At 37.8% G+C, this 72,089-nt stretch overlaps 1 protein-coding gene across 1 annotated transcript; it reads right to left on the bottom strand.

Annotated features, from left to right (window-relative positions):
• Nucleotides 1-19,295: 19,295 nt before the first annotated feature.
• On the bottom strand, nucleotides 19,296-53,288 carry TRIM36 (tripartite motif containing 36). Its single transcript, XM_058277222.1, has 10 exons — nucleotides 53,010-53,288; nucleotides 50,926-51,160; nucleotides 41,980-42,305; nucleotides 35,111-35,257; nucleotides 31,571-31,666; nucleotides 28,766-29,019; nucleotides 28,401-28,525; nucleotides 26,887-27,183; nucleotides 24,726-25,023; nucleotides 19,296-21,326 (listed from the first exon to the last, which is right to left on the bottom strand). The coding sequence occupies exons 1-10, from the start codon at nucleotides 53,034-53,036 to the stop codon at nucleotides 20,972-20,974; spliced, it is 2,160 nt and encodes a 719-aa protein (XP_058133205.1). The 5' UTR covers nucleotides 53,037-53,288; the 3' UTR covers nucleotides 19,296-20,971.
• Nucleotides 53,289-72,089: the final 18,801 nt, after the last annotated feature.

The raw sequence follows: 72,089 nt of genomic DNA on the forward strand, positions 1-72,089 counted from the left end.
GCTGATGAGAGCTCAAGTAGGAAGAAGACAGATAAATGGCTACTGGATTTGCCAAGGTGCACATTGTGTCATTTGGTGCATTGGTGGATGGTCTGAACTTACCATGATCCTAATAAAGTTTAATTTCCAAGCTGCCTCGCTTGCATAGAAGCTTTGAAGTTCCTTGGAACACAGAAATGTGTTCACACGTTCCTATGTTTTTATAATATTTGCAAAAGTAAAATATTTTAACTCTGCCTGTGTTATGACTGCTATCTCTTTTCATTCTGACTTCCCCTTCATCACATTCCCTCTTGTCAGGTGGCATTGGGGTCATGAGAAGCATTTTGGGGATCTGGCTAAGGGGACACATTGGGGACACATTCAGTTTGGGTTTTTAACAGGATGTAAGGTTTATCGCCATGTCCATAAATAGTATTTACCAGTTGTCTTGGAATAGGAATGGCTTCTAGGAATACTCCTACTACCCACTGTGGTGACTCTCCCTGGTGCTAGGGCAAAAATCTAGGATCAGAGGTCTTATTGCAAGATGAACATGTCCTAAGATGCCTGATGAGCACAAGTAGTTTAGTAGTAGAGGAAAGGCAAGGTTTGAAATAGATTCAGAAACTGGTCTGTGGAAAATTCATAATTAGAAACAGGTTATTTAGTTCTCATCAACACCTTGTCATGATGGCAGTACTCTCCTGTCAAGAATATTGATTATACAATGAATATAATTATTAATGTACCCTATATTTTTATCTTTTTCATGAGAATTCTGTGAAATTGGGCTGTTTGTAGGGTACAAACTTGCAGCAGTCCTACTTTTAAAATGAGCATATTTGTGTGTAAAAATTTTTGATCAACCATGTTAGAGGAAAGATTAAGTTATCATTAAAGGTTATTATTACTTAAGTAATAAAAGCGTTGTTTTCTGGATAGCGACCTCTCCACCACCAGGGGGCGTGGATGCGCTCCTCCAGGGAGGTCTGAGTCTCAGCCCAGGCTGGGGCGTCCTTCCAGATTTGTTCTTTTTTGGGGAGCCCTCCCTCAGCCCCAGGGGTAAAGCTGCTCCCTGTAACTGCTATTCCTGTATTCTTTGAAAGTCTTTTTACCCCTTTCTAGCCAATTCTCTGTTACTTCAACCCAGTAATATTCATATTTTTCATATTTAACTTTCCTTTTCAAATTACTGTGTGGGTTTTTTTTCATGGTTGAACTCTAACCAATATTGTCAGAGAAAGGGGCCATTTTAACACAGTGGCTTTCCCTGATAATATAAGTTGAATAAGCATTTTTGCCTGGCGTATAGGACAAACTCAAATGTTTTCTGAATTAAAAATTGAATCCAACATCCTGTGATCCAACACCAGTGATCTTTAACACAAGGCACATGAAAGGTACAAGATGATTATCTTCCATGAGCGACAATAGGTTCCATTTCCTACTAGCAAGATTCACACAGAAAAACAAGGAACTGTTCTCCACAAATATGAGCCGCTTCTAAAGGTGCTGCCACCTCTACCTCATATAATACTTACATAAGATCACGGCTCCTGCGAATGCCACACTTGTTTTCCAACGGGTACCCAAAAGGCTAAAATGAATGTTAGTTGCAGACTGGCATAACACTGTGTAATTACCATTATTCTGAACACCCACAAATAAATCAAAATCAGGGCCATATCTGGGTATTTGGGGCAAGGATGGAAAGCTCAAGCAGGTTCAGCTGTTGTTGCAGGGGAGCTCCCGGCTCGGCAGCGTTTGAGCACTAGGGGGCAACATCCTCACTTAGAACCCGCTCTCCACTGGTGCGAACCTGTCGGGAGTTTTGGGCTGCTGCTTTTTCCTCCCAGCTAAGGTATTTGTGCAATAAAGGGAGGAATCTGAAGAGTACATAAAAGAAGAAAATAAAATGCCATCCAGAATTCACATAAGGACTGAGAACGACTAGTTCTCCAACCATTTGGAAAATCTCTGAAGAGTAACTGCACAATTCCGGTTTTACCTGTGCAGTTAGAGCTTGTAATTGCCAGTATGAATGATTCCCTGAACAAAAACTCAGGAGCTTATCAGCTTCTATTTCCCTACCAACCAGCCATCAAAACTGAACTACCTATTTTTTTTTTTCAAGAATGAATTTCACCCAGACATCATGAACTTAAATGGAGAGGAGGAAAAATTGAGATTTCTGACATTTCCAGACTTGGTTAAACACAGAATCATTCTGTAATAGGGAAGGAGGAAACACGGAATTTGTTAAGCTTCATTACAGTCTTCAGTACAGGAAAGTCTTCCTACTTCCCCAGTGCTTGGGTAACGTATTCCCATGTTTCCTGGGTAGCAGACCCTTCTCCACATATAAAATTGCATAATATACAGTTTATTCAGCAAATCATTGAACAGACGTGATTGCTCTTTACAAAAACACTGCCTTCAGAGAATAATTATGAAGTTTATCTATAAATGGAGAAGTCCAAATGTGTGTAGCAGAAATCTACCTAAATCTCCTTTAAATTATTTAACATTTATTGAGCATTCATTTTTCTGATAATTGTATTATTCATTTTAGTTCACGGAAACCTTAAATACCATGAGATAATAAGTTGCTTAAGGTCATTCAATTTGAAGTGAATGGAGCAGCATCTGATACCAAATTTCGCAGGCTTAATCTCTATATCACACTGCCATACAAGAATCTTAAAGACTATTAGAGCAAAAAGGAGCTTTTAAGAAGCCCCAAACCAGTGAAAACTTGTTTTCAAATGAATACATATGAAGAATCTCAAATTTTAAAAATAGGTAGTGGGAGAGTAGGACTTAGCAGACCCAGCCTTACCCCTCCCCTGGCCTCTGATAACCCAGAGGAACCACCTGCAGAACCCTGGCTTCCACCCAGCATGGTTTGCTAACTATAGCCCCAGTTCTGAAGCTTAGAGAGTTACTTATTCAGATCTTCCAGATCCAGATCTGAGACCAAAATCAAGAGTCTGAAGATTCCCAAAACATAGCTCTTTCCACTGAAGTTGTACTTTAAAGCATCACACTAGAATCAACAGAAAATTATTCATCCAAGTGGTATAAAAAAAAAACTTTTCCAACAGGAAGACTTGCAGCTCTCTTTCCAACATGGAAGTTCAGTTGGTTCCCAGTAGTACACAGTTCATCTCTTAAGTAGACAGGAATTTAAATGTGTATTATGGCAGTTACATTAGATACTTACTATATTCTCTAAACACCAGGGCTGGGCTGCTGCATAAAGTTCTGCAGGTTACATAGCAGTCTTCAGCTGAGGGGGGTGATTTGGGGCCCCCCAAACTCAACCATGGCCTCTGCCTCTTTTATAATTAGCACAATGGCATCATCTGCTTACCAACTGTGCACCACCACCACCACCTCCAATACAGTGTCTGTCAGGGGAAAGGGTGCCTTTTCTAATTCACATAAAATCACCACATGGGCTAAGTGAAGCTCTGATGGCGAAGATGCCATCCATTGTTTATCTTATTTAATCCCAATTACTACAACTCTATGAGATGGCTCATAGTAACCTGATTTCATAACTGAGTTACACAGCCAGTAGTGGTAAAGGGGAGATCACTCTCAGGTCTGTTTACTTTCAAAATGTCCCAGTACAAACAAACAAAAAGCCCTGTGGTCACTATTGTCAATCTGACCCCAACATATTCACATGCAGTTCCAGTGAGAGGTCATGTAATCTTTCTAAATCTGTACCGTCCCCTCATCTATGCTCCAAAATGGGTACATAAAAATAAAACCAAATAAACTAGAGGGTAGTTGATTTAATGCTTTTATTATGAAATATCACAGAGAAAGGCACAGAGGAATAAACTGAAGTGAACACTCATAATCACCACCCAGGTCAAGATGCAGCATAAGCAGCACTGCAGGAGACATCTCTCTCTTCCCACTCACTTCTTCTCTCATCCCTAGAGGTAACCCTATCCTGATTTTTATGGTAATGATTTTTCTTTGCATTTTTACACCCACACATACATTCCTCAACAATATGTTTAAGTTCATTCAAATACTTATTGAGCATCTAAAATGTGCCAGACTCTGTTCTAAGCACTAATAAGAAGAATAAATCAAAGATCCTTTGTGTATAGTCTAGCAAATTTAAGTTTTGTCTATTTTTGAACTTGATATATATGGCAGTTTGAGATTATTCATGAACCCCAAAAGGAGAAAAATTATGTTTGTAAACTATTCCTCTGTGTGTGATATTCTTTGATTGTATTAAACTTAAACGTTTTGAGAAAATCAATTTAGGGCTTCTTTGATTCAACCACATCAGTAGGTGTGACCCAGATTGAGTCCCAGCCCCCTTGGTGGGCTGATATAACCGGACTCTCACTCAAGATGACACACGAGGGGAGCCAATGTGGCTCAAGCAGCCGAGGCCTGCTTACCACATGGGAGGTCCCAGGTTTGGTCCCTCCTGGAAAAAAAAACAAAAAACAACCAAGCAAATGAAAGAAACAACTCAGAGAAGCTGGTGTGGCTCAGTGGTTGAACTCAGGCTTCCCATATACAAGGTCCCCGGTTCAATCTCCAGCCCCCAGTACCTCCAGGAAAAAAAGACACGTAAGAAGAGAGAGAGCTTTGTCGTGTTTGATCCTGGGACCCTGGGAAGAGATAAGCCATTAGCCTGATGGTTTGCAGCTGAAGAGAACAGAGCAGCTGCGCAGCTGAGAAGACCTGGAAAGAAACCAGCCCTATGCTGGAGACTGATACAGGAAGCCCTGAGAGACCAGGCAGAGGTCAGCGACCACCTTGCTTCAATTCGTGGCAACTGAGTCAGAATTTAAGTGCCAGTGAGGGGAGGAGCATGCATGCAATCCTAGAGAAGAGAATTTGCCATAGAAGCTTTGTTCTTTATAACCTATTAGGCTCCAGGAATGGTACATCAAATTGCTGACATAATTTTCTGGTACATTTTGATGAGTGACTGAGGATACCAAAAGGATACTTCATCTAAGTTATTTCCATCTATTTTAGCTTTCACAATATTTTTTAATAACTCTTCTTTTAAAATGAATTGCCCGGTTGGAGAAAGCAAGGATCAAGGGCCCTGAGAAATCTCAGTTTTGAGGTTCCTTTGAAACATCCAAATGTAAATGCCAAGTAAGGCAATTGTATAAATAGGTTTGGGTCTCAAAAGAGAGCTCTATGCTGGAGATTATAATGAACTATGGAACCAGTGGCAAATAGGTGGTTACCAAAGTCATGTGCAAAGATAGGGCCATCTAAGGAATCAGGATAATGTGAGCGTTAGCAAACACAGACTAAAATTATTCAAAATTCTTTCTCAGAATGTCAGTATGAGAAAAAAACATGCAATGATCTAGATTCTCTAAACTTCTTCTAAAGACCTAATGCATTTTATAAGAAATCTATCCTTCTAGTAACTAATTTCCTTGTATTTGCAATTCAATTTCTTAGTAAAAAAAGAACAGGATAGCCAGGCTAATTTGAGTTAATATATTTAAAGTATAGATAAGAACCCAATTATCCAGCCTTAGTTATTTTGTCATACTGTCCCCAGCCTTCTATTAATACAAGTTTAGATTCCTTAAATGTCTAGATCCAAAATACCAAAGGCTGTCTTATGTTCTTATTCACAGGGAATCTAGATTGGAAAGACAGAAATATCCTTAGAAATATGGCCAATTGGGAAAATGGGGTCAAACTCATGGGACATCATAATCTAAGAATGTTAAACAAAGTGCATAAATTAAGTCTAGGTACATCTATTATATTCCTGGATTAATTTAGGAACTGGTATAATTGAAAAATAATAGAACCTTATTTTATGTTCATCATCTAAATATTCTGGACCATGTTCAAAGTGATAATTTATTTTAAATTAATGCTTTCTTCATTTCTATAGTTTCAAAATCCCAATATATGTAATCGGAATGCTGAGATATGGAGAAGGGAAAGTTAAAATAGATTGGAAAGAAACCAGCAAGATGGCTGCAGAGTAAGGAGCTCCTAGAGTCAGCTCCTGCTTCAGGGCAGTTAGCTAACACCCAGAGCTGTCTGAAGCTAGCTGAAGCACCTGTTTGGGGGCTCCAGGAGACCAGAAGAGCATTCTGCAATATTCTTGAAGGAGTAGAAGGAGGAGACTGCCCATCTGCAGAGAAGACTTGTAAGTAGAGCACTCCATGCAATGGAGACCAGTGCCCATCCTTCACTGGAGGCACAGGCCGCCTTGGGAGCTGTTCCTCAGCTGGAATTAAAAGCTCCACTTACCCAAAATGGGGGAGGAAGAGACAGTTGGGCACCAATTTCAGCTACTGAAGAGTATATTCAGTGGGCTACAGTATAATCCTGAGAACAGCTAAAGTTTGAGCCTGTCCAAGTCAGAAAGAGGCTGGGAGCTGCCATCTTAACTCTGTACCCGGCATGAGGGGAAGTGGGGCAGACTGAAAATCCCAGTGCTGGTGGGACCGCTTTCTTTCCATCCAGATTATATTACAGCTCTATCCTACACCCCAGCGCCACCTCCAGCAGGGAGGAAGCTGCAGGGACCTGCACTAGTCTCTCCAGGAAATTACTGGCCATGCCGTGGAGGCTGGTAATTATCCTACTCTGGCAGCACGAGCCACCCCAGGAGCTATTCTGTGGCTGAAATTGGAAACTCCATTTCCCAGAAACAGGGGAGAAGGAGATGGTTGGCTGCCAATTTTGGCTACTGATTGGTAGACTCGACTGGCTAAGATATAACCCTGGGAACAGCTAGGGTATGAACCAGCCCAAGTCAGAAAGAGGCCAGGAGCCACCATTCTGACTCCACCCCCAGCCTGAGGGTAAGGTAGGCTGACTGAAGTTCTCAGTGTCAGCAGGAACCAGTTTCTTTCATGCAGATCAGCCCGCAGCCCTAGCCTAGGCTTCAGCCCCGCCTCTGGTGCGGAGAAGGCTGAGGAGCCCTGCACCAGCCTATACAGGTAACTGCAGGTACCTTTGGCTGGCATAGACTGAAAATCAGAAGTCTATCAGGGCAACTGAGGTCATCTTGGATCTGCACTGCATAGATTGCTGCCCATACCTGCAGCACCATCCCTGCCCCAGGCAGGAGAGAAAGAGATGTGAAGCTTCATCAGTCTGTCTGTGCAACTACAGTCTAGGCCTGCATTTGGATTATTCCACACAGCTGTGACTCTGTCCCTACCCCTGGCAAAGAAGAAAGTTGGAAGAAGTTTCACTGGTCCCTGGAGCAAAGAGGGCAGCTTGAGCCTCCACAGCTTACAGCACCAACTGCATGCTGGGCTCCTATTGCACAGCCAGTAAGAGAGAAAGGATAGGAAGCCCTAAACTAAAGAGAGAAAAACTACACCCAGAAAAAATACTCTAGTAAGCCAGATGCAAAGACACCAACAAAAAATTACAATCCACACCAAAAAACAGGGAGCTATGGCCCAGTTAAAGCAACAAGATAAGCCTCCAGATGACATAAAGGAGTTGAGACAACTAATCATAGATGTTCAAACAAATCTCCTAATAAATTCAGTGAGATGGCTAAAGAGATTAAGGATATTAAGAAGACATTGGATGAGCACAAAGAAGAGTTTTAAAGCATATATAGAAAAATAGCAGCTCTTATGGGAATGAAAAGTGCAATAAATGAAATTTAAAAAACATTGGAATCATATAATTGCAGATTTGAGGAGGCAGAAGAAAGGATTGGTGAGCTTGAAGAAATGGCCTCCGAAAGTGAACTTACAAAAGAACAGATGTTGAAAAGAATGGAAAAAAATTAAACAAGGTCTCAGGAAACTACATGGCAGCAAAGACATGCAAACATATGTCATGGGTGTCCCAAAAGGAGAAGATAAGGGAAAAGGGGTGGAAGGAATATTTGAAGAAATAATGGTAGAAAATTTCTGAACCCTATTGAAGGACATAGATATCCCTGTCCAAGAAGCACAACATACTCCCATTCAAAAAAATATGAATAGACTAACTCCAAGACATATACTCATCAGAATGTCAAATGCCAAAGACAAAGAGAGAATTCTGAAAGCAGCAAGAGAAAAGCAATGCATAACATATAAGGGATATCCAATAAGATTAAGTGCTGATTTCTCACTAGAAACCATGGCGGCAAGAAGACAGTGGTCTGATATATTTAAGATACTAGAAGGGGAGCGGATTTGGCTCAATGGATAGGGCATCTGCCTACCACATGGGAGGTCCAGGGTTCAAACCCAGAGCCTCCTGACCTGTGTGATGAGCTGGCCCACGCACAGAGCTGATGCGCACAAGGGGTGCTGTGCCATGCAGGGGTGTCCCCTGCATAGGGAAGCCCCGCATGCAAGAAGTGTGCCCTGTAAGGAGAGCTGCCCAGCATGAAAAGAGCACAGCCTGCCCAGGAGTGGCACCACATGCACGGAGAGCTGATGTAGCAAGATGACACAATAAAAAAGAGACACCAATTCCCAGTGTCACTGACAAGAATACAAGCAGACAGAGAAGAACACACAGCAAATGGACATAGCAGACACCTTGGGGGGGGGGGCGGGGAAGGGGAGAGAGAAGAAAAAAAGACACTACAAGAGAAAAACTTACAGCCAAGAATCTTATATCCAACAAGACTGTCTTTCAAAAATGAGGGCGAAATTAGAATGTCGCAAATAAACAGAAACTTAGAGAATTTCTAAGCAAGAGACCAGATTTTTCAGGAAATACTAAAGGGTATGCCAGAATCTGAAAAGAAAAGACAGGAGAGAGGGGCCTGGAAGAGAGTCTAGAAATGAAGATCATATCAATAAAATAACAGAAAGTGTCCAAAGAGTGGTGAAAATAATATATGACAGATAAAACTCAAATAGTCATGAATAAACTTAACCAATGATGTAAAGTACTTGTATTCAGAGAACGTAATTCAATGTTAAAACAAATCAAAAAAGCCCTAAATAACTAGAAGAACATTCCATGATCATGGATTGGAAGACTAAATATCATTAGATGTCAATTCTACTCAAATTGATATACAGATTTAATGCAATCCCACTAAAAATTCCACCAGCATTAAAGAAAAAATAGAAAACATGATCATTAAATTGATTTGGAAGGGTAAGGAGTCCTGAATAGCCAAAAACATCATAAAAAGGAAAAGTGAACCCTCATCTCCAGACTTCAAATCATAATACCTACCTATAGTGGTAAAAACAGCATGGTACTGGCCAAAAAACAGACATAATAGACCAATGGAACCAAATTTATGGTTCAGAAACAGACCCTCACAGGTATGGTCAAGTGATTTCTGACTAGCCTGTCAAACTCACTCAGCTCGGGCAGAAAAATCCATTCAACAAATGGTGCCGAAAGAATTAGATATCCATACCCAAAAGAAGGAAAGAGGACTCCTATCTCACACCTTATCCAAAAATTAACTCAAAATGGATTTTTAAAAAATTAAAAATAAAAGCAAGAACCATAAAACTTCTAGAAGAAATTACAGTAAAATGTCTGTAAGACCTGGTGGCAGGTGGTGGATTCTTAAAGGAGATAAGAGGAGGACTGAGTGGACTACTGATGCTTAATGTATGTAGAAGTTTTAATTAACTTTACTGTAAAAATGTGGAAATGTATAGAGTGGATGGTAACATATAGTGAGTAATAACTAGTTTATAAATGGGGATGTGGTTGAAAATGGTAGTCTAGTTATGTAAATGTCAATTGACAAAATGCTAGAGAATAATCTAGGAACTGGATAGCACAGTAAACCAAGACGAGGATGAGAATTGTGGTTGATGGTACAGATGCAAGAGTGTCCTTAGTTAGCTAGAATAAATGTCTATCATTACTGCAGGGTGTTGGGAATGTGGAAAAGAATGGGGAAAATATGGCTGGAGTGACCTATGGACTGTGGTTAGTATAAAAATATAATATTCCTGCATCTTTATGAAAGATGTACTGTTGATACTGAGGCAATATGGAAAATGTGAGCCAAATGTACTCTATGGACATGGTAACAATCAGATGATATTATTTTATCTGTAGCAAATGGCACATGACATTGTGGTGTGTTGATGGAGGAGTGCTGTCTGGGAATTCTGCACATGTGCATGATTGTTTTATAAATTTACAACTTCTGTCATAAAAAATATATTTAAATAATAATAGGGTGGGTTGGGGAAAAACATACCAAATGTAAGATAAGGACTATGATTAGTAACAAGATTTTGACAATATTCTTTCATGATTTATAACAAACGTCTCATGACAATGCAAGGTGTTGGTAGAGGGTTGATGGATGGGACCCCTGTATGATGTTATACATGTTTGTTTTGTAAGTTCACAACTTTTACTATACACTTAATTGTTTATGCATGCTCATATATAAATGATATAAAGATAATAATAATAGGATTGGTTGGGGGAAAATTACTTTGGTTTGTAGTGATATTTTGACAATGCTCTTTAATCATTAGTTAAAAAAGTTTAACAACAATTCAAGTTATTGGTGGTAGAGTGAGTTATGAGAGTCCTATATGATGTTATATATGTGTTTTATAAGTTCACAACTATTATTATACACTTATTGTTTATGTATATTTATGTATGAGTGATATACGCCAATAAATTTTTAAAAATCGATTGGAAATCTTTCTAATTCCTAAATAACCATTTAAAAGATAAACTAAATTTAACTCTCAAACTACATAGGAATGGATTGTGGAATGTTAAAAACAGCCTTGACAGCTGTTATGTCTAAGGATTCCACAGAAAGGTTATTCTGGCTCTTGGTTGGATTAAAACAGATGAAGCAAAAATTCTTTGTGGTAGTGAAATTATCTCAAACGGAATTCTAGTCTATTCTCATTAAAATATCTTCTTATGCAACTTTTTATTTTAGGACAAAGATAAATGGTGAAGGGTACTATAGACTAAGCCAATAATTAATAAAGACAGATTTGGTAACACTGTCACAAAAGTACACACATCTGTATTAATGACTGGACATATTGCTACCCAGAATAATTCCTCTACACTTTGTAGAAAACGGGATTCTCCCTAACTGTATTCTAACAACTCCTTCCATTTTAGAATCAATCACCTAAATCTGAATATTGCCATGAAGATTTCTTACAACCAGAATCCTTGTAAAACCATTTGCATTACCAAATTCAGTTTCCTAAGAAAATAATCAAAAACTGAGACACTAATGATATTGAAAAGATTGAGAATGTCTCATCTTTCTAAATTTACAGACTCGATTCATTACATATCTCTTCAAAACTCTATAAAAGCCTTGGAAAACTCAAAGACTTTTAGAGCCAGGCAAAGAAAAGTGTGACATGAACTTGAAATGATAGAGTGTCTGTACGTCTTGCCCCAAGTCAGAAAGCATTCAAATTTAAGCTTTTCAAAACACTTTCTGTCAAAACATATATAGGCACACATTGCTGGAGTAGCCAACCCAAAACCCAGTACCAAGAACGTTCTTTGAAGCATTATAAGAGCAAATACTAGAAAATTTAACTGTTCAACAATGAAATCCTAAGCAGTCATTAAACACTTAGTTTTCAAGAATTAATGATAGAGGAAGCAGATGTGGCTCAACTGATATAGCATCCACCTACCATAAAGGAGGTCCAGGGTTCAGTACCCAGGGCCTGCTGGCCCGTGTGGTGAGCTGGCCCACGCACAGTGCTGCCACACACAAGGAATGCTGTGCCACACAGGGGTGTCCCCTGCATAAGGGAGCCCCACGTACAAGGAGTACACCCTGCAAGGAGAGCTGCCCCACATGACAAATGTGCAGCCCACCCAGGAATGGCGCTGTACACACAGAGAGCTGAAACAGCAAGATAACGCAACAGAAAGAGACAGATTCCTGGTGCCGCCTGACAAAAATGCAAGTGGACACAGAAAAACACACAGCGAATGGACACAGAGAGCAGACAATGGGGGGGGGGGGGGAGAGAAATCTAAAAAAAAAAGGGTTAATGATAGAAGCAAGCTTTTTTAAAATTATTGTCATTATTGTATTTGGCAAACACTTCTCAATAATTAAATGGATTTAATAAGGTTAGATAATGGTTCAAAATTTAGATCAGTTGTGGGTTCAAATCCCAGCTCTGTCACTTAAAAGCTTTGAGACCTTGAGCAAGTTAATTTCTTTGCCCTTCAGCTTTCTCTATAAAATGGGTAAAATGATACACTCTTCTTAGGATTGTGATAAGAATGAAAATAAGACCTACATAAAGCAATTAGCTTAGTTTCTGGAATGCAGTAGTTAACAAGTGTAAACTTTTAAAATAATAAGAAATCCTATTTTACAGGTCTTTGGATACATGTGGATACTTTGCAATTAACTCATTCTAGTATCATCAAAGACCAAGGACCAAGATCAGGCAAATGCTATTCACATTAATGAATGAGCCATGCTAAGAATGGTTGGTTGATTTTAAATGGCTGATGCACTGTAACCCCTGCCTTTAATTTGGGGCTCCTTAACTCTTTCCCATAGCACCTTGGGGATCTAAATTGTTTGTCCAAGTACCCACGTTGATTTGAAACTGCTTTAAGAGAGGCTTCAGTTTTGTCTGCAAATACCACTGAGGCATACCTTAGGTGACACTTCTCATTCCAGTTGAGCCTGATGCATTTTCTTTGTAGATTACTTTCTGTTCTCTCTCCTCAGAGCCCCACCCACAACACACACACAGGTATATTCTGTTAACTGCTCCTTACACTGCGATGGCTTGGCTTCACCTGGTGCTCCTTAGAAATGCAGACTCTCAAGACCCACCCCATACCGACAAAGTCAGAATCTGCATTTTAACAAGATCCCAAGGTGATCCACATGCACATTGACATTTGAGAAGCTCCACACTGCTAGGTGTTTTTTAATTAACAAGACTATCTGGGGGTTCTAAGAGCCACCAGAGAAATCTGAGTTTACCTCAGAAATCTGATAATTTTTTTTTTTCCATCCCCTCCCCAGAAATCTGATACTTGGAACAGATGATGTTAGTCACATGCTGAGCCCTTTTCTTTTGTGTTTTATGAGCTCTTGTTCATTGTTAGGTAATAACAAAGAAACACACCTGGCCCACACTATCTTGGTTTCACAAAGAACTGGATTTAATTTTTATTTGACTGGCTGAATTACACCTCAAATTAACTATTCATACACCTTTCCAATTTGGTTTTGGGTATAATAAGTAAATAATAGCAGTTAATACAATACTTAAGATTCTCCTAGTACAATTTTCTATTCAGCTGTGTTTTCACTATTCATAAAAGGTACCTTATGAAGTTAAATACTATTTTCAGAAATGCTATTTAAAAGCAGAATGTATATTGTGTAGCCACCATATATTGAGTAGTTACTATATACCAAGTACTGTTAAGTACTTTGTACACATCTAATTTACTTATGAAGTAAGTATCACTATTAACTATTTTACATAGAAGGTGAAGCTTAGAGCCGTTAAGTACTTTGTATACATCTAGTTTACTTACGAAATAGGTATCACTAATAACTATTTACATATAAGGTGAAGCTTAGAGTTTAGTAACTTATCTAAGATCATACAGCTATTAAACTAACCTGGAAATTGAATCCAAGTCACTCAGACTCCAAAAACTTGTTTTAGTCTCTACTACCAATTGAACAATAGGTTCCACATAATGCTCTGGAGATTCAAACTCAAAATGCTGTGAAAATGGCTGCAGTCAAAAATAAAATATTTGACTGTGCCTGAGTATTATTGAAAATTACTTGCTCATGGTATGACCTCTTTCCCTAAAACTCCATACACTACTATTGGATTACTCTTTAAACATGATTTACAGTGTACTAATCTTCTTAAAATTTTTTATAAATGTTTTTGGAATTGCCTTTTGAAGCCAGTTAGTTGGATAGGGGATCAATAGATGAATCTGACACCTGGTGAAGAGTCCACATGGACATCAATGACCCCAAGATGGCTGCTGGAAGACCACCCCCACACACACAAGATTCTGCCACTCTGAACAAGATTTCCTCCAGAAGCCAGGGGAAGCCCCAGGTATTCCCCAAGGATTTTATCATTAGGCCCTCCTGGGGAATTGATGGGGGGGCGGGGTAATCAATCAGCAAAGGGTGGAATAATTAATGGCTTAAAAAGCAAGCGCGAAGCTCTCTTGCGCTCTTGCCCTCACCCTGTCCTGGTGCCAGTCCCGGTGCTGGTCCATGTGCCTGTTCCTGCCTTTTGTGCCCTGCTCTCACTGTGTTCCCCCACCCTACCCTGCATGGATCCACACACAAGTAAAACCTGGGCATTTATAATCTATAATGGGAAATTGTAGCCTGTAAATCAGCCCACTTTTTCACTTTTCAGCCCTTCCTTTCTACCTAGGACCCATGATCTGTTAATTTCTCTCATTTCTCTTCCCTCCCTACCTTAATAAATTACTTGCCTAAGTCACCTGACATGCTCTCGAAATTCATTTCTGCAGCATAGTCAAGAACCTAGACAAAATCCAGTTACACTATTGCCCAACAGCTTTATGGCATATTAGATATGCTCCAAGAAGGTGTTCAAACACTTGCACACACTTGCACATCAAAGCTATGGAAAGAACTGGTAGTCCAAGAAATTTCACCAGGAAAATATCTTCTGTACTACAAATATTTCCATGTAGTATGGAGGTGCTTCTGCTTAAAAAGTGAGGTGAGTGAGGCGGGGCTAGATAGCACCTGAGCCAGCTAACAGGGAGGTGAAGATGGTCAATCACCACACCAGGGAACCAACCAAGAGTGCCCACACCTGCAAGCAGGAGAATTGCATCCATCATCCATGTGGAATCTGAACCCACTCTTGATATAGAGGTGGAGTGGACAGGATGGAGGAATTAAATATGGATTAGAGTGGATTTACTGATATTCTGTTATGGAACTATTGTGACTAGTACTGGAAGAAATTGTAACATTGATGTGCAGAAAATAGCCACGGTGGTAGCTGGGGGCAGGGAGAGGGAAGAAAAGATGTGATGTGGAGGCATTTTCAGGACTTGGGAGTTATCCTCAATGATGTTGCAGGGACAGATGCTGGACATTATATATATCCTACCATAACCCACTGGGTGGACTGGAGGAGAGTGTAAACTACAATGTGGACTGTTATCCATGTGATATGGTGTTGCTCTGGGGTGTGTTCGCCAAGTGTGATGAGTGTGCCGCGGTGGTGGGAGGGGGTGTTGATGTGGGAGAAGTGGGGTGAGGGAGTGTGGGGGGTTTATGGGAACCTCTTATATTTTTTGAAAGTAACATTTAAAAAAAAGAAAAAAAATTGAGGTGACCATCTAGAGTATTAAAAAATCCAAATGGGGAAAGCAACCTAAGGTGATAAACAGCACTCCAAGCTCTTGCTATATTTTAATAAATATGGAATACACTCACCAAATACTTATAGTTCAATTTAAAAGTGATCTTTACAAGAAAATATCTTCTGCCAAACATCAGGCATTATACTATATAGTGTCATCACTAAAACACACAAAACACCTTGCTTTGAGTCAAGGAGATAGCTCTTAGGGTGTTACAGAATTAAGAAAGGGAAAAGATACCAACAATCATAGCCCCAACAAATTATTTAATATCCTATCTTACCGCTAATTTCATCATTCCAAAAATGTTTTCCAGTTTAAAGATGGCTAAGTCCTATTCACTGCTTTCTTTTCCCTCTTAAAAATCACCCCAAAACCTGAACCAGAAACTGAAAAGCAAACTCCAACTACAATGCAACTAGAAGACATCTATAATCCCAAACTACTGTGAAAACAGGGAAAATGGAGGAATGGCCTATGATTTAGAGAAGATCAAATCTAAAAAATGCTTGCAGAGGGAGAAACCTGTGAGAGGCAAGCTGATTTACCCCCACAGACTCAGGTATCTTCATCACATCCCATAAAGGCAGAGGTGGCCCACCAGGCTAAAAACCAAGGGGAATTTAAGGTGCTAGGATTCAGCAGTGGAAAAAACAAACAAACAAATAAAACTCCTATCCTTGTGGAGCTTACATTCTACAGAGAATACATTCAAAAATGAAATTTAGAAATTTCTGGGAAAAAATAAAGCAAGGAATGAATAATATATGAGGCCAGGGGTGGGGTGCAAGGTGAATGGGGATGCAATTTGAGTGGTTGAGTGGTTTTCATTGAGGTAAGCATCTGAAAAAAGACAAAGATGAGGGAGTTCTGCGGATTTGTGGAATAGCAAGAGCAATATGAAATGACTTATATATTTTTTTTAGTTTTTATTTATCCCTTCCCCCCTTCCCCATTGTCGCTTGCTTGCTGTCTGCTGTGACCATTCACTGCATATTCTTCTGTGTCTGCTTGTCTCCCTTTGTTGCGTCATCTTGCTGCACCAGCTCTCCACAGGCACAGGCCATCAGCTCTCCATGGGTACAGACCAACTTGCCCTCGCAAGGAGGTCCTGGGATGTGAACCCAGGGCCTCCCATAAGGTAGACAGGAACCCAATCAGCTGAGCCACATACCCTTCCTGACTTCTACATTTTTAAAGGATCACTGGGTTTTGAATTGAGAAGAGGAACTAAAGGACCAAGGACTTGAGGTAGAAATTGCTAGCTTTCAGCCATATCCAGTTTTCTTCCTGAGCATTCAGAAAGATAATATAGAACCATGTGACTAATTCTAGCTCATCAAATGAATGAAAGGGACATGGTGATACATTGTTTTTTGTTGTTTTTCTGTAGTAATCTTATAAATCATGCGTTGAGATGGTGGTGTCACAAAATGTAGGGAGCCTGGGTCCCTGTGTCACCAGTAGAGATCTCTGCTCATCCACAATAGATTTTGTAAGGCAAGAAATAAATTGTGGACAAGTCCAGAGATTTCAAGGTTTAACAAGGCTGAAGCAAGGAAGCTTATTAGGAAGCTATTAAAATTGCCAGGTTAGAATGTCAGTGGCAACAGTGGAAGGAGAAGTAGTAGTTGGTTGCTGGATATATTTTGAACGCCCTAGTGACATTCATCAGCCAATAAGCCCTACACAAAGCTATTAATTAACCTTTAGTGCTTCATTCGTTAATATTTTTTTTTAATTGAGAAAAACCTCTAACATCAAATGCAGAAACCAAAACAAAGGAAAACTCAAAGAATCTAATAATACAGAGAGCAAAGAAAATTTCAAAAAAGCAATTTAAAAATTAAAAGTGGTAAGAAAAATATACCTCAGTGAAACAAGAAAAGGATTCTACAAAAAAGGATAAGAACATGAAGCAGTCTAATCTCTAACAGGATTCCAAAAAGTAGAAGTGAAATTGGAGGGGAAGAAATCACTGAAGAAATAATACAAGAAAACTTTACCAGAAATGAAGGGAATAACCAAATGCCCGAAACTGGGAATGGGGGAAACAGACTTGGCTCAGTGGTTAGGGCATCCGTCTACCACATGGGAGCTCCGCGGTTCAAACCCCGGGCCCCTGGACCCGTGTGGAGCTGGCCCATGCACAGTGCTGATGCACGCAAGGAGTGCCCTGCCACGCAGGGGTGTCCCCCGCGTAGGGGAGCCCCACATGCAAGGACTGCACCCCATAAGGAGAGCCACCCAGCGTGAAAGAAAGTGCAGCCTGCCCAGGAATGGCACCACCCAAACTTCCCATGCCACTGACGACAGAAGCGGACAAAAGAAACAAGACGCAGCAAATAGACGCAGAGAACAGACAACTGGGGTGGGGGGGGAATTAAATAAATAAAATCTTAAAAAAAAACAAAACTGGGAATGGGGGAGGAAATCTCAAAATACCAAAGACAAAAATAAGTGCTAAAATCTTTTAGAGAGGAAAAACATCATATCCAAAGAATCAAGAATCAAAATGCAATCAGAGGGAAGCAGACCTGGCCCAATGGATAGGACGTCTGCCTATCACATAGGAGGTCCAAGGTTCAAACCCTGGGCCGCCTTGACCCATGTGGAGCTGGCCAATGCACAGTGCTGATGTGCGCAAGGAGTGCTGTGCCATGTAGGGGTGGCCCCTGTAGGGGAGCCCCACATGCAAGGAGTGCACCCTGTAAGGAGAGCTGCCCAGCACGAAAAAAAGTGCAACCTGCCCAACAATGGCACCGCACACATGGAGAGCTGACACAACAAGATGACACAACAAAAAGAAGCACAGATTCCTGGTGCTGCTAAGGATAGAAGCAGCCACAGAAGAACACACAGCGAATGGATAGAGAGAGCAGACAACTGGGTGAAGGGGTAGGGAACAGAAATAAATAATAAATCTTTAAAAAAAAAATGGCATCAGACTTCAGAAGCAATGTTACTTTCTGGCATCTCTGGCAATAGCTGCCTCCCATGGTGACCTCAGCTCCTGTCAGTCAGCCCTTTCACAATGTGCTAGCTCTCAATGAGATCTAGTAACATTTCCTCCCCTTCTCTCTCTAGTTGTATAGATAGTAATGGGTTTGAGCTGGTGCTAGTCTTTGAGTGCCTCAACATTGTTTGTTCATTTATCATTGCCCATTGCCCTAAGTAATTCTTTCATAATTAGCTCCAAATTAAACTTAAGAAAACTAAATCCCTTCAAGATCTTTTTTTAAAGCAAGAGTCCTAAGAAAAAATCCAGTTCTCTGAAGATGTTATTACACCAGTAAACAAGCAGGTAAACATCATTAGAATGAATGTAAATCTGCCTGGTAGAACATAATTTCTTATGCCTCTAACAATAGTTCTCAAAAAATTTTGTAGCAATGCACATGACTGTATTTGTATATGTATAGCATACATATTCCCAGATTATGGGCCATAGCAAAAGAATTAATAAGTTCTGACTGCGTTCAATTCCCAGGAGATAGCTCTGACTTTCTACCAGGCAAGAAAACAACTGTGAATATGAGAATTACATTTTATGCAGTATCATAGGAATAACCCTTATTTTAAAAAGAAAATTCAACCCATCAATCATTAATAGCAATTCATTGTGACCCACAACTGATCACAATGACCAGCCATAAACCAAGAGTATGAATGTGAACTAAAAGTACGCAACTGGCCAAAATCTAATCTACTATGGATCTGAAAAAAATATTAGACAATTTGATCAAGTAAATATTGAAGTACGTCAGTTTCATAGCAAGCTTTTCTAATGACTGTCAACAAGAGTTAAAGCTAAAGAATAAGTATCTGAAGTAATTTTATAGAAAACTTCAGCTATAAGTTATTATGTCCAAATAAACATCTTTCATAAGAAAGCTGGTTCAATTTCACATAAGAACAGATTATCAACATACTAAAAATTTCCAGAATGCAGATTTGAATAATTACACTTGACTTTACATTTTTATTTAAAATAAAGGAAATCCAGGTGAACAATTTATATACAACTATACAATGTTTTAAACAGCTTTCCTATCCCTGTTAAAGCTTTATATTTTAAAATGTCTGTATGATCTGTATTTACACAAGACTTGAGAGTTTCAAACTTTACTACATGTGACTTTAGCAGCTTCATTGCACAATGATCCATATAACACTGCATGTTTGCTTAGATTAGCCTATGTCATAAAGTGCTATTCATAGATGGGAAAGTAAAGTAATTAACACTGAAATTCTCCATGATATTTCCTATTTTGGTAAGGAAAAAAAACCAATTTACTGCTCTCAACCTGAATAATGAATTTCTATCAACACACACACACAAAAAGAGGCCTAAAAGTTTTGGTCATGCTATTAAAATATGCCAAAGGCATTCCAATAATGATTAGTGTTAAGGAAATAGATAAAAGTTTCTGAGCATTTTTACTTTTTAAAAAAAACTTTAAATCAAAACAACCTAAGAGTTTCTTTTAAAAATGAACAAAAAATTGAGATAAAATGTAGTCCTTCAGATCAAAAGCTTTTAACTTTTAAAGGGGTGCAGATAGTTATGATTTTAGTTATTATACCTAAGCAATTAAATGCGAAATTTTACTTACCTGCTTTACAAATGCTTAATACCAACAAGTGACAGAAAATGCCTTTCAATTGAACAATTAGTTACTCTATATTTTATACTGTTATTAATGCTACTAAAATATATTATAAATTGTACAACATGTAAACATATGCCAGGACAATCTGATATATATTTTTGTCAAAAAATGAGAATCACAAGATATAAGAGGGCAAAAGAATATGATTTCAGTATCAGTGCATTTTCATTAGTAATTCTGAAAAAATTCATTATGTAAGCTCAAATATTTTCAGAGAATAAGAAGATTTAAAGACAATTTTTTTTTCTGAAAAAACAATTATATGAAGTAAAAAGCTTCATATCTTAGCTAAGAATTGTAATTGTTTTCTGCAAGGAACTGTGTTTATTACACATGCCAGTATAGAATGTTATAACTAAGGGAACTCTAAAATAACTTTAATACAGTTTGTGGTCTTAAAAACAACAGCAAGATTCATTTTCCAGATAATCTATTCTTAGCAGTGAATTACATATCTTAAAATAATTTTCCATTTAAATATACCATCATTTTTATCTATAACTTCTTTCCTATTTAAAACAAATGAAAAACATTTTCGTGCTAATTTCTATCCATAAGGCATGTTTTAAATCTTTTCTCTTAGAACATGAACATGATATAAAAATGAAAAACCAAATGCAAAAGAAGTAATAAATACTTTTGTATCCCCCCCCCCAAAGGAATGTAAATATTAGAAAAACCAACTAACATAAATAGATTTCCTATTCATAAAGAAAAGACAATCCAGTTGCAAACTTAACCAATTCAGGGTTACCTAGGAAATGATGTCTTTACTATCAATTGTGAAAGGCAGAACGATGACATGGAAGAATCAAGTTTATACAGGTTTTCTATGTTTCAAGAAAAAACATACACAAAAAATAAGTGTGGTGGCAGAATATTTAGATGATTTGTAATTGGTTACAAATGTTAACACAAAGCCATTGTTTTGTTCACATTTTTCATTGTCACACCAGATGTTTATACTACATGTCTTCTTGGCATTCCAGATACTTTGCTATGATGGGTTCTTCAAGTTGAATTCCTCCACTGCCCATTAATGCAAATGCTGGATACATTGTATGTGAACAGTCCACCTGGCGTTCATAAAGGCATTTCATGTGATCCATGTTGTAGAAACTAACTTTGCCTTTATCGTAGTCAAGGAAAATCCCTATACTTGTTGGCATGGGAAAGACTCGATTTTCAGGTTCATTAGAAGAAGTAGGTGACTTGGGTATAAAAAACTTCTTCATGCCTATAGTAACTAATGTAAAGGGTTGTGAAGAATCAAAACAGGCGTCTTCACTTCCGCTGTCATGCCCACTGTCTTGCTCATATCTAAAATGCAATATACAAATAGTCAAAGGAGAATCTTATCTATATCATCTTCCATAAACCTTCAAGTATACTCAAAACATTTTCACAATATACAATGATTTAAAGTTAAAATAATTTTTACATCAAAATAAGTTTACATCAAAAACATTGTTAGAATGCATCAAAAGTAAGTAACAATCTTGAGAAAGGAACAACAAAAGTGGACATCTCAAATTGTCCTGACTTCAAAACTTACTTAAAAATCACAATAAGGTACTGGCATAAGGATAGACATAAAAACCAAAGGAAGGTAACTAAAAGAGTCCAGAAATAAACCCACACATTTACGGTGAACTGATTTTTGACAAGAGTGCCAACTACAATCGAGAAAAGAATAGTCTCTTTGACAAGTAGTTTTGGGGAAACCAGATATCCACATGCAGAAAAATAAAATTGGACCTCTACCTCACAACACATATAAAAATTAACTCAAAACGTATCAAGAAAAAAAAATTTTTTAATTAAAAAAATATATATATCAAGAACCTAAACCTAAGAGTCAAAATCTTAAAACTCTTAGAAAAAAGATGGGGGAAACCTTCATGATCTTAAATTTGTCAATGCCTTCTTAGATATAATGCCAAAAGGAAGATCAATAAAAGAAAAATATAGATAAAATGGATTTCTCCAAAATTTAAAACTTTTTGTATATCAGTGGATGCAATTGTGAAGTGAAAAGATAACCTACAGAATTGGATAAGATAATTGATAATATCTGATAAGGGTTTAATTTCTAGAATATATAAAAAACTGCTATGATGCAAAAAAAAAAAAAAAAGACAAATAACCCTATTTTTAAAGTGGACAAAAAACTTGAATAGATATTTCTCTAAAGAAGATATATGGAAAGGCCAATAAGCACACAAAAAGTTCAACATATTAGTCACCAAAGAAAGGCAAATCAAAGCCACAAGATACCACTTACACCTACTAGTGTAGCGACTATTAAAAAAAAAAAAGGGTGTTGGTAAGGATGCAGAGAAACAGGAACCCTTATACATTTGTGGTGCGAATGAAAAATGATGCAGCCACTGTAGAAAAAGTTTGGTGGTTCTTCAAAAAGTTAAACATAGAATTACCATGTGACTCAGCAATTCTACTTCTAGGTATAGACCCAAGAGAAGTGAAAACAGGAACTCAGATAGATACTTGTACATCAATGTTCACAGCAGCACTATGCACAACAGCCAAACCCAATTATCTATCAACAAATGAATGAACAAACAAAATATGGAGTACTATTTAGCCATGAAAATGAATGAAATTCTAATGCATGCAACAACATGGATGAACTTTGAAGACATCATGTTGAATGAAATAAGCCATTCACAAAAGGACAAAAATATGATTTTTTGATATGAAATATTTATAATAAGCAAATTCACAGAGAATCAAAGTTGATTAGTGGTTACCAGAAACCGAGGGGATGGGAAAGCAGGGAGTTAAGTACAGAGTTTCTGTTTGAAGCATGGAAAAGTCTTGATAATATATGGTGGTGATAGTGGCACAACACTGTGAAAGTAACTAATACCACTGAACTACACACTCTAAAATGGTTAAAATGGTAAATTTGGTCCATTTGAACTAGATAAATATACAGGTGACAACCTGAAAAACCATTAGCATCCTTAGTCAAAAAATGTGAGGGGGAGGAGTTAAGGAGCTTTTCAATTTGAATATTTTCAGCACATATCATATGTAGGAAAGTACAAAGACAAGATATGGGTCTAATCCAAGAAATAAACCAGCCTAAGTAAAATAAATGGGTGTTGCAAAATAATGCAGGAAATGAAGAGCATGTTTCATTCTCACCCTTAAAAGCCCTATTCCTTGGTTGGGATTTCTATGTGGATCTATGATGTAAACAATTTTGAAGTTTCTTTTTCCTATATTATAAAGCTGTAGATGCTTTCAGAAAATTTTAATACAAGTTCCTTCCATTTTTTTCCTATTCATAATTTGTATTATATATGTGTGATAATACTATATCAACAATTTTATAGGGTTTTTAAAATTTCTAGTATGTATTTCTCATATGAATTTTTAAAACATTAATACAAATATTCTATCAAATGGATGTGCTACCAGATTTAATAATTTCCTTATTCCAATTTTCATTGTTGTATAAAATTCTAATCTTTGTGCAAAAAGTTTTTCTTACATTTCAGATTGTTGCCTAGGTTTGTTTTGTTTTGTTTTTTAAAGATTTTTTAAAAATTTCTCCGCACCCCCACCCCCTTCTTTGTTTGCATTTGCTTTGTCTGTTGTGTGCTTGTCTTCTTTTTTTAAGAGGCACCAGGAACTGAACCTGAGACCTCCAATTTGGGAGGGAGGTGCCTAATCGTTTGAAGCACCTCTACTCCCTGCTTTGTTGTATCTCTCAATATGCTTTCCTCCTTGTGTCTCTTGTTGCATCATCTTGTTATGTCAGCTCGCTGCACCTGCTGGGTGTGTCAGCTCACTCTCTTGCTCATCTTTTTTAGGAGGCACCTGGAACTGAACTTGGGACCTCCCATGTGGTAGATGGGAGCTCAATCACTTGAGCCACATCCACTTCCCTGTTGCCCAGGTTTTTATTCACATAAGTGGTCAAAATTATTTGTCTGGGCTGATTCACCTTACCCCATTCTAAAAGAACTAAACTGTACGATCTCCAGTAAACAATCAATCTCTTAAAAGTTGGAATTCCTTGCTGCAAAACAAGCTACCATGAACTAATTTTGTAAACTACTTATGAAAGAGTTTAAATCAACTGTGCCCTATAACAAAAGAAAAATTCATTATCGTCAATTGTGAAAGATGGCAATTAGAAGAACTTCCCTATTTATCCAAGTAATTTTTATCACATAATTCAGTTAATTAATATGAAAGACTTTCAAAATTTAAAATTGGAAAGCTATATCATAATCAAGAGATATCCAAAGCATCCTTATTTCATTGTGGCAACAGAAATGAATAGCTAAATCTTATTATTCAATGAGTGTACATAAGACAACCTGACTCCTTAGATCTATGAAGCACAGCCAAAACATATCAATGTATATCCTAAATGTGAAAATACTTAGATTTTTCAGGAGGTGACAATTGCCCAGAGGGCAGGTGAGCCCCGAAAATAAGGTCCAAACTGAGATGAACAGTGCATAGCAACTACACAGAGGACTTCGAAGAATATGAAAGAAAGGAAAAAATATGAAATATTACATTCATTGTTTTTATGTTATGCATTGAAATGGTCATATTTTTTGATATATTGGGTTAAATAAAATGTATTTTTAAAAAAAAGTATTTTCAAGCTTACTTTGCTAAATGAGGATATTTACTTTTAAAAGAATTATCAAGTTCTAGATCAAAAGATTCTACCTTGGACTAACTGCATCCCGGGGAGAACGGAGCCATTCTTGTAGCTTATCACTGGAAGCAACTCCTGCTTTCACCAGGTATGAATATGGTTCCACACGGAAGGCCCAAAAATGTTTCCCTTTTGTAATTCCAACATCTCCTATGATGTAATCTAAACTTGTGTAAGAACCCACTTGAACACGTTCCGAATTAAGGAGTAGATTAAATCCAGCTCTACTCTCTACACGGTCTCTCTTCAAGTTCAGCAAAAGGTGTTCATTATTATAGCCACATTTTTCATCAAAGAGAAAGCTGAAAACTTTAAACAAAGTTTAAAATTAGTCCAAAAATTATTAACATTTCTACAATTTAAAGTGGAATTTGATGTTTTTTAAATAAAAATTAATGAAAAAAGAGAAAAAAAATCTTCCAGTAACAGGAAGATATTACTCCCAACCAAAACCCCAACTTAGGAGTAATTTTCAGCAAATTCTCCATACCTAAAACTCTTCCAGAAATCTCAAAAGCAGAATATTTTAAATGAGAAAACTTATGAATGCAGTTCCTTTATATAGATAACAAATTTATCCTAAATATTATATATTACTGAAACTGTCCTTTTACCCTTAAAATAAGGAGTTACACATTTCCTGAAAGGTATACACTTTCATAAATATCTATATATTTTTTCAAATATCTGTTCCAAGTTTTACCAGTTTGGAAAACTTTTGTATTTTAGTAAGTCTTTATCAATCAACATGGTAGACATGAAGAACATGGTAGAGTGGGGGAAAAAATAGCAAGGGCTTGCATTAAAAGAAACCTACGTTTGAATCCCTACTCAATATTTAACCAGAATTTAACCTAACCTTTAACTTACTATCATCCATGGAATGGAGATAAGACCATCTTCATAAATCTCTATCAACTCAAATCCATTAAGCATAAAATTGGCTACTTGCAAGCTAAAGCCATTCCCGATATAGGCTGGCCATTCTTCCTGTTAATACCTGCTGTCCTAGCATAATTATTTGTGTTTCCTTTCTGTCTCAAAAGTCTCCCAGTTTGCATAATAAATTTATATGGCCATTCTATTCATATGGCTTCTCTCAGAGAAAAGCCTCTAACATTTTCTTTTTTTCTTCCCCCTTCATTGTTACTAAAGCCAGCAGCTAATACTTCAAAGGTTTCTTTCTTTCATTTTTGGTCAGAGGGACTAGAAAAGAAAGCAGAAATAGCATAAGCCATAAAATGTTTACTTAAGACTTGCAAATCCATCTTAAAACTACTGGATATTATTAAAATATGCCAACTTCATTTATTTGTATTCTAATTTTTTAAAAGCCAGAATTTGTATGAATGAATAGTGGATAATTTACTGGTTCTTTTTCTGTTTTAGACAAAAAGGGAAGGAAGAGAAGAATGCAGAAAATTTGGGTACATAAGACCCTAAAAACGGGCAGAGATAATGGTGCCTAAACAGTGACTCAAAGGAAGCTCAATGGCTGTGACCAACAGTGCAAAACATTTTCCTGCCAACCAGGATGAGTTGGCTCTCAATATCCCTTGTCCATGGAAAGAATGTAGTGAACACTGACTAATCTGTAAGTCATTCTCATTATATAAAAATCTACAGGTACTCTCTAGCATTCAAATCAGAGTTTTCTGACTTGGAAAGAGTGGGGAAGATGGCTAGGCAGGAGGAGTTTTACTGTGGGGAAAAAGCTATCCATGTTGTTCCAATACACACAGTCCATCCCCAAATGCTGAAAAATCATGATATTACACAAATAAATTTTTAAGTTATCTAACATAGCTCTAGAGCCCTATGTTAAAGAGATTTCTATAAAATGACCCCAAAAATACAGAATTATACTATTCAGTATTTTAAAGGTAGCATTTATGCCATTTTATGCCCAGATTAATAGCCCTGTTCATTCAAATGTCTTCCATTCTTTTTTTTTTAAGCTTGGTCAAAATACAATCCTGTTCTCAACCTACTTGGTGAGAGTCAAATATGATTCAGTTCATTTCTAAATCATAGCTGGGTATGGATTCTCCTTCCTAGAGTCTTAAAATGAGAGACAACTTCAATGTAGGTCTACAAGGAGAAACTGACTACTTTATTTTACCAAGGTCTCTTCCAACTCTAAGCTTTTCTAATTCCCAATATTCATAATACCTGAAGCTGGAGGAGTATGAAGAATCAATTCTCTGCTGCAAGGACTACAGATGGAACCTTTATAAGCTCTTACTCTGAAGGCATAGTTAGAATTATTTTCTAAATCACTGATAACTTTACTTGTACCATGTACTTCTAACTCATTCCAAGACAGCATTTCTTCATCTCTATTATTAATCTTCCGATATTCAAGAACATAACTATCGGCTTTATCATTTTTTTCCGGAAGGTGCCAAGTTATCAAGGCATTGTTATAAACTTTACTCTGTTCCTCATTGATCTCTGGCACATCTATGCCTGAAAAAATTATGAAATAGAAAGCAATGTTAAAATATTGATCATTCAAAAATCTGTATTTTTTCCTCAATAAAAAGAATGTATTGTCATATTTAATGATTTCTATACTAAGAATTGTCTAAATTTATACTACCACGTGAAAGAAACAAAATAAATGCAAGACAAAAAGGTATATTTTTCTTTAAAACTGAGAGAGAAAAGAAGATTGAGCAATGAGACAAAACTTTAAAGACTCAAACACAGCTTTTAAGTATAACAATCATTGATTCTGAAACACCATTAAAGGTATCACTTTTAATTAGATTATGATTAGGACTTTGATTGGGCCACATCAGTAGGCATGGTGAAGGACAGAGTTGGGAGTTTTTGAGCTGGAGCCCAGGAAGCAAACACACAGAGAAGCAGAGTAGCTGAGCCTGGAGAGACCTGAGCCCTGGAAAGAGAGGCAGAGCTAGTGGCCTGATGTTTACTGCTGGCCTTGTGGAGAGAAATGATCTCCAGGAAGAGAGGAAACCAGGAAGCCTGAACCCTGGCAGACATTGGCAACCCCTTGCTCCAACATATGACAATAGACTTTGGTGAGGGAAGAAACTTATGCTTTTTGGCCTAGTAACTGTATGCTTCTACCCAAATACCCTTTTATAAAAACCAACTGATTTCTGGTGTTTTGCATGAACACCCCTTTGGGTGACTAATATACATACTATATAGTAAGAGACTACAATTATTATACCTTTCTAAAGACTGATTGTTCACCCTCTGTGGAATAGAAAGCTGAAGGAGATAAACCAGGTAGAAAGGAAAAAAGGAAAAAAGCAAAATACAAGCAAATACTTAAACATAATACAGTCAAGGTTAACGTGGAGATTCCATTTCTCAGTTTCCACCCAGAAGAAACTCACACGCACAAAAAGAAATACTGATGTTCAATACGGTATTACTTACAATAGAGAAAAATATCAAACTGTCTCTGTAGGGAAATTTACATAGAAAAAATAGCAATATGCAAAAAAGGATATGTACAATATTTATGAAACATTTAAAAACATATACACAAATAGAATAGTTTTGTGCATAAAATGTAACTTGATGATATGATAGTCCTAGGCAATTAAAATGTTGCTTTATAACATCAAATTGAAGGGAATTTGTGTTTTTTCTATACAATGTGAATTCAGAGACTAAAAGAGTAAGGTTTTGCCTTTACTAAGACTTACCACTAGAGAAAAAGGACAATTCTCCAAGAAGTTCTGTTTGTTTAGATGTATTAACAACACAGTCTTCGAAAGAAGTCTGAGCTGCAGGCCTAAAACTCTTCAAAGATTCTGTAGCTTTCTGTATTCTGCAGACATATAACAATATATTTCATATAAAAATTATTCTTTAAAAAAGACAAATCAAAGTATCTGCAGCATGATTAACAAAAGAAAATTTAAAATTCACTCAACATTCAAATTAAGAATGAAGCGAGACATAATTCACATAGCACAGCATTGTGAACCACTTGAGCTAAAGTTAAAATATAGAGCAGCATTCAGTAACATAGCTAAAGAGATTCTGAATTAAAAGTAAAATAAAATACCTGAGGTGGAGTTGTTTTGCTGTTTGCACAAAGCAAGACTGATCGGTCTCTTTAAGCACTTCCTGAGCATATCCCACAAGCCCATTGTTCTCTAGAAGACCCTGATATTCTTCCATTTGGGTCTGAAATTTATCTAATCTTAGTTTCTTAGAAGCATCAATTGCTTTCAAAACAGATGATTTCCTCTCTTCCAGAACTTCAAAAAGTTTTTCAAAATGTGTAGTCGCTTCTTCTTTAGCCCTCTCTCCATTACACTAAAATTAAAAAAACAAACTGCTAAATCCAAATGTCTATTCACAAAATTCTACATTATACTCACACTATGTGATATAAAAATAATCAAAAGTTAACAAAACAAACTCAGATATTATAAAGAAAAAAATGTGTCTGACTTTGAAATTTTCAGAACAATAATTCTGTATCAAATATACTCAGTAAGGAATTATTATTAAGTGTTTTTTAGAGTTACTTTGTTAATTTTATAATATTGTATTTTCCTTAAGCTTTCCATCTCCAAAGTCCAGCAATAGACAATTTATTCAATTCAACTAAATAAGAAAACAAAACTTTCCATTTATATACAAAGGAATATGAGGCAGAAATTAACTGATTTAACAAAAGAAAATACAAATTCGAGTTCTAAAATCATTTCTAATTCAAGAATTTTTGACGTTTTCTATCCTATTCTAATTTTTCAAAAGTTAAACCACAGCCATGCCACTCATAAAAATGACATCATTTACTAAGATACAAAAATGCAGTCTTCTTTTTAAATTTATATAATTTAAGTATAATTAAACCCCAACTTACTGGGTGACCTTATACAAATTACCTAACTTCTCTATGCCTAAATTTCTCTCTTCTGAAAACTGTGGATTAGAGAACCTATTCAGTTTAGGTATATGTGAAGATTAAATAAGATTATTTACATAATATATAAACAATGTCACATACTATCAGTAAATGCTGTTAAAGCTGTACATGTAGATATTCCTCTACTTTATCATAAAACAACATTCTGAACGCCCATAAAAATCTGATCTTTTTTTTTTTTTTTGATAAACTGATCTTTTTTTTTTTTTTTGATAAACTGGTTTTGGGGACACCTCTAACCACCAGGTTTTTTTTATGTATGGATTCTCTTTCTGTTTCCTAACCCCCACAGCTAAAAAAATTAATTAATTAATTAAGAGGTGAGGGGGTCAAAGGGTGATATTTTGATAGTATTTCAATTACATATGAAAAATATTAAACTAAGAAATATTACATGTAGATAAAAAGGAGATTTTCTTAAAGTTAAATACAATTATATATAAAAAGAACAGTGTCACAATCACTTAGTAAATGTCAAGAATGGAGACAGGCACTAGCGTAAAAGAAGACTTATTGATAAGCCTACAAAGTAGCTTGGTAACGGTACAAAAAGAAGTTAAATAATTTCCTTATAAATCCAAGGAATCAGTGTCTACATGTAGACTTTATGCCCGAGTTCCCTCAATTTACAACCTGTTGGATGACAATTCGAACACCAGCTTATGGGTTTTCCTTTATTGCAGAAAGTAAAGGGCAGTATAACTGAGAGAATCAAAAGATTAAAGACAAACCACATGACAAAAGACACAACCCCTAAAACAATCTACTATCTAGGTGATAATACATAGGATGTGCTGCTGAGACAGTATCCCAAACTAAAAGGGTTTATCACTTCATCAGACAAAAAGAAGAAAAGCAAAATTCCACCTAAATTACATGGAAAAAGAATTTAAGGTAATCAGTACAATCAGTGAGATCAGAAAAGATTAAAAACAAAAGTGATGCTGGCAAAATGGTACAAATAAATCCACATATTTCTCAAAAATTTCACCCCATTTTGGAAAAGACACTTGAGGAAATAACAGTCTACTTAATAACAGCTTCTACAGGTATGTGTAAAAGTGCAGATTATTTGGAATTTTTTAAAACCCAAGCTTACCTTCTTTTACTAAATTTTTAAAATGTTATCAATTTTTTAACTTTCTATTGAAATACACATACAGAAAAATGTACATAAAACTGTAAAGATAGATAAATATTTGGCAAATGCACCCATGTGAATCTGATCTGATTCAAATCAGATAGAGAACATTACCAATATCCCAGAAGCCACCCTCTTATAACCATTCCAGGCACTAACGCTGTCCTCTTCAAGAACTACTATCTTGAATTCTAACAGCATACCATAATGGAATCACAGAGTATGTACTCTTTAGCGTCTGGGACCTTTCTTTCAACATTATTGCAAGACTTATCTACGCTGTTACAGTTGTCATAAATCATTCATTCTCACAGCTATTTATATTCCACTATTAACAGGCATTTGGGTAGTTTCCAGTTTGTGGCTATTACAAATAATGCAGCTATGACCATTTAATGTTTGTCTTTTGGTAAACATATGCAGAGTGTATACTTAGGAGTATCCAGAATTTCATATAAACCTGGTCCTATTTACCTCTAGTAGATTTTTCAAATTCAGTTAATTTTTAAAAACAGAAACAACAGTAAAAGCTATCATTTCCCTTATATTACTACTTTTTGGGCCTGCCTTAGCTGCTACAGAGTTATTCTTTCCCCTGTGCTCCATTATCAATTAGCACTACCTCTATCACACAGCATTGTAATTGATTTTTTACATGTTTCCCTAGTCCCAGAAAAGCAGAGGTGATATCGAATGCAGCTTTGTACTCTGTATTCCTAGCTCAAACAATACCCTCAAGGTTTTATGAATGAATAAATGAATTTCTAGATGAACAGATTTTTAAAACTTACCTCTGTTTCTTTCATTAACAAGTTTAGTTCAGAAATTTGACTCTTCACCTGGCTTTCCTTACCAATTAGGTAATCAATATCCTTTGACAGCTTTTCCTGTTGAAACATATTAGTAACACAAATGAGCAAAAATAGAAGTTTAATAAAGACGCTGCAGATATTTTTTCTTTTTCTTTTGTTGGTTTTTTTTTTCTTTTTTTTATTTGTGTCTGAAAATTTTTAAGTACACAGCAGTCATCCTCTTCTATAACCTATGATGAACAGACAGTAAAACCAACTACAACTATTGTTATTACTAGCCCAGGGTAAATAGTTACTGGCCCTGAGTACAAAAGCCCAAGGATATACAGAAGATGAGAAACAGATTGGAAATAAGGTAGTGATGCTCAGATTAGTCAAAACTTCTGAATATACAAATAGTAAATTTTTATTGTCTCATTATTACTTCAAAACTCTTCCTAAGACTTTTAATAAGTGGAAAGGCAATAATTTAAATAGTACTGTGTTCCATCAGATTTTAGAATTCACACATATATGCAAAACGGAAATAGCAACTAAGAACCTTTTAAAACAATGCCAGCCTAGATTTATACAGATTCAAATAAATAGCAAATTCTCATACTTACTGAATAAGTATTGTTTATAAGATAGGCATTTAGAAATTAGTATAGATATTAGTATTAAATTAATATAAATATAACACCGTAAGTTTTAGTGAGATCTCCAGGATAGCCCAGAAAATATAACCTGTAATGTACCTGGAGTATATTTTAAAAAACAAAAACAAAATCCTTGACCCACCATCAGTAAAAACTTGTAACAGCAACTGTATTCAGAGACTAAATAAGAATAAGAACATCCAGAAAACACCTTACAAGTTTAGCACTGACAGAAAGACCTGAGCATTTCAAGCTCTGCCTAAAAGGAAAAAAGTGAATGGGAAAAGAGGGGCAAAGACCCAGCATTTAAATTAGTCTATTTATGTTATTTTTCTCTTTTTGACATAGACCATGTAATAAGGTAAGAAAACATGAAAAACTGGGAATGACAGGTCTCTGACAGGACCCATCTTTATTTTAGAGCAACATGCAGCAGTCAGACTAGTGAGATTCCTTGATGGCTCATGTAAGAACACAAGAAGGATCTTTTAGGTAAAGCAACAATATAACAGAGGATAAAAGGTGGGGTGGGATCAAGAAAGAAATTGTAGATGCTAAGGGTAATAACTGAATACATGAAGCAAAAACTGACAGAGCTACAAGGAGAAATTTAAAAATACAATTTAAACGCAGAGTTTTCAACACCCCTCTCTCAGTAATTGATTGGTTAAGTAGATGAATCAGTAAAAACACAGATCTGAACAAGACTATCAACTTAACTGAGAATTATAGAGCACCTGACAAACCAAGAGCATAATGCATATTCTTTTCAAGTACACTGGAACATTCACCAACATCATATTCTGGGTCATGAAACAAGTGCTGATTTAAAAAGATTCAAGTTATTCAAAATATGTTCTCTAACCATAATGGAATTAATTAGAAGTCAAGAGAAAAATATCTAGAATATCCCCAAATATTTGCGAACTAAATAATGTGCATAGTACACTAACCCATGTGGCAAAAGAAGAAATCATAAGGGAAATTCGAAAATATTTTCAACTAAATTAAACAAAAATACATCATCAAAATTTGTGGGATACCACTAAAGCATTAATCAGCTATTTAAAAGGAAAGGTCTCAAATCAATGACTTCAGCTTTCACCTTAACTAGAAAAAGCAGAGTAAATTTCACCCTAAGTAAACAACAGAAAGAAAATAAACATTAGTGCAGAAATTAAACAGAAAATGAAAAAAACAATGAAATCAAAAGCTGGTTCTCTATGAGTAGAGCAGTAACATTGATAACCTCCAGCCAGACTGGATAAGAAAAGTAAAAAGGAAGACAAATTGTCAGTAAGAAATGAGGTGCTCAAAAGAAAGGAAGTAATATGAAGATCACAGAAGAAATCAATTAAACCAAAAATAGAAAAGTCAATGAAATCAAAATCTGGTTCTTTGAGAAGACCTGGTCAAGAAAAATAAAAAGAGAAGACATTATCAATAACAGGAAAGAGAGAGGTTAACATTTCTAGAGCTATTACAAAATTACGATAAAGGAATATTATATTATAAACTAAAAAAACACCAGTAATAACAACAACAACAAAACTGTAGGCCACTATATTCAATAGCTTATATGAAATGGACAAATTCCCTGAAAGACACAAACTACCAGGACAGCTGACTTGAGAAGATGTATCTGTTAATTGTACATTTATTAAAGAAATTAAATTTGTAGTTAAAAATCATCCAATAACGAAAACTCCAAGTCCATGGGAAAAAATGATTTGATTTCCATGTAATTTTTTCTTACTCAGATAAAACTCATTGCCAGAAGATATACAACAAGCAGAACCACCTTGCTAATTTTATTTTTTTTGAAATTCATAAACAAGCATTTAAAACAATTTTGAGTTATTATCTCTGAGGTGGTAACAAAATGGAGCTTTTAGACCTAAAAGAAAATCATGAACCACCCTCAATTCTTGAGAGTATACTTGACCTCATCTAGTGATACTCCCTCCCTTCAATTACGTATGTTTCATTTATTAGTAGTCTTGTGAAAATCTTAAAATCATATAAAAATAAAATTGAGATTTACTTTTGAATTGAAATATATATTTAAAAACAATTATAATGGCTAAGTACTGGGGAAATAAGTATAATAGCAGAGCAACAAAATTACAAAAACAAACCACACACAAAAATATTCCTGAAATATAAAATGCAAAATACAAAACTAGAATGTATATGATATATGAAATTAGATATAGGCAAAAATCCATATCGAGAAAAATAGAATGTAAACTAAAATTAAATGGTTTCCTGTAAGGTGGAAAATTTACTGATGAATTAATTCCTTTTTAAAATGTCACTTAAGGGGGAAAAAATGAAACAAAAAATCTAGCATTATACTACTCTGTCTACATTGTTATACAGTATCAAATTTGAAAGTTTTAAAAGGGTCACACGTAAGGTTAACAAACAGGAAGTAATTTAGACTTAACTGGTAAAGGTCCTACATAATAAAGCTTATATTAAAAATATGGATAGGAAATTAAAATCAAGCATCTTAGAATAAATACTGTCCTTCAAAGTGTCATTCCCCAGCACATACTCAGTTATCACAGGCACTGGGCTCATTTGGGGACCATGATGAAGTGTCCCCATCCCTCTCTCTCTGCCCCCCACACCCCACAACCACACAGCAAGTGTAAGGTACCACCAATGCAGGCTTTTCCAGGTGCTGGGTATTCATTCCAGCACAACTAAGAACTGACTGGTTAGAAATACTAACAACCTAATATTAATAGGTTATTAAGTAACACTTCACACTGCTAATTCATTTCAGTAGCCATGATTTTATAAAGAAAAAGATAAAGGGGTAAAGTCAAGTCATAAAGAACAAAATTTCTTTCCAAAAATAACCAAACCCTACCTTTAAGGTTTTGTAGGCACTGCTCATGGTGGTTACACGATGATTGGAATGGTTACCACCCAGCTTACAGAGATGACAAACAGGCCTCCTACATAACTCACAGTACATGTTAATTCTCTCCGTTTCATGTTCTGGACACATTAAAATCTATTGAATAAAGAATAAAAGTGTGATTATGGGTCTTCATAGCTTATATGGCACTCAAATGTTTTCAAGTAATCTGAGAAAATGTCAAAATATAAAGATTTGTGTTTTAAAATCACTAAATAAAACCATTTAATGAAAATGTGAAAAGAAATCAAAGCTTTGGATATATCAGATGAATATTCTCTATATTACAATTACCTTCGTCAATTTAAGAATTCAAATGGTCAGTTAAATACATAGCTGTAATTTCTCTTAACATTGATAAAGGTGAAAATTTCACTCCTACTGGGCTCAAGTAGAATCTTCAACCAAGCTAAAAGGGCCTTTCTGACCACCCAGACTAGGCAATTCTTAAGGATTACAATTGTCATAACAATTTATGAGAAGTCACAATCTCACTATCTTCATAAGAAATCTATTACTAAGAGAGTCATGGAACAATTAATAGGTTCCCAGATGTGTTTGCTTTTACAAATTAATTGCACCAAAAAAAAAAAAAAAAAGAAATTGCACAGACACTGACCAAATTTAGAACTGTCCCTTTTCTTGCTTAGATTTTTACTTTTTCATTTATTCTGTAAACTAATATCATAGGTATATTTGAAATTTTAAGTAAAATAACTGGAAAAAAGGGTTCCTTTGGATTAGAGTATTAATGAACTCAAAAAGTTGTTGTCCATGATTCCAAGAGATAAGATTTTAAGCAACATAACCAGTCTAATTTATAGACATTTAAAAATAAAAGATCCAATATGAAAAAAATCCAAGCACAATGCATAGGTCCAAAAGACAGAAACAACCAGAAAAGGTTTCAAATTTTTCAAAAGGTCTGTGTTTCTACACTCTCAAAGCTATTACATATGAAGTATGGCTTTCTTCCAGTAATGGTCAAAAGAACTCAAAGCCAAAAGCAAATACTATATGATAAGGGACATCCTTTTAGAATTTTATTATATTGAATAAGACTAATAATCGCTTGGAGGAAAAAAAATTTTTTTCTCAAAATAACCTTTTCATATTTCTTTGGTTCTCTCTTATCAATCTTTCATTATAATTGGGAAAAAAGGAATGAGACTTTACAATTTATACTCAAAATTTATATTCAAAATTTCATGAAAGACCAAGAGAGGGTGACATCATCAGGACAAAAGTATAAGAAAGCCCCAGAAAAGTTCCCCTCAAGAAACAACTAATAAAAGGGCAATTCCCCAGTCAATAAAGAAACAGAGAACCTGAATAGCATGAAAAAGAAACAGAGAACCTGAATAGCATGAAAAAGAAACAGAGAACCTGAATAGCACAAAAAATGAATTAGAGCTAACAGACATACAGAACTTTGCATCCCAGAACAGCAGGATACATGTTCTTCACAAGTGCATATGGATCGCTCTGAAGGATAGACTGCATGTTAGGTGACAAAACAAGTCTAAAAAAATGTTTAAAGATTGAAATTATACAAACCATCCATCTTCTCTGACCACAATAGACTTAAGCTAGAAATCAGTAACAGATGGGACACTGGATAATGCACAAATATATGGAAGTTAAGCAAAGCACTCTCAATCAAAGGGTAAATGAAAAAATCACAAGAAAAATCAGGAAATATTTTGCGACAAATGAAAATAAGAACATAACATATCAAAACTTATAGGACACAGCAAAGGAGTACTCAGAGGGAAATGTATAGCCCTAAAGAAAGAAGAAAGATCTGAAATCAGAGACCTAGCTGCACACCTGAAGTTAGTAGAGAAAGAACAACACTAAACCCAAAGTGAGGAGAAGGGAAGAAGTAGCAAAGATTAGAGCAGAAAGAAATAAATAGAAAATTATCAAAATCAAACTTTAAAAAAAAAATCAATATATCTTTAGCTAGAGAGTCAAAGAATACACAATTAAAACCAGAAATGAAAGGGAGACATTATTATTGACCTGACAGAAATAAAAAGGATCATAAGAGGATCCTATGAACAATCAAAGGAAAAACAAATTAGAAAACCTAGATGAAATGCACAAATTCCTAGAAACACATATAGGGAAGCAGACTTGGCCCAATGGATAGGGCGTCTGTCTATCACATAGGAGGTCTGCAGTTCAAACCCCGGACCTCCTTGACCGTGTGGAGCTGGCCTATGCGCAGTGCTGATGTGTGCAAGGAGTGCCGTGCCATGCAGGGGCGTCCCCCATATAGGGGAGCCCCACGCGCAAGGAGTGCACCCCATATGGAGAGCCACCCAGCACGAAAGTAAGTGCAGCCTGCGCAAGAATGGTGCCGCACACATGGAGACCTGACACAGCAAGATGACACAACAAAAAGAAACAGATTCCTGGTGCCTCTGATAAGGACAGAAGTGGTCACAGAAGAACACACAGCGAATGGACACAGAGAGCAGACAACTGGGGTGGGCGGAAGGGGAGAGAAATAAATAAAAAATAAATCTTTAAAAAAAAACAAACAAACACATATACGACTTATACTGATTCTAGAATAAATAGATCTCAACAGACCAATTACAAGTAAGGAGATTGAATCAGTAATCAAAAAACCTCCCAACAAAGAAAAGCCCAGGATCAAATAGATGGCTTTACAGGGGAATTTTACCAAATATTCCAAGAAAACTACATTGATTTTGCTCAAATTCTTCCAAAAAACTGAAGAGGAGGGAACCCTCCCTAACTCATTCTATGAGGTCAACATAATCCTCATAACCAAAGTCAGAGGAAGGTACCACAAGAAAAGAAAATTACAGAACAATATCTGTTATGAATATACATGCAAAAATCCTCAACAAAATATTAGCAAACCGGGAAGTGGACTTGGCCCAATGGATAGGGTGTCCGCCTACCACATAGGAGGTCCGCAGTTCAAACCCCAGGCCTCCTTGACCCGTGTGGAGCTGGCCCATCCGCAGTGCTGATGCGCGCAAGGAATACTGTGCCATGCAGGGGTGTCCCCCGTGTAGGGGAGCCCCACGCGCAAGGAGTGCGCCCCGCAAAGAGAGCCACCCAGCACGAGAGAAAGTGCAGCCTGCCCAAGAATGGCACTGCACACATGGAGAACTCACACAACAAGATGGAGAGGTGACCCATGCTGTGGAGATCTGGCCCATGCTGCGGGCTGACAAAACAAGACAATGCAACGAAAAAGAAACAAAGAGGAAAGACAATAAGAGACACAACAAACAAGGGAGCTGAAGTGGCTCAAGCAATAGAGTTGCCTCTCTCCCACATCAAAGGTCCCAGTATTGGTTCCAAGTGCCCCCTAAGGAGAAGACAAACAGACACAGAAGTACACACAGCGAATGCACACAAAAAGCAGACAGCAAGCACAGGCAGTGGGGGGGGGGGGTTTAAGGAGAGAATAAGTAAATCTGAAAAAAAATGTAGGGGAAAATAAGCCACATGATCATTGACACAGAAAAGGCATTTGCTGTATTCCAGCATTCATTCTTGATAAAAACAGAAAACTAGAAAGAGAAAGAAATGTCCTCAACATGATAAAGAGCATATAAGAAAACCCCTAAGCTAACATTACACTCAATGTTGAAAGACTGAAAGATTTCCCTCTAAGATCTGGAATAAGATAAGGATACCCACTGTCACCCATTACTCAACATTATATTGGAAATTCCAGCCACAGCAATTAGTCAAGAGAAAGGAAAGGCATCAAATTTTGAAAGGAGGAAGTAAAACACTATTTGCAGACAACATGCATCTATAGATAGAAAGTTAAAAAAAAAAACTACAACAAAGCTACTAGAAAATAAACAAATGGTACTAGGAAAATTGGGTGTCCGCATGCAAAAGAATGAAACCATATAAAAATATTAAATCAAAAATAGATCAAAGTCATATAAGAACCGAGGACTATAAAACTCCTAGAAGAAAATATAAGGGGTCATCTTCAGGACCCTGCGTTATGCAATAGTTCCTTAGACTTTACACCAAATGCACAAGAAAAGAAAAAATAGATAAATGGGACTGCCTCAAAATTTTAAAACTTCTGTATACCAAAGGACTTCATCATGAAAGTAAAATGACAACCTACATAATGAAAGAAAATATTTGAAAACTACTTATCTGATAACATTTTAATATCCAGAATTTATAAAGAAATCCTGAAACTCAACAACAAAAGACAAACCACCCCTTCAACAAATGGGTAAAAGACTTAAATAAACATTTCTCAAAAAAAGATATACGAATGGCCAATAAGCACAGGAAAGGAAGCACAACATCATTAGTCATTAGAGAAATGCAAATGAAAACCACAATGAGTCACACCCGCTAGAATAGCTACTATTAGAAAAACAGAAAATTACAAGTGTTAGAGAGAATGCAGACAAAAAAGGAACATTCATTCATTGAATGGCAATGTAAAACCGTACAACCATTGTGGAAGACAGTTCCGTGGTGTGGCAGTTTGAGTCTTTTGTGGACCCCAGAAAATCCTGTTCTTAAAGCTAATCCATTTCTGTGTGTAAACCTATTGTAGATGGAACCTTTTGATTAGATTCAGTTAAGGAACCATCTTTTGATTTGATCACTTCAGTAAGGCAGATCTTAATCCTCTTACTCAAATCCTTTATAAACAGAAATAAAAAGCTGCAGACACAGAAAAGAGCCACAGAGACAGAAAGAAGCCTTCAGAAGTTGAAACAAACAGACCCAGAAGAGAGAAAAGCCAGTCGGAGCAGCAGATGCTGAAGGCAAAGGGGCCAGAGGATAGGGGAGAGGCAGTGTCATGTGCCTGACTGCCCTCACCTGCAGCTCACAGAGAAAAGGTCTCCTGATGATGCCTTGATTTGGACACATTCATGGCCTCAAATCTGTAAGCTTTTAACCTAATAGATTCCCACACTGAAAGCCAACCCATTTCTGGTATATTGCTTTGGCAGTACTTAGCAAACTAAATAAATCAGGTGGTTCCACAGAAAGTATAGAATTATCATATGACCCCGCAATCCCCCTTCTGGGTATATATGCAAAAAAAATTGAAAGCAGGGCTCGAACAGATATTTGCACACCCATGTTTATAGCAGCATTACCTGCAATAGCCAAAAGATGGAAGCAACTCAGTGTCCATCAACCAATGAATGGATAGACAAAATGTGCTATGTGCAAAAATGGAATGCTATTTAGCCATAAAAAGGAACAAAGTCCTAATACATGCAACAACATGGATGAGCCTGAAGATACCATGGTTAGTGAAATAAGCCAGACACAAAAGGGACAAATATTATAATATCTCACTGATATGAAATAATCAGAACAAGCAAGTTCATAGAGTCAGAAAACTAGAATACAGGTTATAAGGGGCTGGGGAACGGATAGGGAATGAGGAGTAAAAGCTTAATTGGTAAAGAATTTCTTTTGGGGTTGATAGAAAAGTTTTGGTAATATATGATAGTGATGGTAGCACAATGTTGTAAATGTAATTAACACCACTGAATTATATATCTGAATGAAGTTAAAGGGAGGAAATTTTAGGGTATATAAATGTTACTAAAAATGTTTTAAAATCTCATGAAATTTTTAACTCAAAAACCCAAATTCAACATAACTCATTTAATAATCATGGTTATTTCACAATGGAATAGCACTAATCCATTTAACTGATCTTTTAAAAGAAACATTAAAACACCAGGTAGAAGTCAATTTTTTAAAAATGAGCATTTAAAATTAGATAAGGAACATAATAGAGCACTAAAAAAAAACCTGATAAAATCTATTTCTACCCTGACATAGTTGAAGGGAAAAAACCCATTCAAAGCATGTAAGCAGAGACTGATTTTGTTTTAATCTGCTGTCCTATACTATTTAAAATGATTAAGCAAAGCTCTTAGATTCAAGATAGCTTTTGGAATTTTTCTTGTTTTCTATTAAAAATTAAAGGTTTTATACTCATACACAAGTTACTAAAAGTTATAAGGAATAAGAACTTTTAAAATATTGAGTACAAGTCTGTATATCTATATAAATCAGAAAGAAGTACAAGTGAGAACATTAAAAATCATTCTGGAGGAACAGATGAGCTCCTGCTTCCCACATGGGAGGGCCCAGGTTTAGTTCCCAGTGCCACCTAAAAAATAACAAGGAAAACGAAAAAACCAACTCAAGAGAGCCTACAAACGAGGTCCCAGGTTCAATCCCTGGCCCCTGGTACCTGAAAAAAAAAGAAAAAATTCTGCTTTTCAGTGTCACAGGGAAAGCAACAATACAGAGTTCTTTGGGGGCATTATTTAAGAAATTATCCAGAGCATTTAAGAAATGCAAATTCCATTTTACGTGTTCAAGTAGTTCAGAATATTAGATTGGAATTGCTCTTATTTATTCATAGTAAAACTTTTAGTAGCTAAGAATGTCAGAAAAATATTGTTCCCCAATCAAATCTTTTGGGTAATTATGGGTTTATTATATTAAAGAACAAAAGCCTTTTAACTTTAGCCATGTCCATCTTCTAGAGAACACGTGAAATAACAATCTTCCCCTCTATTACTCAGTTATTATTATGAACATTCATTTCCAGTATTTCACTGTACTTCAATATAGTGATAATACCATATTGCCTTCTAAGCTGTGGAGACATTTAAGTCAATACTAAATAACGCCAACTACTAGGCCTTAACTTCCTGTACATGAAAATTATTTCCTTTCTTACTGTCAAGTTATATATACTCGTAATTCCTTTTTTAACATTCTAACTTAATAAAAACTTCACTTACCTTGGGTCTAAAATTAGTGGTTGGGCCGACATACTCATGCTGAGCTTTTACAGTACCCCAAGGATGATAAATTTTGAAACATTCATTGCAGTAGCTTGCACTACAGTCCATGCAACTTTTTGTGGATTCTTGAGGTGGTGGTTTACAAAGGTCACACATAATGGCTGTGGCAGCCCTAGCTGCCTGCCGGTATCTTTCCACAATAGTTTCCAAGGTGAAATTTCTAAACAGACCGTTGATTCCTCGTTCTCCAAGATCCACATCATGCTCACAGCCAGGGCAAGGAAAAGTAGTTGTCCTTGGGGTCATGGAATTGCGCTTCCAGCCTGTGTAATCAGTAAGTCCTTTTTAGTTACATCAGTAGGAAAAAGAATAGAATGAAGAAAACTGGAGTTGTGTTCTAGAAATATATATGTACACACAAATATATTCCAAAAACATACCGAAAGTGGTTCTATCTGAATCAATTTGTAGTAAATCAAGGAGGAAAGGAAAATATTCTATGGTAAATCCCATATAAAAACCATATTAAATCAAACACAGATATGTGGATAAAACTTGGACAATACTACACAGGGCCAGGATCTTTCGAAATTATATAATTAACGTTTAATTCCAAAAGATTCTTGGCTGCCATTTAAATGAACACAGCCTTAGATGAATGATGGAAAATGAGCTGATACATAAAAGACTAGAGTCCTTAACCTGGGTGACAAGGATAGGCTCCAGGGAGATCCATGAATTATTTGAAATTGTATGGAAAAGTCTGCATCTATATACATACACATATTTTTCTGGCTAAAAAATCCATAGCTTTTTATCAGATTCTCAAAATGATAAGTGACCACAAAATTGTTAAGAACCACTACAATTAAAGGGTTTCCCACTGTAGTATTGTTTAATCAGAGGAAATAGAGTAGGCAAAAGCATTAGCTAAATGAGTGCGATCTTTAAAAGAGTTCATAGACCTAGATTCATAGACCTAGATTTTACTGACTTTAAGAGGGACCAACCATTTAGTATCTTCTTATGACCTGAAAAAAAGAACCATTAAGATTACTTAATTGAGAAAGTCACAAGTTATCCAAAAAAGTATAAATAATTTTAGAATATACACAATGCAACAAATGACCTTAAACATCACACTTCTATTCAGTATTATCATCCTGATTTTAACAAATCAAGAAACTCAGGCATGCGTACTATATTCCTTCCTCTCAGTCACAAATCTATTCTTACAGGTAAAGTCCCACAGTCTTGGTGGCCCACAAAATAACTTTCCCTAAATACAACCACAAACTTTTGATATTCATTCACATTACCATGTACCTAGTTTCAGAGATGAATGATTAAACGTCTTTAAAGTAACTACATTAATATTGCTTTTCCACATTTCTATCACCATTCAAAAGAATGTCTTAAAAAGATTTACCACTACAGGTAAAATTTAGCAATCAGCTCATGCTACTCCTCATTAAAATGACTTTACAGAATGCTAAGTAGCATTGTGTCCCAAAAGCAACTGATGCAAAAGATATACAGAATACTTTTAATATCTTCATTTAAAAAACAAAGATATTTTAACCTTTACATTTTTAAATACTGATGCATACCAAAAAAGCAGCCCTAAAAAAATCAGAAAACCCTACCTAAAATATATTACTGTAATAATTCTAAAAACATGCAATGCAGTCCAAGATGTCTCACACACAGCAGGCATATAATGAAATAAGCAACAAAGCTAGTTTCAAAACACATGCCAATGAAAATTTCATTTAGTGAAAAAACAAGCCAAACAATTCTGGAAGTGATTGGGTGCAGTGGTCAAGTTTAAACAAACGGAAATTCACATTTAATTGCATACTTCTACATATGAACTAGGGGAAGGAAACTAAAATGAACAGATAACTAATCTCAATAGTCAATATTTTAAAAATGGGTTAACACTGGTTTTAAGAATTGGAAGGTATGACCAATTAAGTAACGGGATAAAACAAAATAAAAATCATGACAATGAAATCATGCTTTAATAGATACACTGGTGACACCCAGATTTTGGTCTTCATGTTTAGAAATTTCAGAAAAGATATTTCATCCCTTTTCTGTAAACCTCATTTAACTTATTTTTATAATTTAAAAAATCAGGAGTAAAGTATCACACTGAACTTAACCTAGACAAAAAATTGAATAAACATACGTGAGCAATTTTTCTAACTTATTCAAATTTTTCACAGAACTCATTCATATCTTGGTTTCTTTTTAAATAGAGCTCAGAATTTTCAAATGAATGCTAAAGAACATATATATTATTTCATGTCTTATAAATAAAAACAACCAAACGTGTTCAGGGTAATAAAGTAAATAGATGTACGGATATTCTGGAAAGTAAACCTAATGAAAAACATCAGGACAGCTGAACTACAAACTTTAGGGGAACGGATGTAGCTCAATATTTGAGTGCCTAATCCCCACATGAGGTCCTGAGTTCAATCTCCAGTACCTCCTTTTAAAAAGAAGAATAAAAAAGAATAAACTGTAATAGAGCCAACTTTTTATCCTATCTGTGCTATTTGATATGGTAGCCATTAGCCAAATGTGGCCATTTAAATTGAATTAAAATTAAATAAAATTTTAAAATTCAGTTCCTCTGCCCTAGCATATTCCAAACTCTCGAACCTAATGTGGCTCGTGGCTACTATATTGGACAGCACAGAGATGAACACTTTCACGGTCGCAGAAAGTTCTACTGGATAGTATTGCTCTAAAATATGATATAATGAAAAATAAAAGCAATGATGGCTTGGAAAGAAAGTAATGTAGGCCAAGCAATGAAAATTTTTTTGTGTCAAACCAAATTTGTGTGGCCAATAAGATTTGCAAATTAAATACTGTCACCTTGCAGACCAATTCTTGAGCCCATATATCTTTACTTCAAAGACAAATTAAACAAGGAAACAAATTATGACACATTTAAAAAAATGAAAACTCCAAAAAAAAATTTCAAATCAGCTAATAGCAAAATCCCACAAATAAGTTGGTTTTCAATCATATATTTTACTATTTAACTATCAAGGAGAAAATAAAGTATTTCAAAACAAAGGGAAGGAAGTCAATTCATAACAGGTTCCAAACCTTCTGCCAGTTGCATCTTCTCCCATATTCTGGTTGCAAACAACTTTCCCATTGTTAACACCAAGCAGGTTATTGAACTAACTCTCCCCATACTGGACATTCACATTGAGCTTCTTGGTGATTAGCAATAGGCTGAGATCTAGTGGTTATCACCTTAATGTTTCTTTTAGCACATTCTGACTATGAGTTACATTTATCTTTTGAGTATCATTAGCATTTTTCACCCTGCAAAAATTATTTTTCTAAGCTACCATCTAAATCAGGATTCTTAACCAGCGGTCCATTCAGGGGATCCCTGAGCTTAAACTGAAAATCCAAAAAAGCATTATTCTTGGGGGAACGTGTTGGTGCCGGTGTGATATATTTATTAAATAATACACAGTACAGTGGGCTTATTATGATTTTTATTTTGATGTAGCATATTCTGAGAGCAGTGGATAACTGCCTGCAAAAATGGCTGGTAAGGATGGAGGAGATGGTTTTATGACACAATGGGAAAACTAGAATTTCTAAATGTTTGCTGAAAATGACTGAACAGATGTTGAATTGTGCTAGGTTATCAGGTATTGGAATTATGGGAAAGTTATAAAACATAATTTTGAATAATCCTAAAATTTAATTTAAAGACATGCATATGTTGAGTGTCATACAATTATCTGCCACTAGAAGGGGTCCTTGGTTCTCACCTGACTGGGAAAGGGGTCGGTGGAACAAAAAAGTTTAAGGACCCCTGATCTAAATCCAAAACAGGTAATCAACTTTTAATAAGGAAAGTGCTTCTACCGCTCCTTCTAATTACTAAATTTCAACACTTAAAATTCATGTGGCTCCTAGAAGTGACTATAAGGATTTTAAAATCAAGGGATGTAGAGGAAGAAAGAAAAGGGATAATATATTTCAAGTGCATATTATTCTCCAATAAAATGTAGGGTATCACCAGCATACCACAAAAAAAAAAAAAGCCAATTTCAGTTTAAAGGTCAACTGGATTAAAACGTTTTAACAAGGTAAGGTTAGCCCATCTTTCACACAAAATCAAATACTTCAGAATACCTTATAAAGCAGTATACATTATTTACCCGCAATTGGTAAGATCTCAATGTTAAAACTCTGATCGCAAATACTTTGATATATGGACCAAGCGAAGACACCATATCATAAAAAGGCAAAGATTGTTAATAACTACAAAAATAATCAACACCTTTAATCAAAATTTTAAATATACAACAAATTACTGGCTCATTTAACTTCCCCAAGGTAGCAATATGCCTGTTAACATAAGCTTGTTCCTCTAAGTAAATGTGAAGGAACTTTAAGGTACTCTATATTTTAAAAAGGGGGCAGGGGGGCTAGGAATATGTCATTTTTTTCAAAAATATCTTGTCATGTATATTGACAAAATGTAAGCACTAATAGTCAGTGTTCCCCTGAAAAATACAGAACTCTTTCAGAAATTTAGTCCCGTTGACCTTTAAGTCAATCAATCCAATTTATTCACTTTCTACATAATTTTGAAGACTTGACCACTGAGTTTAAAAACCTTATCTAATTCAATATTACTTAATTTAAATCTAACTCTATACTGCCTGCAGCCACACAAGCAATAAAACATTTTCTACCTCTCCACCCCAAAGATCTCCGTTGTGATGCTGTGAACAATGAACAGAAAGCTGGATTTAGAATTTAATTTCAAAGAGAAGATTCACAATTTGTTAACAAAAGATAAAGCAGTAACTGTGTCTTGCACATAATGCAATTATTGAATTAACAGTAAAAAATTTGTTTTTCCTGGTACACATGGTATTTATAAAACCACCAATTTAAGCAGTCATCAAGTTATCTTATTAGAGCTCAGAATTAGTTGGTGGAGGAGCACTTAAGAGACTTACATTTTTGCCTTTTGCCTTACAGATTTTATTTTTAAACAATCACATTTCTGGTAACTGTTGGAAATACAAAGTAAAATCAGCACCTTTTAACTTTTTGCTGATCTAAATCAACACTGTAAATAAACATGACTACAGCTGAAACAAAACGAGGGAAAGCTCGAATAGACATGACCAAAAATCAGTAATAAAGCTCTTTTATTTTGATATAATTCAATGTGTGATTGTGTTACACACACAAACCTTATTCCTTTCAAGGGTCCCTTTTATTTTAAAAGTGTGTCAAATGTCTAACGCAATGCTATCCAATAGTACAAGCCACATATGTAATTTAACATTTTCCATAGCCACATTAAAAAAATAAAAAAGAAACAAGTGAAAATAATTTTAGTAAGATGTAATTTAACCCAACATATCCCAAATATTATCATTCCAAAATGTAACCACTATAAAAATTATAAAAGATATATTTTCCATTCTTTTTTCATTCTAAGTCTTCAAAATCCAGTGTATATTTTACATTTGCAGTACATCTTAATTCAGACTAGCTACATTTCAAGCATTCAGGAGCCATATATGACTAGTGGCTACCATACTCTAGGTTGAATGCCTAAACTAATTTTTAGAGTTGTAATCCTCCCATGCAACTTCTCAGAATAGGGTTTGTGGTTTCCTTCTTGACTGTGAATAACCAACAGAAAAAAAAAAGAGAGAAACCTGTCAGAAAAAAAGAGGAACATTACTTACCAAAGAATCAATCTTTGAATCTACCCAAAGAACAATTATAGGCAAGTGTCCAATTAATAGAGGGTAGGAAATGGTATACTGACAAGTAACATAATGGCTTCTACTAGCTTCAAACTGGTAATAGCGTGAAGAAGGGACAAATTTATCAAATAAATTTGCATTTATTTGATAAAAACCTCCAGTAAAGATGACCATACTTGGAGCATTCTCACCCTCTGAGTGGTTCCATCTGTATTTGGTAACTTGCTCTGTATGTGTTCTTCTTGATTAGGGATCATGTGTTCTAATTATTGCATCTCTTATGAAAATTTGTACAATGCTGGGCTATACGGTTCTTTAAAAGTAGGAGGGATGAGTCTATCTTGTTCATTATTCCTCGGCATTTAGCTGTGTCTGGTAACCAGCAAGCACTCAAATATTTGTTGAATAAATGAATGCAACTGGCATTCAATAAGTCATAGAACTTCAGTACTGGAAAAGATCTAGCAAGTGACAGGTCAACTTGTTTGACCAGCCACCCCAATCAGTTTTTCCCCTCTATAACATCTGCAAAAAGGTGGCCACTCCTCCATTATTTAAAATCGAAGACTGCAAACACCAACGGCCCAAAAGCTGGATGGATCACACCCAACGATGTGTTTTGGCTCTCCAGCACTATGTTGACCTGGGATGGTGTTTTAAAATAATTTGAATTACATGCCAACATTTAAAAAGCAGATTTTATACACAAATCATTTCCATGGAAAATCAGTAAATCCAACAACAAAGGCCCACCAATCCCACAAAACAATTCATTGGTGCCAAGTGGCTACTGCCCCCTTTAAACAAGACATTCATTCTAGTCTCCTTGGTCCCCAGCCACAACCCACTGTCTTCAATGGGAGGCCAAGTGTCAGTTGGCTGCTGACACTTGAACTGCTGGTTTTCTTTCAGAATTAGTGGGAAAATGAAATATTTACTGAAAGAAGTAAAATGAAAGAGGGCCCTGTAATTACTATGCCTGGTGCCTCTTTCATTAAAGTACATGATCTGTTTGGCTCCTACAGTATCTAAATTTGACCCTTAATTTAAACACTTCTGGTAGCAAGGATCTGATATAATAAGGCAGCCCATTTCATTTTGAACTACCTTAGCTAGTTTTATCCTCTTGTGCTAAGTTGAAATCTGCCTTCTTATTCCACCTATGCACTGTCTTGTACCTTTACTGTGAAGATACCTAGTATACTTCTCTTCCACTAGACTGCCATCACATTTCCCAGGCATCCCTTCTCTAACTTCAATATTCTTATTTGCTTTAACTGTTATGCACATTAAAGTTCTCAAGCTCATCACTATTCTAACCTCCACACACCCCAATAAACAATACTACTTAATAGGGTCCTCCTTAAAATAAGATGTTCAGGAGGAATACACTTTAGTAATCTATTTCTGATCTAGACTGCGTAAAGTATGGTGGACTTGACCTCTTGTTCTGAAAAAAAAATGCCAGTTACTGATTATAAGTCATTATTGCAGGCTCTCATTCAACATTTATTCAACAAATATTCAAGCATCTATAGAGTACTATGCTAGTTTTAAAAACAAGCATGAACTCTATTTCATTTAGAATTTCATACAAATCACATATTAAAACTAACCAAACTAAGATTCAAAGTCTAATTAGAAATACTAATAAACAACTAAAATTCCATTTAATTGTCTATACTAAGTATTAGTACATAAAAGGTGAATTTCCCTTGGTCAATCAAACAAGGATTCCCAATTAGCCAATAAAGATCTATCTGATAGGATGTTTTCAAGCTATTACTGTGTCTTCCCCTCCTCAGTGTGCCAGATCCCTAGCAGGGAGGGAAACATGAAAGTGATGACTTCACAATGAGCATAACCCTCTCTGTCCTCATAATCCCAGTACTTCCAGAGTACCCATCTTTAATTTAGACTGTTTCCTGTATTCGAAAAATGGCAGAGACTTTAAATTGGAACAGTTGGATGCAGACTGTTTAAGGAAATATGAATTAGCAAAAATAATGCTCCTTCTTCTGTATTTACATATATCTATTCCAAGCAATTAGTGATTACCATTTAAGGAAATGTACTTTTAAAAGACCATAATATCACACTCAATAAATCTACTCTATCCCACTCTCTAAGGGAACATAGGCATAAGTACTGCCCAAGGAAACTCCATATCACAGGGTGGTCCAAAAAAGGCAACATCCTTTAAAATGCAACTTAAGAGGGAAGAGGTAATTTTCTAAAACTTTGTTTACAAGATTAAAAAAAGTTACTTCTATTAAGAGGGAGAAGCAGAGTAGACCATGGGATTATAGTTAAAAGCTCAAATTGGACAGAGCTGCAGTTCTGAAGTCTGGTACTTCACACCACCCAAGTACTCTCCTTACCAAGGATGTGCCTAACATGATGTACTGTGGTATTTCCACCCAAACCTCTGCCTCCTTTTGCATCCTCACCTCTGCATATCAATCTCTAATTTCTGTACTAAGGTTTGACCCTTAATTTCTGTGTTCCCAGTGATTTCAAAGGAATTTTTACCTACATTATTCCTGCAATGGCTGTCCAGAAGGAAAAAAAAAATCCCAACAGGAAGCAATTTAAACACTGGTTATAGAATAAAGGTATAGTACATGTACTATACATCTAATTAGATCTACATTCTATATATCACAACAGAATTCTATTAATATTTAATTTTACTGATGTTCAAAATCATTATTTTAAAAAATTAAAAACTGCTGAAAAAGTGAAAGATATCCAAGTAGGTCCTCTAGAACTAGCCATTATGTAATCTCACCCCTTAATTCTGCAGTATTTATTTGCATATTACCATTAATGTATATTTCCTAGTTAAGTATTTTAGTAGTCCATTATTTTATTCCTCATATCAAGGACACCACGGGGTCAGAACCCTGCAAAATACACAGTTAGTTGGTTTAGCACAAAGATGGTGTTCAATATTCAATAGCCACTTTAAATATATACCAAGAGTTCATTTTGGCATTTTAAAGGTGGGAAAAGGCTTAAAGCTAGAGTTTATAATTTATATACCTGGAAAGATTAATCCTAAAAATGACTAAAACAATTTCCCTTCCACTGTTAACACTAAATGTTTATGCAGACTCCCACCCCACCCCTCACCTTGCCCCAAAGATGTACCACATACCTGATCTGTTGATTCTGTCAATTTTATCCATGCTAGGGGAGGGGAGCCGAAGGCGAGGACTGCTCTGATTGGAGTTATCTGATCCCACATCATTGAATGAATCATCAAGGGTCAATAAGAGTTCTTTTACACATTTATGACAGATACTATGTTGACAAGGGAGAATCAGTGGGTGGGTAAACAGCTCCTTGCATGCTGGGCAAATAAGCTCTCTTTCAATATTCTTAATGGTAACCTTAAATTGAGAAAAAGACATCAAAGTCAAAGGTTCTTAGCAGGTAAATAAATTAACATGCATATACTTCTTGCATAAGTATGTGTTTACCTTTCAAAAGAAAACAGATTTTTTCATCTTAAATTCCTTTTCTATTATATGAAATTCTATACCAGCAACAACCTCAATATCTAAGGCCTAGAACTAAAGGGACTATAGATGGTAAAAGGAAAGAAAGTATAAAATTAAACTATTATGGACCATAACATTCCATGAACAACTATAAAGTCACTCAAATAATCATTAGTTCACTGAGTTAGGGCTTCATTAAAATACTAGGAGCAGAATACTTCAACAGAACTTTAGAATACAGAGCTAAGTGTAAGAATGTATTCCTATACAGCACATTATCTCTGTGCCAGGCAAATAACCCAGTTGAAACTGGGTTCGCTGGTATGACCCCTCCTTGAAATCTATTTACAAGTTGAATTATCAACAATTTTCTACACAAAATGTGATCAGTTTTCATATGCTGCAACTGTAATACAGATAAAACGCGTGAGGCTCTCACACTGCATAGTAAAGCAGCTATCTTAAGTGCACTTTCAAAAGGGCGAAGAGGATTAAAAGGTGCCATTAAAGCTCTCACTACAGGCTTTCATGATTTCCAGTGAGGAAATTTTAGACTCATCACAACTAAAAAGGGTCGATGGCCTCATACCGGTTTTCCTAATCTCTCACTGTGTATTTTTTTTTCATGTATGCCAAATTTCAGACAATAAAAGACTATATTCTTCATGTCTAAAATACTGACAGTCCATCTTTAAAGTACTTACAGCCTAGTACGATCATTTCAACTACTGGAAACGCACAGAAAATTTTTAATTGAATTAATTTGCTTATGTTAATGAAATGAAATATTTCCTATCCTATTTACCTTAAAGTGACACAAAATCTCTTAATAATCCAACAATTTTATATAGTATTACAGCCTACTGACTGTCATGGCCAACGGGTCTTTGAATACACGGTTGCTGGCTGCATCACTAACATATTTATTAAGAGCCCACATTTCGTTACGATTTTAATAAATTTGGAAGATTTATTAAATCTTGAATTAAATCACAATTCACATCAAAGAACATTTCTATCTGGTCATTACTACCTCATTTTACAACGGATATGACACCTAATTCACAGGAAATCATTGTTCTGAATATCCAAAATAGGTTCACACCTATGTGTTAAAGTGGCCAGTTAAGGTCCACCTTTCAGCGAAAGAAGAGCTAAAATTATTTCCACTTTTCTTACGGATAAGATAATGTCAGGACTTTGGCTTTTTAATCACAATAGCTATAAAACAATTCGTGCCCAAACGACGACTTTAGTGTTCATTTTATATTCACTGACAGGGGAACAACCTAAGAGAAATGTGACGTGGTGGCTCCCTCAAAACGGTTCAAAATAAACGGGATTCGTTGGGAAACAAGTTCCTCAGAATTTCCTGCGAGCAGAAACACTGGTAGCCCGACAGCCCGCAGCGCTGACCGGCCCCGCGAGCAGGCACAGCCGAGGAGCCCGCGCGCTCGCGGCGCGCCCAGGCGCAGAGGGCGGCGGGGCTCCGGCCCCCTGCGCAGGTGGACCCCGCAGCCGGACCCCATCAAAGGGCTCCGCCCGGGCTTCCCGAAGCGCGCAGGGGCCGATGCCCCGACCCCCGCCGCGCCCTCTTCCGGGCCCAGGGGACCCCGAGTCCTCCCGCCTCCCGGGGGCAGAAAGGGGTCGAAGCTCGGCGCGCGGGCGGCGGAAGGCGAAGAGGAAGCGGGGCCACCGCACGCCCGCCGCGCTCCTCGCAGGGCAGGCTCCGACTCACCAGCGCGTCCGAGCCGTCCCCCTCCATGGGAGCCTTCTGCCAGGTGTCATCAACCGCGAGGGCCCCCGGCGCGCGGGGTGCGGTGGGCGGGTCCCCGCGGCGGCCGTGGAGCCCCGGCTCCGAGCCGGGGGCGGGCTGGTCAGCCGGGCCGGGCGGCGGACCCACGCGGCGAGGAGGAGGCCGGGGCCGGCGGAAGCACAGGTGCGGGAGGCGCGAGCTCAGCTCCCTGCGACGGCCCCGGGCAACCCGCCCCGCGTCCGGCTGCGGCGGCGGCTCCTGCTGACTGCGGCTGGGCGGGCGGCCGCGCGGGGCCCAGGGCGCGGGCGGGCGGGGCGGGGCGGGGCTGTCGCCCGGGCAACGGCGCCCAACGCACAAAGGGGGCGGGGCTGCTGCGGCCGGGCGCCGGGCGGGGCGGGGCGGGGTGCGGCGCGCCTGCCTGAGCCCCCGCCGCCTCCGCCCGGGACTCGCGCCCTGCGCGGCCAGGATCGCCTGGGAGGCGGAACAGAGCGCAGCGCCGGGCGGTGGAGGCCGCGCGCCGCGCTCGGGGCGGCGCCGGGTGCAGCGGTCCAGCTGTGCGGCGGCGGACTGCAGCCCGGTCGCCTGGACTCGCGCCGCGCCTCTGCCCTTTATTTCGCTCTCTGTGCTGTCAGAAGGCGCGGTTCGAAAGCTCACAGACCCCATTTCCAGGCTCTGGACCGCGCGGTGGGGCGGTCGCAGCGCGTCCCGCGGGCCGCGCGCTCTGGAGGCGATCAGGATTTCTACCCCCGCGCCCCCCAGGCCCGGCCTCGGGGTTTCCCCTAGGGGGTCTCTGTCCGCGCCCGTTCTTCTCCCTTCCCTCTTGGCCCGATTTGTTGGCTGAACTTCATAGTCCGTGACTGATCACCAAGCACTCGGATTCTTTCCGCTTCTGCTTTTACAGACCAGGTTGCGGCGCTATCACGCATGAGACGTTCTGGCCAAGTGGCTCGGAAACAGCCCGCAGGGCAGGGGTCCCTCTCCCGGGGGCTGGCCAGGGGTGGAATTCAAGGTGGGGGTTCCGGGGGAGCCGCCCTCTCCCCTGTGGGAAGCGCCCTCCTCGATCCCCGACGCTGCGATGCGATTCCGCCCACCCCTGGGGACCGAGCGCACGGGCAAATTGGGAACAGTAGGTCCCTGGCTGCTCCCGCACCCACGCACTAAGCGGTGGGCGCCCGCCGAGTGCTAGGGCATTGGCTCGCCAGTTCAGAGATTAGTCCTGCGTAAATTTCACTTCCCGCGGCTCAAGTGTGTTTCTTCTACCTTTGTTTTTCAAGGCAAACTCTGAACAATTTAAACTGGGCTCGCTCAAAGTAGCATTAAATCATGCCATTGCCTTCCCAGCTGGCCAAATAACTTCATCTTGACGTATAGACAGAACAGGCTCCTTGAACAGCTGGGTGGAGGAACCACAGACATGTACCGTCGCAAGCCGTTTAGGTTTTGAAATGCTTCCCACTTTTGTTTCCTTTTTGGGAGAAGTCTCTGCGGCAAGTTCCTCAGTCTCCCCACATCCCTGACAGCAGCGGTAGCCTCTTCTCCAACACGGCAGATAAATCATGGTAGCCGTGTAGAATTAGCAAGGGATCATAGCAACTGTCTTTACTCAAACCCCTCCATTTACAGATGAAGTGCAGAGATATAAATGCCTTGCCGGGTAATAACTGGACTATTCTGATCCCTAGTTGATGCCCCTTCCGTGGCTCCACACGCGGAAGCCAAGACCTTCCCTCTCACAGGTTATGAAAGGTCCTAATCTGGAGGGAAGTGAGGGATATAGCAAATGCATACGCAGTTTAGTCACCCAAATCACCTCCAACACCATGTTTAAAAATTGATTTTAAAAGGCTCAACCATTAAAAAGCACTAGAAGTCCGTGTCTGTTAACACAAACCTCAAATCAGAACATTGGATAGAACATTGGACCAAAACTAACAGAGTAAAAGAAATTAAAGGTTTCATTAACAGGAATTAAACATAAAATTCATATGGACAACATTTGGGTGGAATTTTTATTTCCATTATGCAAATCATGCATCAATCAGATGTCATCATCCACCTTTCTGATTGGCAAAGTTCAAAAATTATGTACCCTTGGCAAGAATGTAAGAAATTAGGTACTTTCTAACTTTTTTGTTATAGTGTAAATTGGTACCATTTATTCGAAGGGAAATTTTGCAACTTCTATCAAAATTTTTAAGTGTTCATACCTTATGACTAACAAATTCCACCTCCAGGTGTTTTCCTACTGTAATACTTGCATGTGTGCACTAAAACATGTACAAAGATCCTATTGAGACCTTACCTGTAGTCACAACCTAAATACCGTCCATAATGTACATCCATACCATGGAATACTATGAAACAGTTCAAATGAATGCCCTGATGAGAAAGGATTTCTAAAATACAGTGTTTTAAAAAGTGTGGAACCATATGGAATCTTGCAAATAAAAAGGCAAGCAGATACATTTATATAGGTAAAATAGAAATAAAAAATATCTCTGGAATAGAACATGCACACAGAATGGTAACAGTGTTTGTAGAACAGAAGTAGAGGCACTGAGTCAGGTGCAGAAGACTTTTCACTTACATTGTACTGTCTTTGCATTTCATAGTATGTACATGATTTCCTTCTACAAAATTTCTATTTAAAAACCTATCCATTTAATCAATATATTTCTAAAAGCAAAAGGGGGGGGAAATATATTGGTAAGAAATAGAAAGTAAGAAAAACACCTCTAAACCATCACTTTCCCTACTTCACTAGTCATTTCTGTCCCCTTTCTGCTGCCATGTTTTGAGTCATCAATTTCTCCCATATATCCCAGGCTCCCAGTTATCAAAGATACCAAGATCCTTCCCAGTTCCTCAAATTTAAAACCTGTGTATGCTTAATACTCTTCTCTTTCTCTCTCTACCTCTAGTCAGCCTTCAAATCCTTTTGCTATTTCTTCTCAGATCCTGTTCTTTCTCATCCTCACAGCTAATTCCCCTACCCACCCTGAGCCTCTTCCCATATGTCTGGACTAAGCCTATCAAGAGTTTAGGGAAGACTATCCATATGCATAGTGCTATTCTCCTGGTGCCATTGTGCACAAGGGACAAAATATGCTATGTCCTGTACCATAGCACTTTGGAGTAGGGATATAATGGGGTGGGGTGAGGGTAGGTGCTTTTCTGTGTGTGACGTGTTTTTATTTTTATTTTTTGGGTGGGTGAGTGTTTTAATGAGCCTGTGTTGAGCTTGTAGGAAAGGTGGTAAGCTTGCAATGACACAGAATGAATCTGAAAAAGTATGGAGGGCCTGGTATACCATGCTTCTTTTCTGTAGATACTGGGAAGCTTCCTCTAATGCACAGGAATGACGTGAAATTTTTAAAAAATCATTATTCTCCAATTTTGTATTGTATATGTTGTCCCTTGATGCCTAACCCTACCCAGGTTGCAGGATCCTAGTACCTTCTTTTCCACTAGTTTCTTTTAAAATTTGAGTCAAAATTCAACACAAGGAAGCTTACTCCACTCCTATTAACCCCTGAGTCCAGAGAATTTCAGTACTCTTGCCTGCACTGTGTTATCTCACATTACACTTGTTGGTGCCAGTGGCCCTCCTATCACAAGGCATGTGCTATCTCACATTTACATAATGAAGTCTAAAGGTCAGGAAAGAATGTCCCTTTCTCCTACTTCGTCTACCACCAACCCCTCTCCATATACACATATATACAACCATTCAGGTTTTGGGAAAACAGAGGCTCAATAAATGCTCATCACCTAAAACTTAAAGTATAAACCTGTTACCCTTTACACTACATGCTACTCACTAACCTGATCTCATTCTATATTGACTCCTATTACTCAGCAAGACATATTCCTGGCTGTGTGAGGCCTAATAATGAATATTTTCCTCATATTCTCTTACTCTGGCTCCTAAAGTTCTTAATCTGGTCTGAAATCAAACGTTGGTCTGTGAACCAATCTATTATTAGCATGCCCTTAACAAGATGTAGAAACAAGGTGATATGGCCACATACTCCTAAACTCTGCCCCCTGTTGGGAACCCCTTGTCATCGAGCAACCCTGGGCACAAAATCAAAAGAGCCTCCGGATTAATGGGAAATAAGGAAGAACGGAATGACGTAAAACAGGTTTTACAGTAGACTGGCACACGCACTGTCTGTACTGTTGGGAATTAGGAGGTTATAGGTGAAGGAACTGTGAATGGCATTGTCTATCAATTATTGACCTGAGTCTCTGACAGGTCATGCTTACCAGTCATAAAGTGTTTCTATGGGAACAAACTCAGGGGAGAGGACTCCAGAGAGCCAGGAAGTTCAGGTTTCCACTGCCTAGCCAAGTCCTACTCACCTTTCAAGCTGCAGCTTTAGAGCCTCCTTCCTCATTAGTCTGGTTTTTATTGATTATCCTCTCTTACTCTGAACTCCTTCCGCACTTAGAGCTTTATCATTCAGTTTAACACAATTACATACTCTCATCGTTTGATGTTTTGTAAGTCTTAGCTTTCCAATCATTTATGCTTTGTTTCAAGACAAAATCCAGTGGGCATTTGATCTATTAAATGGTAGCACCAGACCAACAATTTAAAGTTGAAGAGATGAGAGAAACACAGTTGCTTTAGCAGACATTTTTCCATCAGTGGCAGAAGAGTACTGGTCGCAGAACGGTTGGTTTAAGGAGCCTCTTGGCCAACTTGGGACGAGCAAGGTTGGTGATATTTTGAAGTTGTCTAGCCCCTTTAAGCACCCCTTATTATTCCTTCATTTAGGGTTGCTAGATTTAGCAAATAAAAATGATACCCAGTTAAATTTAAATTCAGATTCACAATGAGATTTTTTGCTTGGTATAAATATGTCCCAAATATTGCATGCAACATAACTAATACTAATAATAAAATATTACTTGCTCTTTATCTGAAATATAAATTTAACTAGGTATAAGGTGTCTTAAGATGTAAGCAACAGTGACCCCAGCTTGTGGTCATAGTAGCTAGACATAATAGCGTTCACTTATTAAAGGCCTCTTATGGGCCACAATAATATATGTATTAGGTTCTTTACATATAATATTCATGTAATCATGCAATAGCCCTGTGAAATAGGAATATTACATGTCCCTTTAGAGAGGACATGTAATAACAGCTTCACCCCTACCCAGAGATTAATAAACTTAAGATCACATGGCTAGATACCTAAGAGCCAGGATTCAAATCTGAGTCTCACTCTAGCATCCCTATTGCATTGCCCACAGGTAAGTATAAAACATGGAATTTATTATTTCATGAAAATATTATTCAAGCATCTTTTTACAAAGTAATTTAAGAGGTATGATTTTTCTAATTAGCTTTTGAACAATACAGTAAGACATCCGAGGAAAACTATATTTACAAAATTAGCTATTTCCAAATGAAACTGCTAAATTTCTATGTTGTCGGTCTCCTTCCCACAACAAACACACATTTTGGCCTATCTCAAGATATAAAAATGTGTAAATAGTACTTTGCAGAGGGCACCACCTTAGCATTAGATTTCAATTGTGTGAGCAACTACCTACTCAGCTTTCTGAAACAGATCATTTGGTAGTATTTTTGTGGGAAGCAGACTTGGCACACTGGTTAGGGCATCCGTCTACCACATGGGAGGTCCCGGGTTCGAACCCTGGGCCCCCTTGACCCGTGTGTGGCTGGCAGGGGTGTCCCCCACGTAGGGGAGCCCCATGCGCAAGGAGTGCACCCCATAAGGAGAGCCACCCAGGAATGGTACCGCACACACGGAGAGCTGACACAACAAGATGACACAACGAAAAGAAACACAGATTCCCGTGCGGCTGACAACAACAGAAGCAGACAAAGAAGATGCAGCAAATAGACACAGAGAACAGACAACTGGGGTGGGGGGTGGGAAGGGGGGGAAGGGGGAAGAAGGGGGGAGAAGGAGGGAGAAGGGGAGAGAAATAAATAAATAAATCTTAAAAAAAAATTTTTAAAACTACAATTCTTAAAAAAAAAGTATTTTAGCTCTCTCTAAAAAAAAAAAAAGTAATATTTTTGCTTTGCTCCCAGAAGAGACTTGAGACTTTCCATTACTCTAGATTTGAGGGTTTCCTAAACCTAATTCTTTCAGAGCATAAGTGTCTACTGTTTAAGACAATATTTTTGTAAAAATTCTTGAGATTTTTGTTTCTCAAAGATATTCAAATTTGAAATAATTTGCCAGGTAATGGTATCATTGCCTGTTTATCAAAATTAAATGTAAGGGGAGATGTAGCTCCAGTGGTTCAGCACCAGTTTCCCACGTACAAGGTCCTGGGTTCTATCCCTGGTACCTCCTAAAACCAAAATAAAACAAAACAAAAAAACTAGTTCATTGTGGAACAGCTGTAGCTAAGTGTTTGAGCACCTGCTTCGTATATACGAGGCCCTGGGTTCAATCCCCAGTACCTCCTAAAAACAATTAAATGTAAGCTTCCCAAATCCCTGTCCTCTTTTTTTTTTGCTCAAATGATTTTCTTTGGATGTGCCTGAACAGTGACTATTGAAAATGGGAAATGGGAATTTTTTTTCTGGATATTTACATAAATATAAATTTGCTACATTTAATCTCCATTATGTGATATCCATAGGCAGTGTGTTGGTATGAAGGGAAAAAGTGTATGAAGATGATAAAAAATTAAGGAAGCAAATCTCTCAAGAAACCAAAACAGCCTCTGCATAGTTTAGAAAATACTGCTTTGATTAATCGTAGAAATTGACCACAGATTTAGAAATAAAAAGACAGGTTTTAGAAATGGTAAAATTTCACTGGTAGAGAAACATAAGGAAGTACATTTAACACTAACTTGTAAACCTTTTGAGAATTAACGTGTTAGCTATACTTACAGGGTATTGTTTGGTAAGCAGAAAGATCACAGTGTTAGAGGTCATTGTAGACTTTAAATATTAAAGTGTTCATCACAATAGAGTAAAATAAGCTGATCAAATTTTGTCATGTGGGTTTTAGGTTACTCTAAGATGAAAGGCTCACCTCCCACATGCAGAGAACACAAAATTAGCTAATTTAATCTGAAACATACTAACTGTGGCCACTGGGGAGGACAGTGAGATTGGAAATGGGAATGAACTTTTGCTTTTTAATCGGTAAAACCTCAGTAAAGTTTGAGTATTTTGCAGCAAGCATGTATTCATGCCCTAATTTTATGATATGTTAAAGCCACATATTTTAAATCAACAGATTTAAGTCCACAAAGTTGAGACTACCTTTGGGGGGAAAGTGAAAGAAATTATGATGGTCAACTCCCTGGTCTAAACTGTGAAAAAAAGAGAAAAGGGTAGGAAGCCTGTAGACCTCTGCTCTCCTTTAACTTGGGATGGTGATTAGACCAGTTTCACATAATTCATTACATTGCAAACCCAGACAACAAAATGAAAACTAACCCCTAGGAGGAAAATAAAGCAAGTTAATCTTAAGGGTCCATTTCATGGCTAATACGGAGAGGTATTCGTGTTCAAATTCAGTAGAATTACACGTGAAGTGGGAGATTTAAATGAATCTGTGAGAATGGACAGAACACAAGCTTGAGTTGACCTGGTGGTAAGGTTTTACTGTGAGAGCCTGCTTGCAACCTCAGAGGTGTCAAAGGGACACCCAGGCTAACTTTTTAAGTCAGTGGAGAATGCTCCTGTATTTGCTGCAGGCCTATTGCTGGAGCAGGTTGAAGAGTCTGCCTAGTCATTGTGATAGAGAGGCAGAAAAATACAGCAGATTAAATGAGTCTAAAGGTTATTTCGTTTTCTCATTACAGGGAGTATATTGTGGTGAAAATGTTGCTATTCTGAGTTGTGTGTGTATATATACGTGTGTGTCTGAGTTTAGCATAGCCTTATAAGAGTTTTAAAGGTTCTCTAATGGTTCTATTTATGCAAGTTCACCTGCCTGCTTCTTAAATCACCTGGGGTGTAGTCACCGGGTCCCATCACCCAGGACCTATTGTTTCAAAATTTCAGGTTGTGCCCAACATAGAAGGAAAGCATTAGCCAACTAACACAATTCTGCTTTACGTTGAGTAATAGACACTGCAAGTCTAAACTCACACCTATCAATCATCCATTCCCTATCCCACCAAATTGGTCCATTTATTTTGCACCCATCAGAAGGCATTCCTTCTCTCTTCTCTCTTTTATTTTCCTCAGAGTTCCCAAATAGAAATTTACCCCACTTTGGGCATCGCTCTTAAATCTGGGCAACAGGGATCCTGCCGTAGCCCAGCCCTGTAAAGAGCGGGTTTTTGACCCTCCTCTGGCCTCGTGCCTCCTCTTCCAGATCCAGTTCTTCCTTCTGGACTTTTCTCAGGGTGTCAGAGAGCCTGAAATTCCCCCTCCAAACAACCCCGCGCCTGCCTCCAGGACGTGCTCACTCCTTTCCCCGGAGTAAGTCCTTCTGAGGGCTGCGGCTGTCCACCCTAGGCCCAGGGAGTGGCCAAAAGGCGGCTGTTTGAGGCCACACGTAGCTTGGGTGTACCGGCGAGGGTACTCTCAAGCAGCGGGAGAGGCCCCTTCCGGAGCAGGACAGAGCCGAGCAGTAGGAAGAGAAGAGGGGACCTCCATTTGTATTCTGCACAGGGTAGGGGCGGCCCGGGGCACAGTATTCTATTTCAGATGAATATATTCAGTGCACAATAGGAGGGAGAATCCACGGAGGCGTTCGGTTTTCTTTGGACGCCGGAATTGTCTTAAACCAGCTGCACACGCCCAGGAGCCGCAGGGCCTTCTGCTCGCAAACTAAAACAACTCTCCATCCGCGAAGCTGGGGTAACGGGGGGTGTGAGACAAGTTTCAGGCGTTCACACCAGGGCTGTGGAATCCTCCTCCTCCCTTCCGTTGACAGCGCGGGGGTCTGGTTCTCCTCCGTGCTATCCTCTTGAAGCTCGAGGTTCAGCGGGCCAACGCGGAGGCCGTTTCCTCCTTTCTCGCCTCCTGCCAGTCCCAGCGGATACTTCGGCCAGCGCACTCGTGCAGTCTGCATTTCCCGACACCTCCTGCCTGCAATCCATTTAGGAGTCTCTCTGGGCAATCTCTCGGATGCAGCGCGGAGCCCAGCCTCGCGCAAAGCTCTCAGCCAGGCCGAGGGGCGTGGTCGCCGGGCGCCACCGACGGCGCCCGCCGGGTTCCGAAGGCGCTCCAGGGCGGGTGCCAGGCTGCGATCCGACTCCTTCAGCAACCACCACCCCCCCCCCGCCCCGCCTCCCTTCCAAAAACAGGATGCCCTGGAGGAGGGCTTAAAACGCCAAGGCAGGCGAAGGAGGGTTCTGCGTCTATTTACAGGCCACTCGACCCCTGCCCGCTGAATCCTTGGTGACTATTCACCCACGGGTCTGACCGTACCTTCGCGCTCTGCACCTGTACCGAGGAGGTCACCCGTTCCAAGTCACGTTTGGGCAACCCTGGGTGCCCCGGAAAACGCCCCCTTGGCCAACGCCCTGCCCTCCTCCCCATCTTCGCACGGTGGACGCTCGCCTCTCGGCTGCCCGGAGCCCCCGCCGCCGCCCAGCTGGCCCCATCGCGCCCCAAAGTCCCCGTTGGCTCATTTCTTTGATGCCGCGCAATAAATAAAAGGCGGCTACTTAGCATTCTGCAGCTGCGGGGAAGCCCAGGCTCTGAGAGCGCACACCCGGGGAAGTCCCGCCTTCTCCTTCCCGGGCGGCTGGAATGGCCCGAGATACCCACAACTGCAGGCCAGGTAGTGCCCGAGCTGGGGGCGGGAGGGCGGCCGGCAGCGGCACCGCGCGCCGGAGAACTTACCTTGCCTTTGGTTAGCAATTCCATGATGTAGCTAAATTCACTTATCTCCCCTGACTCAGACATGATTGCAAACTCTTGAAGGACCAAGGCGGGTGCATCGAATTTGTTCTTTTTTTCCTTCCTTGTTTTTAGGCTGAATTTTTCCAAGCGCCTCGCTAGTCTATGTCGATGAGGAGGAAAAGTGAGGAAGCGGGGGGAAAGAAAACAAAAAGGGGGTGCGGTGGGATGAAGGCAGTAGAGGGCGACCCGACAGTCGAGTCCAGCGTGATTGGCTCGGAGTGCAGCAGGCAGGGCGGCAGCCGCGGCAGCGAAGCCTTCCCCAGGCGGAGCCCGGCGCGGCCGCCCCGCCTCCTCGGGGGTCGCGGCCCCCGCCTCCGGCTCGGGGCGCGCGGCTGCAGAGACAAACAAACGCGCACACAAAGCCCGTCCCCTCCCGGAGCCGCGCGGTCGCAGCCCCGAGGCTTGGACTAAGTGGTTAAAATGGCCTTTATCGAATGCCGGAGAAGGTCGTCGTCTCAGTCTCTCAGCATGAGGACAAGGAAACCTCCCCCCCGGCCCCGCCACTCTGTCTGGAGGTGCGAGGGCAGAGAGAAATGAATGCAGAGCAGGCACAACAAAGGATCTGGCTGCCAGCGCCGGAAAAAAAATAAATAAATGAAGACCCAGGAAACGGTAACGACGCGTCTCAAGTCAGCCTTCCTGAAACCCAATAGGTAACAAAGATCAAGCCCAGCACTTCTGAGATGAGAACAAATACAAGGATTGTATTTTAAACACTCTAAATGTGTAAGGTTGATTGTATCTTGATATCCTCTTGATATTCAACTTTCTCTTAATTTAAAAAGAAGTATTCATATCAGCAAGGTTCCTGGAAAACCATCTCGCACTTAGGACTAACTCCCTTTTCTAATTACTCGTTCCATTGATTGAGTTAAACATTATATACATGCTCCTCACATTTTACACTTCTTTTTAAAAATAGTAGCTCCCCTAGGAGGCAGCAGCTGAAATGGCCTCAGTCTTCTGCCGGCTTCATTCATACCTGACAATCTTTGCTTCTTTTGAAAAGAGAACTTGGCTGAACAAACTAAGTGGTAGCCTATTACTCTGCTCTAGGCAGTATCTTATCTTTCTTGCAAAGGAGGAAAGTGATCTGGGCTTGAGAGGGTATTAAAAAAAAAAACCTGCCAGTGATAATTAGATTAGACCCAAATATAAGATTTACTAAAAGAGTAAAAGCACTTTCCTTCAGCAGGTTGGCAGAGTTTGCAGTGGGCTCAGCATTAGTAGTGGGTAGGGCGGTGTGTGGAAATGACCTATTTGCAGACCTATAGGAGTTTTCCAGGTTTGATGAGACAGGGGTTTTTCTTTTTCACATCTTTGTTCGGTCCTTTTCTAGTTTCTCCTCTCTGCTGCAGAAATCCAAAAGTATAAACACAATTTCTCTTTTTTTTCCTCCAAAACCCTCCTTACAGCTCCTGAAGTATTTCTCCTTAACCATTCTACCAGAAATGCTTTTCTTCAACGTTACTTTCCTTTGTGAGCTGGTGCTGGTAGCTTTTAAGAGCCTTATCGTGCTCAACAGGAGGTAAGAAACAGTCACACTGCTTCTTCATCATTGAGCTTAGAAACTTCTTGTCCTTCTCAAGTTCTGTAGAACCTCATGTATGCTCTCTGCCTCCTCCAAGTTCACTTCTTGACCACAAGAAAACCCACCTGAATTCAGATAAGGTCTGTGAAATCCATGAATGATTCCTCCCTAATGTTAGCAATACTTGTCAAATTACCAGAAAGCAACATTGCTCTAAAAGTGTGAATTTTCACACCAAGAATGGATTTCAGTATATGATACAAATCACAATGTTAGATTGAAAGGAGCAGACAGTGATTGATTTTGTTTTCAGTAAAACTTTATGTCTGCAAGAAGAAGGAAGGTAGAGAGGATACAAGCCAAGTGTTCCCCTTTTTAAAAAGTACTCCCAAACCCCATTCGGTAACCTCCACTTACATCTCCTTTGTAAGGAAGACTGGGAAGGGGACTTTTATTCTGGGAATGGTGCCACCCTAAACAAAATGAAGGTTCTGTTAGTAAGGAAGAAGGGGGAACTATCTTCTGTTAGTAAGATACTGCGTAGAGAAATATTAGTTTCTGTTACACTTTGGATAAGTCCATTCAACTTTCTGAGTTTCTGTTTTCTCTTAAAATGACTAGATTGGTAAATGGTCTCCAGCCCCTTCCTGCTCTTGATGCTTAAGATCTCTGATCTAAGGATCCTTTTGCCATCTGGTGCTGCCAAATTCTTTCCTGAGAAAGTTGCTACTGTAAAAGCTCTGTCCACCTGGCCTCTCACTACTAGGAAGAACTCCAGGCAAAGTATCCTTAGCAGTTTTCTAGATTCCTGCTGGAAACCAAGATGGTGGTGAGGATGGGGGTCTTTGCATGAGCTGCTGCAATGTCAGGGAAGCGGAATTGCCCGGAGAGCCCAAGCAGTGTCCAGAAGTTAGAACATGGATTGGGGCCTGACCATTTACTCAGATGCCTTGGAAATATATTCCTTTCTTTACTGTAGTCAGTGTATAAAGAGCACTACGGAGCATTAAAGACCTTTCAAAGATAACAGGCATATAAAATGAAGACCACATTGAAATTTCCCCTTGAAATTCTGTGAATGGAACTCAGGACCAAGGTCAGACTGTCAATGGGTACCAAATAACAAACTTCATTCCCCAAAGAAACCATATTTAAGAAAAAATAATTCATATTTCTCTAAGAATAAAGAATAAAATTAACTAACATGACAGATGCTGCTTCACAGGGAACGTCTCCACCTAAGAGAAAGATATTCAATAGGGGGATTAAGTGACCCCTGAATTTTTCAAACTGAGAAGACCAACGATATTAAAGGGTCCCTTGCCGGGAAAAACCTGCTAATTAACAACTTTCATCTAATGAAGAAAAAAACCTCTTCAGTGTTTATGCCTAGTGCCATGCCAATTATTGAAATAATTGTAACCTATAGAGATCCACAGTTTTTTACTTCATTTCAATCCACAGCACACTATTTTCTTCTTCTGAAGGTAAACATAATGCAAAATACACAATCCAAATTGTTGTTTTTATGATTGTGGACACAAGTAATTGCATCCCTGAAGGTTTAGAATTTGAAATCTATGATGATGAACGCTTAGCTTTTTAAGAGTTAGAGACTAGAATAAGGAATCTCAAAAGATTGTGGTTTTAATAAACCTTCACATTTACTTCAACAATTTGTATTTCAAAAGCACTAACATAAAATGATTTTCTGACACAAATGCATACCAGCATCTCTATCCAAAAAGGCCATTTTAAAAACCTCTTCTTTAAAAAAAAAACAGCCTTATTGAGGTATAATTTACATACCACAAAATTCACATACTTTAAGTATACACTTCAGTGATTTTTATTGAATTATGGAGTTTCGCAACTATCTCATAATCCAGCTTTAAAAAAACTGGAAGATTTTTCTCTTTGTTGAGAATTTTTTAAATTTCTTTCAGCAATGATCTATATTATCCTTTTTTGTTAAGTGTATTGAAAATTATTTTAGTCTTTTTGATATTATTATGAATAAATTTATTCTTAATTTTGATTTTTTGGTTGTTCATTGCTAGTATGTAGAAATACAAGTGATTTGTGCATATTGAGATTTTTGTTTGCAATGTTACATAATTCTTTTATTAATTCCTATAGGGTTATTTTTTGTAGATTACTGTTCATGTCATCTATATTTAAAGATCCTCTTAACTTTTTCCTTTCCAACCCAAATGCCGTTAATTTATTTTTCTTCCCTTATTGCTCTGGTTAGAACCACCAATAAAATGTAGAATAAAAGTGGCAAGAGTGAACATCTTTGCTTTGTTCCCAATCTTAGGGGAGAAAGCATTTTGTCTTTTGTCATTAAGAATTATGTTAGCTGAAGGTTTTTTATTATATGCTTTTTATCAATTGGAGAAATTTTCTTTCTGTTCTTTCCCACCCCACCCCCCACCCTACCTTGTGTAGCACCAGTTATAGTTTTTGTATGTTAAGCCAAACTTGCATTCCTGGAATAAATCCCACTTGGTCATGGTATATAATCTATCTGTCTATCTATCTATCTATCTATCTGTTGTTAGCTGCAGTTTGGTAATATTTTGTTCAAAAATTTACATCTGTTGACATGAAAGGTATTGGTCATAGTTTTATTTCTTGTGATGTTTCTGCCTAGCTTTGGTATTAGGACCATACTGGCCTCATAGAATGAGTTGAGAAATGTTTCCTCCTCTATTTTGTGAGGAAAAAAAAATGTGCTTCATTTATATTAATTCTTCTTAAAGTATTTGGTAGAATTCACCGTGTATACCTCTCTGGGTTTTTATTTCTAGGCAGATTTTGAATCACTAACTCAATTTCTTAATTGTTTAGGGCTATTCAGATTTTCTATTTCTTCTTGAGTTGGTTTTGGTAATTTGTATCTTTCTAGGAATTTGTCTATTTCATCTAAGCTATAAAATTTATTGGCATAAAGTTGTTTATAATATTACATTGTAATACTTTTAATTTCCATAGCGTTTGTAATGATGTCCCCTTTTTACCTAATTTTGGTCATTGTGTCTTCTCTTTTCAGGTAAAAGTTTATCAATTGTGTTGATCTTTTCAACAACCAAATTTTTGTTTCATTGATATTCTCTATTTTTGTTTTATATTTTATTAATTTCCACTCCAATCCTATTGTTTTTCCTTCCGATTATTTTGAGGATAATTGGCTCTTCTTTTTCTAGTTTACTAAGATGAAAACTTATATTATTGGTTTGAGATCTTTCTTGTATCTAACATAGGCATTTAAAGCTATAAATTTCCCTATGAGTCCAATTTAGCTGCATTCCATAGGTCTTGATATATTCTGGGTTATTTTGTTGTTGTTGTTGTTTTCCCCAATGTGGTTTCTTATTTCCCTGTGATTTCTCCTTTGACTCATGGATTATTTAGAAAGTGTGTTGTTTAATTTCCAAATATTTCAGGTTTCCCATATTTCTTTGTGTTGTTGATTTCTTATCTGACTGTTTTCTGAACAAACTTTTTAATTTGAAATAATTTTAAATTCACAGGATCTAGTTCTGTTTTGAGCAGAGACATGCATTGAAGGATTTCAATGTTTTAAAAGTAGAGTGAGGCTTTTTTTATGGCCTAGCACAGAATCAGCAGACTTCTTAAAGAGTAAGCTATTAAATATTTTAGATTTGCAACCATACAATATCTGTCACAGCTACTCAACTCTGCTGCATGAAAACAACCATAGACACTATGTAAGCAAGTGGGCATGGCCATGTTTCAATAAACATTTACAAAAATGGGCGATTGGCCCTTGGGCTGTAGTTTACCAACCCCTGACCTAGAATATCATATAGTTTGGAGAATATTCCATGTAAGCTTAAAAAGAATGTATATTCTTCTGTTGTTGGCTGGAGTGTTCTATACATTTTAATTCAGTAAAGTTGTTGATAAGAATACTTACTGATTTTCTCTCCTGTTTTCCTATTAATTACTTAGAGTAGTATATGGAAACATCCAACTGTAATTGTTGAAATTGTCCATTCCTTCTTCCTGTTCTATCCCTTTTTTGCTTCAGGCATTTGAAGGCTTTGTTGGTAGATGAAATACATTTATAATTAAAATATCTTCCTGTTATATTGGTCCATTAATCATTATGAAATGTACCCCTTTGTCTTTACTAATATTTATTGCTTTCTTATGGTTACTGCTTGCCTGGTGTATCTTTTTCTATTCTTTTACTTTCAACCTATTTGTGTCTTTGAATCTAAAGGGTTTCTCTTGCAGACAGCACAGAGTTGCATCTTGCTTTTTTTATCTAGTCTGAAATCTCTGCCATTTTATTGGATGCTTAGCCCATTAACATGTAATATAATATTCATGTGGTTGGATTAAGTCTGTCTTTTTCCATATGTCCCATGTCTTTATTCTTCCTATGTTCCTCCTTTATGGTTATCTTTTCTGCTAAAAAAAATAATTTTAGTGTACCAAACTTTTTGTTCCTCTTCTGATTTTTTAATATGCTAGTCAACTTTATTAATTTTAAGATAATGCAATTTTTATACACTTCAATGATTTTTCAACATTTTGTAGCTGTTTGGCTTTGCAGCACAGCAATTCATATATTACACTGATACAAAATTACCAGCCAGACTGGAATGATGTCTTACTACAAGACACCATTATGCTTATTACATTACCAGAGACAAAGATATATTTAAGACAATTTTCACTATACACAGCTTAAAGAAAGGGAAAGGGTAGGAGGAATGTGTTGAGCAGCCAACTATCCCTATACTGAAGAGGGGCAGATAGAAAACTCTTAGATATGGAGCTACTATTTCTGGTCTAATACTCAGGACCATAGCATTTGAAGGTCTGAATTGTGTTATTTAGTCCATAACTAAATTATTTTCTTCTGGAATGTTCTTGTGGTTTTGGTAAGGTTTGTATCTATACATTCTGGTCACAGCACACAGATAAAATGCCCTCATCATTTCATCATATCACAAACTATTCTATACTAGAAAAGGTGATTTATCCCCCTGTTGCCTCCTGTTGCAGATGTCAGTGTTATTGGGGAGTTCAGAGTAACCATTAGTGCATTTTGATGAGTGCACTAACTTGATAACAAATTTCTGTTGGTTCGTATTTTTGGAGGGAGTCAAGAAAAAGACAAGATTTTCCAATTGCACAAATTGCTCTGTTTCCAATATTGCTAGGTAGAAACAGTAACAAACAAAATGTGCAGGAGAGGATTTTTTTTTTTTTTCACTCTAAGGACCTGAATTCAGTTTGGCTTGTCTTTTAAAGTTCATTTTGTTGTAGATGCTTTAAATTATGGTCATTTCTGAGTCCTTAATTCTCCAAGTATATATATATAAATTAATAGTGTGAATCCTGTTGTGAAATTGGGGAAATAGTGGCCACCTCAATTTAACTGATAACCAAAAGATGCTTTTCCCATCAAAGAAATGATCGAAAACTCTATGTCCCATTCCAAACAAACAAACAAAATGAACAAGAATACAAGCACAATGAATAATGTACCACTGCCAAAACTTTGCCAACAGTGGAACTCCAGTAACACTGTCCTGTAAAGTGGACTTCCATTGGGTCCTCTTGGGTCCTCTTCCAATGCCAAGATTCTATGCCATGCTGTCTTGGAGGAGGTCCTCTTCTATCATGGTCATGCTTCATTTCACCACCCACTATTCTAGGACCTCAATCATTGTGCTTAATATCCCTGCAATCATCACCACCACCTCTGATCTCTCGCTCTCTAGCAGCTCTTGTTTTTGCTCTTCCACATTTAAATGTACTTCCCCTTAAAACATAATTGGTTTTGCAATGAAGAGTCTCTAAACTGGTTCAGAGTCATCAAAAAGTGCAAAACCAAAATTTGGAAGCTTTCCCCCAACACCCTGGGTATTGATGTGAAGTTCTACAATGTTTTCAAAACTCATGAGGAATTCTTTCAATTCGTTTTCAGCAATATCATGTGCAAGTTACCAACCAAAAGTTGATGATTGTCTGGAAAGCAAATTAGTCTGCAGTTGTCAGGCTCATTCTGTTCAATACCTCCTCTACCTGGACTTCTCCTCTAAGAGGAAAAACAGGTCACTCTCTAGGTCATTGTTCATACATGTGTGAAGGAGTTGAGGCTGGTCTTATGGTTTAGCTTCAACTCTTAACTTTGGTGGTTCTTGTGGCAGATAAACAGGTTATGCAGGAGAAGGAGTAGACTTCTCCTCTAAATCTTATAAGTTTGTCTCCTCCACTTGAAGTTTCAGCTCTTCAGTCTTTGTTTCAGATTCTGGCTCAGATTTGGGCTCATGAGAAGATTCTTCCAAGGGCTTCTCTATGCCATTAATCACAGGGTGATCTTCATAGTAACCACTAGTGGCATTTTCTTGCACAGGTTCAGGAGATGGTTGCCTTTCTTCTTGTTCTTCTACTTCATCTTCTGATTATTCATCAAGTTCTGGTTCAGAATCATCAAACACTTCATCTTCATACTGAAACATACCATAATGCACATAGAACTTATTTGGAACAGATTCTTCAGGAGCCAGAACAAAGCTTTGCATAAACTTCCTTTCTGGCTGTTCACTGTTAGACAGCAAACCCATAACCTGGACAATTACTCTATCGCTCAAGATTGCTTTAGCATCCACATGACGAATTTTAGTATGACATTCACTGAGTTCGGAGACAATACTTTGTAATGTATATTACTTTGGCTGTAAACAGCTTCCTGGGGCATTCCACTAGTATCTACTTCATGATCAACATAGGAAGAATTCCTGCCATTAAACTGTGTAAATATTCTGGACCTTTATTCAGCAAAGTATAATATTGCCTCACAAACTCCTGCCCTACAAGCCATGGACTGGGCTTCTCTATAACCATTTCTTTGCTGTACAATGTTAAATGCTCCAACTAACAGCGCCGGCAGGTATGTGGCACAGAGGTCAGCGAGAAAGTTGCAGCAATAGATTTTCTTTCCTTCTTTCTTTCTTCCTTCCTTTCTTCCTTTCTTCCTTTCTTTCCTTTCTTTCCTTTCTTTTCTTCCTTTCCTTTCTTTCCTTTCATCACCTTCCTCCAACAAACCTCAAGCCTTGGAAACTGGAGGACTCTGAGGTCATTTCCCACACAACTTTCCCAGGTGCCAGGCTCTGCAGAAAGCAACAAGGAACACAGATGTCCCTCTGTTAATTATTAAGTAAAAACTTCTTCTTCTATGGTTACTCTAGGAATTAGAAAATAAATCTTAACTGATTATAATCTACTTTGGGTTAACACTGAGTTCTGGCACATTATAGTAACTTTCCTCCAATATACCTCCAGCTTCCCCCATTCATATTCATATTTATTGCATCTATAAATGTTATAAATCCAAAAATCCAGTGTTATAGCTATTGCTTCATACAGTCTTATGTTTTTTAAAGAAATTCAGAGAACAGGAAATATATATGTATTCAGGTTTTTTTTTCTAATTTACCCATATAGTTATCATTTCTGATACACCTCATTTCTTGCTGTCAATTGAAGTTACCATCTGTTGTCATTTCCTTTTATCCTGAAGGATTTCCTTTAGTATTTCTTATGAGATTAATTAACAATTAGTTATCTCAATCTTCGTTTATCTGAGAATATTTTCATTTCATTTCCTTTTTTG

Source organism: Dasypus novemcinctus, chromosome 2 (genome assembly GCF_030445035.2).
Source record: "Dasypus novemcinctus isolate mDasNov1 chromosome 2, mDasNov1.1.hap2, whole genome shotgun sequence".
Taxonomy (NCBI): Eukaryota; Metazoa; Chordata; class Mammalia; order Cingulata; family Dasypodidae; genus Dasypus; species Dasypus novemcinctus.

Coding starts and splice junctions, on each gene's coding strand:
- TRIM36 (XM_058277222.1), bottom strand. CDS start 53,036: ATGGAGGGGGACGGCTCGGACGCGCTG. Junction 27,184..28,400: donor ATTGTCCTTTTTCTCTAGTG/GTAAGTCTTAGT, acceptor TAATTTTTTCAG/GCATAGATGTGCCAGAGATC. Junction 21,327..24,725: donor CGGGATGCAGTTAGTCCAAG/GTAGAATCTTTT, acceptor ATTGCATTTTAG/ATATGAGCAAGACAGTGGGC.